Here is a 59,543-nt window from a genome sequence, read left to right as displayed (position 1 = left end):
TGATTGAGAGAGGCTGTGAATCGGAGGCAGAGGATGTGCACGGCGCCGTGCGCGCCCACGAGGACAAATCTGAGACAGCAGAGGCGCGTGGCCGAACGCTGTCTCGGATTCCCAGGAAACTAAAAACAATAGTTGTCGAGCTAGACCGCATGCTACGCATGCGCAACTCTAGCTCGACCTAATAAAAAAGTATGTATTAATTAACTATGTGACTTTTCTGTTTTTGTTCTCTTTAATTATCAGTCATGGATCATTGATCACAATTAAAAGTGCTTTCTATTTATATTTGCTGTTCTAAGTATTCACAGATAAGTGCTAAAAATACAGCTGTAGGTGACTGCTTATTTCTGGGCCATCAAAATAATGAGCTGTATCAGCACATTATTTATTTCCTCCACCCTCGATCCCTGATTAATGCCATTATAGCAATAGTTTAACTTAAATCTGAAACCCTACGCTTCAAGTTTCTGGGAATGCACCCTGCATTCAGACAACTCACTCCTCATTCTCGCCTTCACTTTCACGCTCGCCCTGCACTCACACTGATCACCATTCACTAATAGTGATCACAATTCACTCAGTGATCACAATTCACTCACAGCGATCACAATGCTCTCACACTGATCACAATGCACTCACACCGATCGCAATGCACTCACACCGATCGCAATGCACTCACACTGATCACAATGCACTCACACTGATCACCATGCACTCACAGCAATCACAATGCACTCACACTGATCACCATGCACTCACACCATTCACCGCTCACCCTGCACTCACACTGATCACCCTGCACTCACACTGATCACCCTGCACTCACATTGATCACAATGCACTCACACTGATCACAATGCACTCACATCATTCATTCACTCACTCACCCTGCACTCACACCATTCACCGCTCACCCTGCACTAACAGTGATCACAATGCACTAACAGCAATCACAATGCACTCACACTGAACACCATGCACTCACACCATTCACCCGCTCACCCTGCACTCACACTGCTCACCCTGCACTCACACTGATCACCCTGCACTCACATTGATCACCATGCACTCACACCGATCACCATGCACTCACACCGATCACCCGCTCACCCTGCACTCAAAGGGATCACAATGCACTCACATTGATCACAAGGCACTCACACTGATCACAATGCACTCACATCATTCACTCACTCACCCTGCTCTCACACCATTCACCTGCTCACCCTGCACTAACAGTGATCACAATGCACTCATACTGATCACCATGCACTCACACTGATCACCCTGCACTCACACTGATCACCCTGCACTCACATTGATCACCATGCACTCACACCGATCACCCGCTCACCCTGCACTCAAAGGGATCACAGTGCACTCACACTGATCACAAGGCACTCACACTGATCACAATGCATTCACATCATTCACTCACTCACCCTGCACTCACACCATTCACCCGCTCACCCTGCACTAACAGTGATCACAATGCACTCATACTGATCACCATGCACTCACACCATTCACCCGCTCACCCAGCACTCACACTGATCACCATGCACTCACACCATTCACCCCCTCACCCTGCACTCACACTGATCACAATGCACTCACACTGATCACAATGCACTCACACTGATCACAATGCACTCACACTGATCACAATGCACTCACACTGATCACCATGAACTCACAGCAATCCCAATGCACACACACTGATCACCATGCACTCACACCATTCACCCACTCACCCTGCACCCACACTGATCACCCTGCACCCACACTGATCACCCTGCACTCACACTGATCACCCTGCACTCACACTGATCACCATGCACTCACACCGATCACCCGCTCACCCTGCACTCAAAGGGATCACAATGCACTCACACTGATCACCCACTCACCCTGCACTCACGCTGATCACCATGCACTCACAACATTCACCCTCTCACCCTGCACTCACAGTGATCACAATGCACTCACACTGATCACAAGGCACACACACTGATCACAATGCACTCACATCATTCACTCACTCACCCTGCACTCAGAGTGATCACTCTGCACTAACAATGCGCTTGCGTTGTTCACCCTGTACCTCACCCTGCAGTCACATGAGCACACTACTCACCCTGCACTCATGTGACACTTCACTCATCTGTCCCCCCCTCACTTACAGCTGAACCCACATTCATATGGTCACCTCACTCACCCTGCAGTCACTCCTACTCTCACACTGTTGCATCGCTCACCATGCAGTCACTTGGGTACTCTTGTCACCCACACAGGGTTTAGAAATTTTTGTCAGGAGAGGGTCCTTGCCCCTGAAAATGTTGACAGGGGGGTCTCGGCATCCAAAAGTTTGAAGACCTCTGCTCTAGGCAGTGATGAAACTGTGTCTCTGTTCCCAGTACCCTACCGAACCTTAAGGGGGGGCTGCAGAGTACATGGAGCCCCCCGCACCCCCCCTCTGAGGTCAGTCAGGAGCTCTCAGGCCAGAGTACTCTGCTGAGGGGGCCCTCAGGAGCTCAGGCCCCCCTGCGCCGCGGGGGCATAGGTTACGCCACTATCTGTTCCCACTGGTATTTCACCACCTTTCATAGTTTTCTACACAGTGCCGCGTCTCTGTTTCTACATCCACTACATTTAAGACCAAAGCACGTGGGTAAAAGACATTGTCATTTGCAAGACCCATACCTCTAACTCTCAAAAATGCAGTTTACATTTCTTTACCATTGGACCCACAAATAATTTTCAAATTAACAATAACTTTTTTCAATTTGAATATTAAAAAAATACTGAATTACATTTAGTTTTGTAGGTTTCGCTCGTGAGGAGTGCAAAGGTTTCTAATATACTCAAAATGGAAAGGTGACTGAGTTCCCCTCACATGTGAAATGAAGAAGTTAATTGGCAATCCTCAAAACCAGCTTCCAGATTTCTGACAGATTATCGAACAGTGCTAAAGCCATCAGTAAATGAAAAGCCATTTTGGGAAGTGAAGCCTAAGCATAACTACAGAGCTGGGATGGCAAACTCTCCAATAATAGCAGCTGCTTAAAAATAGATGCAGAGTCTTTGGTTGAAAAGATCAGAACTATTTCTGTCGAAGCAAAACCAGACCACCATTCCTGGATTGGTTAATGTCGGAGTCCCCGGGGGCTGCTTCTGTGCTAACCTTTACCTGTGTGTGTGTGGCAGCTATGCTAATCAGCTGCCAACCAGGGTTGAGTCACTTTAATTACAGAAGCGTAATTGAACCGCGCTCTTGACCACTGGTCTTCCCGCAGGTTGCGTAGTTCCGGTTTCTGTACAATGATGACATTCGCGCAAGTCGTTCTCATTGGGGGTTTATTTTTAGCAGAAATGAAATGCAGGCGCTGTAAAACTGGATGTGCTGTTCTAGCAACATGCAGGGACTGTGAAACGACACGCCTCCTGGATCACGGCTATCACTTCCGGTGTGGACAGGGGCTCACCATCACTCACTGTGATCACCAGTGTCCGCTCCTGTCCCTCCCTGAAGAGGCCTTTAATGGTGAGTTCTTAACCTGGCTGTAGTAATGCTTCCTGGGTCACTGCTCTCACTTCCTGTGTGGACAGAGCTCACCATCACTCACTGTGACCCCTCCTTGTGATCACCAGTGTCTGCTCCTGTCTCTCCCTGAAGAGGCCTTTAATGGTGAGTACTTAACCTGGCTGCAGTACCGCCTCTGGGTCACTGCTCTCACTTCCTGTGTGGACTGGGGCTCACCATCACTCACTGTGACCCCTCCTTGTGATCACCAGTGTCCAGGCTGTCCCTCTCTGAAGAGGCCTTTAATGGTGAGAACTTAACCTGCTGCAGTAACGCCTCTGGGGTCACTGCCCTCACTTCCGGTGTGGACGGGGGCTCACCATCACTCACTGTGACCCCTCCTTGTGGTCACCAGTGTCCGCTCCTGTCCCTTCCTGAAGAGGCCTTTAATGGCGAGTACTTAACCTGGCTGCAGTAATGCTTCCTGGGTCACTGCTCTCACTTCCTGTGTGGACAGAGCTCACCATCACTCACTATGATACCTCCTTGTGATCACCGGTGTCCGCTCCTGTCCCTCCCTGAAGAGGCCTTTAATGGTGAGTACTTAACCTGGCTTTAGTAATGCCTCTGGATCACTGCTCTCACTTCCTGTGTGGACAGAGCTCACCATCACTCACTATGATACCTCCTTGTGATCACCAGTGTCAGCTCCTGTCCCTCCCTGAAGAGGCCTTTAATGGTGAGTACTTAACCTGGCTGCAGTAACGCCTCTGGGGTCACTGCCCTCACTTCCGGTGTGGACGGGGGCTCACCATCACTCACTGTGACCCCTCCTTGTGGTCACCAGTGTCCGCTCCTGTCCCTTCCTGAAGAGGCCTTTAATGGTGAGTACTCAACCTGGCTGCAGTAACGCCTCCTGGGTCACTGCTCTCACTTCCAGTGTGGACAGGGGCTCACCATCACTCACTGTGACCCTTCCTTGTGATCACCAGCTGAGTAATCCTTTGTATTTTGCTCGCCCCGCTGCTGCCTTCCGCTGCTCCTAGCAGGTGTTCCAGTCTCGTGTGCCCCAGGATCATTGCTGTGTAATCCTTTATATTTTGCACAGTATTTCTAACTGTCTGCTTACTTGGTTCTGTTTAATTTGCACGTTCATTCTTCGTGTCTTTCGGCTGCTCTCTACCCCCCCACCACCCACCTTTTGGTTCTGTGCCCATTCTCCCGCCACTGCCCCCTGCAGCCACGGCCCCCTCGCCGCCCGCTCCCGCCTCCCAGCTGCTCCTCCCTCTCTCCACGCCTTAAAGGGCAGCCGCCACCCAGACAAGCAGCGGACGCGTGCAGCGGGCACACCGATTGCGTGCCAAGGCCGCGCCAAAGGCAAGCCCGTCTGCACCCGTCCGCACCGGGACCACAACCAGCGCCAGAACCCCTGGATCCCACACAAGCCACTACGCCAGAATCCGAAACGACGGCAACACTGTCCTCACTCTCAACACCGGCCGAAACCACCGCTGCTTCCAAGCCGCCCCGAAACGCACCCACGGACCCTTCTCCTGCCACACCTGCAACTTCACATGCGACAGAACCACCAAAACCACAAGGACTGGACCCAACCACCTTCACTGCATACTCCTCAACACCCGCTCCGCACGCAAACACGCCGTCGAGCTCTGGGACCTGCTCGACATACCTCCGCCCCAGACGTTGCCTTCCTGACCAAGACCTGGTGGAACGACTCCTCGGCACCTGACATCGCCATAGCCACCCGGACGGCTACAAGATCTCCAGCAGAGACAGCACCAACGGAATGGGAGGAGGAATAGCCATCGTCCACAAGTCCTCCCTCCAGGTCCACTCCCTCGCAGACGACTCCCTCAACTCCGCCGAACACCTGCACTACCAGATCCAGACCGACCCCAACACCACCCTCAAAGGAACACTCATCTTCAGACGTCCTGAACCCCAGGCCCTCTTCAGCGACTCCGTCGCCGACCTCGCCAGCACCCACGCACTCACCTCCACGGACTACATCCTCCTCGGGGAGCTGAACTTCCACCTCGAAAACAACAACAACGCCAACTCCACCGCCCTGATAGGCAACCTCGTCAACCTCGGCCTCCCTCAACTCATCACCGAACCCACCCATGCCACCGGCCACACGCTCGACCCCATCTTCTCCACAAGCACTCATGTCGCCTTCAACCACACCACCGAACTCCACTGGACCTACCACTGATGCATCCACTTCACCTTCAAGAAACCAACCACACACTACCGCACCCAACAGCTGCCCCGCCACTGCTGGAGCAAAGTCACCAAAGACCAGCTGACCTCCACCCTCTCCCAGAAACCTCCCACCGACCCATCCGACACAGATACTGCCACCCGAAGCTTCAGACAGTGGATCGACGACTGCGCCAACACCCTTGCCCGATCAAGAAACCATCCATCAACCACCCCAGCAAGAAAACCGCCTGGTTCACTGAAGATCTCCTGACCTCCAAATGAACATGCCGGAAGCTGGAGTAGAAATGGCTCCACGACCACACTCCAGACAGCCACGCAGCCCAGAAGGATGCCATCCGCAGACATCACCACCTCATCAGAACAGCCAAGAGATCGTCCTTCAAAGCCCAACTGGATAACAACGCATACGACAGTAAAGAACTTTTCAACATAGTGAAGGAAGTCTCCAACCCCAGCGCCAAAATCAACAACATCTCGCCATCGCAAGAGCTGTGCGACTCACTGGTCACCTTCTTCCATCGCAAGATCGCCGACATCCACGACAGCTTCAACTCCTCATCCACCTCGACCGCACCAGACCACACCCCGAACGCCACCTGCACCAATCAACTGACCTCCTGGTCCCACGTCAATGACGAAGAGACACGCAAGGTCATTAACTCCATCCACTCAAGATCTCCTTCAGACCCCTGCCCACACCACGTTTTCAACAAAGCTGATGCAACCATCGCACCCCAACTACAAAAGATCATCAACATATCCTTTGACTCAGAGACATTCCCCGAAAGCTGGAAGCACGCCAAAATCAACGCCCTCCTCAAGAAGCCCAAGGCGGACCCCAAAGACCTCAAGAACTTCCGGCCCATCTCCCTGCTCCCCTTCCCGGCGAAGGTCCTCGAGAAAATCGCCAACATGCAGATGACCCGCTACCTCGAGGATAACAACATCCTAGACCCATCCTAGTCCGGATTCAGACACAACCACAGCACCGAGACAGCCCTTATCGCTGCCACAGATGACATCAGGCGCCAGCTAGACAACGGAGAAACCTCAGCCCTCATCCTCCTGGACCTGTCAGCCGCCTTCGACACGGTCTGCCATCGCACACTAAGAACACACCTCCAAGAAGGTGCCGATCCGAATCCACCGACATCATCTGCGGCCTACCCCAGGGCTCATCTCTCAGCCCGACCCTGTTCAATGTCTACATGGCCCCCCTCGCACAAGTGGCCCGCCAGCACGACCTGAACATCATCTCTTACGCCGACGACACCCAGCTAATCCTGTCCCTCACCAAGGTCCCACACACCGCCAAAACCAATCTCCACGAAGGAATGAAGGCAGTCGCCGAGTGGATGAGGAGCAGCCGTCTGAAACTGAACTCGGACAAGACGGAGGTCCTCATTCTAGGTCCCACCCCCTCTGCGTGGGACGACTCCTGGTGGCCGACCACACTGGGAGCAGCCCCAGCACCCACGGACCATGCACGCAACCTGGGATTCATCCTCGACTCCACCCTCTCCATGTCGAAGCAGATCAACGCCGTCTCCGCCTCCTGCTACAACACCCTCTGCCTGCTCCACAGGATCTACAAGTGGATCCCGACCGAAAACAAGAAGAACTGTGACCCAAGCCCTTGTCAGCAGCAGGCTGGACTACGGCACCGCACTCTATGCAGGAATCCCGGCCAAAAACCTGCAAAGACTACAACGCATCCAGAACGCCTTAGCCCGACTGATCCTCAACGTCCCCCGCTGCAGTCACATCACCCCCCCCACCTAAGAGACCTGCACTGGCTCCCAGTCAACAAGAGGATCACCTTCAAACTCCTCACCCACACACACAAAGCACTCCACAACACCGTACCAGCCTACCTGAATGACGACTCAACCTCTACACACCCGCCCGCCAGCTGCGCTCCGCCTGCCTTGCCCTTGCCGCTGTCCACCGGATCCAACAAACGACCTCCGGCGGCAGATCCTTCTCCTTCTTCGCCGCCAAGACCTGGAACACCCTCCCCACCCATCTACGGCAGACCCAAGACCTGCTCACCTTCAGAAGGCTCCTCAAGACCTGGCTCTTCGAGCAGTAGCAGCATTCCCCCACCCTCCAGCGCCTTGAGACCCTCACGCGTAAGCAGTGCGCTTTACAAATTCACTGATGGATTGGTTGATTGATGCAACTAACAACCATTGACAAAGCCAATAGTCCTGACTTGTTGTAGGAATGATGGTACTTGTTCTATCATATCTGGATGCAATGACCGAAACAGCAAAATACAAGTCAGGCGGCACATTTTTAGCTTGAGTGTTTTTAAGCCACACCCTTAATTACACTGCCACGCCCCTTTGAGAGACCCCCCAGTTTTTCCATCCCACTTAAAGCCCTGGACACCCAAGCATACAGAGTGAGAGGTCCGACTTGCCTCTGTCCTTGTCACATCATCAAGGGCACCCAAGCATACAGAGTGAGAGGTCCGACTTGCCTCTGTCCTTGCCACATCATCAGAGGCACCCATGGATACAGAGTGAGAGGTCTGACTTGCCTCTGTCCTAGCCACGTCATCAGGGGCACCCATGCATACAGAGTGAGAGGTCCGACTTGCCTCTGTCCTTGTCACATCATCAAGGGCACCCATGCATACAGAGTGAGAGGTCCGACTTGCCTCTGTCCTTGCCACATCATCAGAGGCACCCATGGATACAGAGTGAGAGGTCCGACTGGTCTCTGTCCTTGCCACGTCATCAGGGGCACCCATGCATACAGAGTGAGAGGTCCGACTTGCCTCTGTCCTTGCCACGTAATCAGGGGTACCCATGGATACAGAGTGAGAGGTCCGACTGGTCTCTGTCCTTGCCACGTCATCAGGGGCACCCATGCATACAGAGTGAGAGGTCCGACTTGCCTCTGTCCTTGCCACATCATCAGAGGCACCCATGGATACAGAGTGAGAGGTCTGACTTGCCTCTGTCCTAGCCACGTCATCAGGGGCACCCATGGATACAGAGTGAGAGGTCCGACTTGCCTCTGTCCTTGCCACGTCATCAGAGGCACCCAAGCATACAGAGTGAGAGGTCCGACTTGCCTCTGTCCTTGCCACGTCATCAGGGGCACCCATGCATACAGAGTGAGAGGTCCAACTTCCCTCTGGCCTTGCCACGTCATCAGGGGCACCCATGGATACAGAGTCAGAGGTCCGACTTGCCTCTGTCCTTGCCACATCATCAGAGGCACCCATGGATACAGAGTGAGAGGTCTGACTTGCCTCTGTCCTAGCCACGTCATCAGGGGCACCCATGGATACAGAGTGAGAGGTCCGACTTGCCACGTCATCAGGGGCACCCAAGCATACAGAGTGAGAGGTCCGACTTGCCTCTGTCCTTGCCACGTCATCAGAGGCACCCATGGATACAGAGAGAGAGGTCCGACTTGCCTCTGTCCTTGCCACGTCATCAGATGCACCCATGGATACAGAGTGAGAGGTCCGACATGCCTCTGTCCTTGCCACATCATCAGGGGCACCCAAGCATACAGAGTGAGAGGTCCGACTTGCCTCTGTCCTTGCCACATCATCAGAGGCACCCATGGATACAGAGTGAGAGGTCCGACTTGCCTCTGTCCTTGCCACGTCATCAGAGGCACCCATGGATACAGAGTCAGAGGTCCGACTTGCCTCTGTCCTTGCCACGTCATCAGGGGCACCCAAGCATACAGAGTGAGAGGTCCGACTTGCCTCTGTCCTTGCCACGTCATCAGGGGCACCCAAGCATACAGAGTGAGAGGTCCGACTTGCCTCTGTCCTTGCCACATCAATAGAGGCACCCATGGATACAGAGTGAGAGGTCCGACTTGCCTCTGTCCTTGCCACGTCATCAGAGGCACCCATGGATACAGAGTGAGAGGTTCGACTTGCCTCTGTCCTTGCCACGTCATCAGGGGCACCCAAGCATACAGAGTGAGAGGTCTGACTTGCCTCTGGCCTTGCCACGTCATCAGGGGCACCCATGGATACAGAGTGAGAGGTCCGACTTGCCTCTGTCCTTGCCACATCATCAGGGGCACCCATGCATACAGAGTGAGAGGTCTGACTTGCCTCTGTCCTAGCCACGTCATCAGGGGCACCCATGCATACAGAGTGAGAGGTCCGACTTGCCTCTGTCCTTGCCACATCATCAGGGTCACCCATGCATACAGAGTGAGAGGTCTGACTTGCCTCTGTCCTAGCCACGTCATCAGGGGCACCCATGCATACAGAGTGAGAGGTCCGACTTGCCTCTGTCCTAGCCACGTCATCAGAGGCACCCATGGATACAGAGTGAGAGGTCCGACTTGCTTCTGTTCTTGCCACGTCATCGGGGACACCAATGGATACAGAGTGAGAGGTCCAACTTGCCTCTGTCCTTGCCACGTCATCAGGGGCACCCATGGATACAGAGTGAGAGGTCCGACTTGCCTCTGTCCTTGCCACGTCATCAGGGGCACCCATGGACACAGAGTGAGAGGTCCGACTTGCCTCTGTCCTTGCCACGTCATCAGGGGCACCCATGCATACAGAGTGAGAGGTCCGACTTGCCTCTGTCATTGTCACGTCATCAGGGGCACCCAAGCATACAGAGTGAGAGGTCCGACTTGCCTCTGTCCTTGCCACGTCATCAGAGGCACCCATGGATACAGAGAGAGAGGTCCGACTTGCCTCTGTCCTTGCCACGTCATCAGATGCACCCATGGATACAGAGTGAGAGGTCCGACTTGCCTCTGTCCTTGCCACATCATCAGGGGCACCCAAGCATACAGAGTGAGAGGTCCGACTTGCCTCTGTCCTTGCCACGTCATCAGGGGCACCCATGCATACAGAGTGAGAGGTCCGACTTGCCTCTGTCATTGTCACGTCATCAGGGGCACCCAAGCATACAGAGTGAGAGGTCCGACTTGCCTCTGTCCTTGCCACGTCATCAGAGGCACCCATGGATACAGAGAGAGAGGTCCGACTTGCCTCTGTCCTTGCCACGTCATCAGATGCACCCATGGATACAGAGTGAGAGGTCCGACTTGCCTCTGTCCTTGCCACATCATCAGAGGCACCCATGGATACAGAGTGAGAGGTCCAACTTGCCTCTGTCCTTGCCACGTCATCAGGGGCACCCAAGCATACAGAGTGAGAGGTCCAACTTGCCTCTGTCCTTGCCACGTCATCAGGGGCACCCATGCATACAGAGTGAGAGGTCCAACTTGCCTCTGGCCTTGCCACGTCATCAGGGGCACCCATGGATACAGAGTGAGAGGTCCGACTTGCCTCTGTCCTAGCCACGTCATCAGGGACACCCATGGATACAGAGTGAGAGGTCCGACTTGCCTCTGTCCTTGCCACATCATCAGAGGCACCCATGGATACAGAGTGAGAGGTCCGACTTGCCTCTGTCTTTGCCACGTCATCAGGGGCACCCAAGCATACAGAGTGAGAGGTCCGACTTGCCTCTGTCCTTGCCACGTCATCAGGGGCACCCATGCATACAGAGTGAGAGGTCCGACTTGCCTCTGGCCTTGCCACGTCATCAGGGGCACCCATGGATACAGAGTGAGAGGTCCGACTTGCCTCTGTCCTAGCCACGTCATCAGGGGCACCCATGCATACAGAGTGAGAGGTCCGACTTGCCTCTGTCCTAGCCACGTCATCAGAGGCACCCATGGATACAGAGTGAGAGGTCCGACTTGCCTCTGGCCTTGCCACGTCATCAGGGGCACCCATGGATACAGAGTGAGAGGTCCGACTTGCCTCTGTCCTTGTCACGGGCCAGACGGCTTTGATTGCTCCGAACCCGACCAGGATTGGAGAGACAGCCATTAGGAATAGCTCAAAATCCTTTGAGACCAGGAGCGTGCAAGGCCAACTGTGTGCCAGAAACCCTGGTCATACATGACGTCCAAGCACCCCAAAAATCCTCTAACATAACCTGTAATTGTAAAGCGCACGTTCGTTCATCAGGACGGGTATCTTGGCGCTGAAAAATAGATGTTGTTGTTACCCAACTCATTGTCATTCTTTCGACCTCAGAAGGATGAAAGGCTGAGTGGACCCGCAGGGATGTGAACCTGTGACTATGAGGTTGGACACAGGCCCCTACGGTGGCGCATTAGTTCACTAAGCCACCAGGCTCGGCTCACCCCTTTGTTTCCCTGAGATGTCCATAGTAAGTCTGCTAGAGGAAAATCACCCGTCCAACGCTCACCCCTCCCCCAAATCAGGTGAGCTGTACCTCCTGTGTACGATGGGCTGGGATGACCAAGGTCAGAGTCATGGCATCAGATAGGCAGAGGGCAGGCACCACCGCCGGCCTGGACAGCAGAGCAGATAAGATCTTACCCCAGTCCCCTTCTGCAGACAGCCCTCACATTCCCCAGGTGAGTCCTCGTGCTTTGCTAATATTCCTTAAAACACCCCATCTGTGCCTTGAAAGTATGGCTCCTTTTAATTCCAATATACGGTTGTGTGACGAGACGCATTGCCTGGGCATTACCCAAACTTATATTTATAATACAAGCTAGAAACCTGCAGATGGTACACCACTGCCACCTACAGGCAAAAAGGAAGTAACGCTGCTGCAGTTGATGTAATTACATAAAATGTTATCGATCGAATTTAGTTACTGCGAGAATAATCCCGAAATAATTAATTGACCCAAAATAACCAACGGAACCGCTCCAGTGATCTGCAGCAGTCCATTAGGTGACCCTGGACTAGTTTCTTTCTCCTCTCCTTGTTCTGCAGTGTACACACAGTTTTTCTCTGGCGAGACAGTGACCGCCCACTCTGTTGAGTAGAAGAAATGTGTAGAGGGTTTGGACACTGGCGAGGGTCAGACAGGAGGAGATAATGGTATAGAAAGACATAAGAAGAAGAGGGGAAATGATACAGAGATGAGATAGAAAGATAGGAGAGTTAAGGATTGACATAAGGTACAAAGAGAAAGATAAGATAGCCATAAGAATAATACAGAACAGATCGGTAGGTAGAGGCAGGCACAGAAAGAGAGGTAGAGCTAAATTAAAGGTGTTAGAATAAGGTAGAGAGGTTAAGAGAGCTGGAAGCAGGTAGAATAAAAAGTAGAGAGCGTCAGAGAAGCATGGCACTCCCATGGGTGAGGTAGAGGGGGATGGAAAGAGTAAGGAAGAAGAAACAGGTGAGCTTGAGAGGTAGAGGTAGACAGGGAAGGTAGTGAGAGAATTATTGAGCGATGCAAGGTAGAGACAGAGTGGAGAGTTCGAGAATAGGGCAAAATGGGAAGAGATGCTGAAAGACTTTAAGAAAGAAGAGTAAAGAGGCAGGAAACAAGGGGGCAAGATGGATGAAGAGTAGAAAGAGGCAGATTGGGGTAGATAGAAAATAGATGTGGTAGAGTTACAGAGTGAGGTAGAGAAAGAGAGGCGATGTAGGCATTTGTTTACTGTTGCAAGTTAGAAATCGATGAAGACTCATGGGAGATTGATGTATGAAGAGAGAGGAAGGTAAGATAGAGGGCAAGTTTAAACAAAAAAGGAGGTGCAGAGAGAGTTGTGAGAGAACACAAAGGATGAGGATTAGAGAGGGTGCTGAAGAGATAGAGGAGGTAGATAGAGGGAGTAGAGTGGTAAAAAAGCAGAGGTTCAGGTACAAAGAGTGGGAGAGAGAGATGAGGTTGAGAGAGAGGTTGAGTGCAATGTATTCAGAGGGGAAACATTGTTTACAACGCAGTGTTTACACCGCAGTACCTTTGCAACAATGCCATTACAACGCAAGTCGTTACTACGACTTGCGCTGGATGGCGCTGTTGGATAAGGAATATTGTAATTTTATATTCTAACACCTTCCCTACTGTTACGTGGGCTAGTGTTGGAATATAAAATTAAAATAATCCTCAATCCGCGCACACCAACGCAAGTCGTTGTGACGACTTGCGTTGTAATGGCAGCGTTGTAAAGTACCACGATCTAAAAGATCGCGTTGTACTGACGTACATCCATTCAGAGAGAGGCAAGGTAGACACAGGGGAGGTAGAGAGAGTTCAGACAGAGGGAGGAAGTACATAAAGATGGGTAGAGAGATATAGAGGTAAAGAGAGGAGTAAGGTAGAAGACGTGAGATGAAGTAAAGAGTATTTTAATTGCTACCTCTCACCTGGGAGTATGTGGCTTAAGACTGAGGAGGCCGGGCAGCTCGTTAAAGGTCTGTGAAGCATACGAAGAGTTCTCAAATTCAAAGATACGCGCGTCATTATTGGGACTTTATGTTGTCCAAATCACTTTACTAAAGGGCCCGTGGAAAGTGTGGGACCAGGGCCCTTGCCTATTTTACCCATATCTTAAAAGATTCTGGACTATCCTAAAAGTTAAGAGATTAGGCAGAGGGCTGAGCTGCAGACCCCACACAAAGCCCTGAAAACAACAAAGCCTGGCTTTCCACTTTTGCATGTGCCTTAGGTGGGCCACATGCACCTTTGGGACATGGGCGTCATTTAGGGGTCACCAGAGGTCGCAACTGTGAACTCAAAGGTGGCAAATCCAGTGCCAGGAACATAGGGGCAGATGGGGCTCCACTCTCTTCATTTTCTGTCAATTTGTATTACACTGATAGCGAATAAATAAAATATAATATTTACTAATAGTATAATAAAAATGGAGTACAGTAAGCCGGAATATGCCCTTCCATGGCAGCTGAGTTAAGTAAACAATTATTTCAAATGTATATTGTGTGCATACTTGTGAGGGAGAGTGTGTTTATATGTGAGAGAGTATATATGTGTGAATTTGTGTGTATGTGTAAGTATGTGTCTGTGAGTGGAAGTGGAGGTCAAAGGGTGTGTGATGTCACTTCCGCTACCCCTGGCATTTCGGTAAATTGACGTCCATGCTTTGGGAGGGCCTGGCCCAGGTCCCACCTCTAGCACTTGGCCTGCCTCCTTCAAGACCTGAAAAACACAGATTGCAGATTATCTCAGCAGCAAGTCATCCTTCTGTCTCTGAACGTCTCCTGATCTTCCCAACCTGCCACGAGGCCTGTCAACAGTGGAAGCATCAGAAACTGCCCAGATTGGACAGATCCTGGCCCCTCCCTCCCACCCTAGCCCTTTTTGTGCTCATGCATGCACATGGTTGTGTATTATTTGCTTGGTCTGTAAATATACACAATAAAGGCAGCCAGTACCTAAGTGACATCTTTGATGTCAATACAAGCTCTTGTCAAACCTTTTGTGATGTGTGAGCCTTGCGTTGAGACCAGTTGCTTTGTCCACCCATCAAAGGACATAAGATCTGGGGACTGGCCAGGTGCAAAATGTCCTTATAACTATGGGGCATATTTACAATGTCTGGCGCATCTCTGCAAATCAGGAGGGATGCGGCAGAACAGATGCGACACGCAAGCCTCCCCTATCGTCACCACGGATACATCATTTTTACAATGCACTGCACTGTGGCACAAGGAAAGGCAGATATGTGTTGTATCTTGTGGCGTAAGGGTGGCGCATTACTGGAGTCGCGTTGCAAGCATGACGCAACTCCAGCAATGCACAGGGGCCGCCCAGCCCTAATATGGTGCACCACCACTTACGCCTGCTTCAAGCAGGTGTACGGTTTTGTCGCAGCCGCCTTGGAAAAGTGACTCCGTGAAATCTTGTAGATTTCACTGCGTCACTTTTACGAGGCGTTCCTGCAACAGAATGCCCACCCTGCGACAGAACGCCCACATGAAACCTAACACAGGTTTCATGTGGTGGAGGGCTTTACAACGTGACGCATCTCCCTAGATGTGTCACATTGTAAATAAGGCGCAACATGGTGCATGGTTTACGCCACCGCTGCGTCACAGAAGTGACGCAACGGAGGCACAATGTGTCGCAAGGGGCTTGTAAATCTGCCTCCTAGTATCTGGACCCTTGAGATGCTGCACTTGGAGAGAGGCCCCCAGACCCATCACTTCCTACAGATCCCTCATGGACATACAGCACTTTCCGAAATACACCTTCGGGCACAGATGTCCAGGGACACCTTGATGTCTCTAGTGTCTTCACAAAGAGCTTCTCCTGCACTCTGAGGCAAGAACCTTTCTATTGTCCACAAAGGTTAACACTTCAGGTGTCTTCTGCAGGTGGTTCTCATGAGGTTTACCAGTTCCCACTGACCAGGAGTCCACGTTTGTGACCCTCAGTCGCCATGTACGTCATTGTCTGAACTCCAATCCACCTGGCATCCTGTTGGAGTCAGTGGAGCTGGGTTTCGGGTGGCAGGTGTGGGGCTCACACATCTTGCTGATTCTGGATGCTGCGTGACGGAGCCACCTGCTTGTTCCCTAATGGCGACCACCTCGCTGGCCCAATAGTAGAGAGCACCTACTAACTCTCTTGTAGTCCGCTGTTTTTCTACATGTTCGGGCCGTATGTCCAGAGTTGCCTCATTTGTGACACTGAGCCCGAAGGGTTCAATCAATCAATCAATCACTGCATTTCTAAAGCACGCTACACACCCATGAGGGTCTCAAGGCGCTGGAGGGGGGGGGGGGGGTTCCTACTGATCAAAGAGCCAGGTCTTGAGAAGTCTTCTGAAGGCCAGCAGGTCCTGGGTCTGTCGTAGGTTGGTAGGAAGAGCGTTCCAGGTCTTGACGGCAAGGTAGGGGAAGCATCTGCCGCCGGCCTTGGTTTTCCAGATACGAGGAACTGAGGCTGCGGTGGGGGGTGTGGAAGCTGAGTCGATCGTTGAGGAATGTAGTTCTGGTGTTGTGCAGGACCTTGTGTGCATGGATGAGGAGTTTGAAGGTGATCCTCTTGTTGACGGGGAGCGGTATAGGCTTCTCAGACGGGGTGTGATGTGGCTGCATTGGGGGACGTCGAGGATCAGTCGTGCCAAGGCGTTCTGGATTCGTTGTAGTCGTCGCAGGAGCTTGGTTGTTGTTCCTGAGTAGAGGGTGTTCCCGTAGTCGAGTCTGCTGGTGAGGAGGGCCTGGGTGACGGTTCTTCTCGTGTCGGGTGGGATCCATTTGAAGATCCTGCGGAGCATTCGGAGGGTGTTGAAGCAGGACGCTGAGACGGCGTTGACTTCCTTGGTCATGGAGAGGGCGGAGTCGAGGATGACCCCCAGGTTGCATGTGTGGTCGGTGGGTTCCAGGGGAGTGCCTAGGGATGTGGGCCACCAGGAGTCGTCCCAGGCTGATGGGGTGGGTCCGAAGATGAGGACCTCCATTTTGTCTGAATTCGGCTTCAGTCGGCTGTCCTTCATCCAGTCGGTGACGGGCTTCATCCCTCTGTGGAGATTGGCTTTGGCGGTGTGTGGGTTTTTGGTGAGAGAGATGATCAGCTGGGTGTCATCGGCATAGGAAATGATGTTGAGGCTATGTTGTCGTGCGACGTGGGCAAGCAGTGCCATGTAGATATTGAACAGCGTCGGGCTGCGGGAGGAGCCCTGAGGTACGCCGCAGATGATCTCAGTGGTTTTAGAGCGGAAGGGAGGGAGGCGGACAGAGAGGAAGGATGTGGTCCAGGCCAGGGCCTTCTCTTGGATTCCGGCGTCATGTAGGCGTGCTGATTGGGTGCGGTGGCAGTCCGTGTCGAAGGCTGCTGATCGGTCCAGGAGGATGAGGGCGGCTGTTTCTCCTTTGTCCATCAGGATCCTGATGTCGTCGGTGGCGGCAATGAGGGTGGTCTCGGTGCTGTGGTTGGTGCGAAAACCGGTTTGGGAGGGGTCCAGGATGTTGTTGTCTTCGAGGTAGCGGGTTAGCTGTTTGTTGACAATCTTCTCTGTCACTTTTTCGGGGAACGGGAGCAGGGAGATGGGCCTGAAGTTCTTGAGGTCTTTGGGGTCCGCCTTGGGTTTCTTCAGTAGAGCATTGATTTCGGCGTGCTTCCAGCTTTCCGTGAATGTCGGTGATCTTGCGGTGAAAGAAGGTGGCCTGTAAGTCGCACAGGAATTGTGATGGTGGAATGTCGTTGGTGTTGGAGCTGGAGTTTGAAAGTTCTTTCACGATGCTGAAGAGCTCTTTGGTGTTGTGTGCGTTGTTGTCTAGGCGATCCTTGAAGGCGGTCCTCTTGGTGGTCCCGATGAGTTGGTGGTGTCTGCGGGTGGCGTTCTTGTGAGCTGTGTGGCTCTCTGGTGTTCGGTCCTGGAGCCATTTCTTCTCCAGCTTCCCGCAGGTGCGATTGGATGTCTGGAGGTCTTCGGGGAACCAGGCGGCTTTTTTGTTGGTGTGGTTGGTTGTGGAGATCTTGAGAGGGGAAAGGGTGTTGGCGCAGTCGCTGAGCCACTGTTTGAGGTTGGTTGCATCAGTGCCGGGGTTGGCGGGGGGTCTGAGGGCTAGGGTGGCTGTCAGTTGGTCCTTGGTGACCTTGCTCCAGCAGCGGCGTGGCAGCTGTTGGGTGCGGTGGTGTGTGGTGGGTTTCTTGAAGGTGAAGTGGACGCATCTGTGGTCTGTCCCGTGTGGTTCGGTGGTGTGGTTGAAGGAGATGTGGGGGCTTGCGGAGAAGATGGGGTCCAGCGTGTGTCCAGCGGCGTGGGTGGGGGTCGTCACAAGCTGTTTGAGTCCGAGGTTGGCGATGAGGACGGTGGTGTTGGCGACGTTGTTGTTTTCGAGGTGGAAGTTAAGGTCCCGGAGGAGGATGTAGTCCGTGGAGGCGAGGGCGTGGGTGCTGATGAGTTCGGCAATGGTGTCGTTGAACTGTGGTCGTGGCCCGGGTGGTCTGTAGACGAGTGTTCCTCTGAGGGTCGTATTGGGGTCGGTGTGGTTCTGGAAGTGCATGTGCTCAGCAGTTGTGAGGGTTTCGTCGGTTTTGGTCGAGACTCTGAGGTTGTCTTTGTGGACGATGGCGATTCCCCCTCCAACTCTGTTGGCGCGGTCTCTGCTGGAGATCTTGTAGCCCTGTGGCATGGCTATGGCGATGTCTGTTGCTGAGGTGACGTTCAGCCAGGTCTTCGTCAGGAAGGCGACGGGTTGGCACCTTCTCCCCCTTCGGTGCGGTCTAGTACCTTTGTTACTCTCCACCTCTGTTTCCAAGGAGCCTGTGATATTCGACCACGATCAGCAGCAGCGGTATTCATCTTAGTTTTCTGTGAAATACTTAACTGAATATATAATATTATAGATGGGTAACTGTGACTAACAGAATGTGCTTCACCGAGGAGGTCTCAGGGATATCCTTTCAAAGATCAGAGTGATGCCTCCCCCCTGCATCCCTGTTTTCAATGCCCTTGCAGGACATCCACTTCCACCACTGTCTGGCCATCCCGGTCCTCCCGCAGCCAGGTTCTAAAAGAAGGTACCTGGCATCTGGTCAATAGCTCTACCCTCTCCTTTTCTCTCAAATGTAAAAAAATTAACTGGCCTCCTGTACTGCAACCCAAATAGAAAAAATACTAGGAACCCTGACACACACCCACATCACCCCTACTAAATACTTAAAAAACTATTCCTAGTCTCCCGTCACACACCCATGTGATAAATCCGACTTAGGTTTTGATTCAACCTTGCTCCCCCTTGGGTGGTGCAAGGGCAACACAAAATCTTCATAAACATGCACACAGGTGTCCTGCTGTGCCACCCTCCACCCTCACTTGAATCTATCCCAACCATCACCCAAAAATAAAAACCATAATAGCTTGCCTCCTGCTATGTTGTAGTAACAATATATTGCTATCAGGCTAGTGTCTTACATAAACATCATAGTCTAAATATTGTATAGCCAAAATTTTGACCACATGGGTATACATTTTCTGTTTTCTACACCATATTTTAGGACACAATCTTTGACCTCAGATTATATCCCTATATTCAGTATTCTGACATACAACCCACTGCCCGGCACACTTTTTGCTTCCCACTGCCTTGATGTAGTAGCAGTGAACTGGATTCAGAGTCCGCTATTCATGTTAATGCCTTTCTAGGAGACCTACTTGGCAAGCTGATTCAGAATCCGGCATTCACGCCACTGGCCCTCTGTAGAAGCCATCATCTCGTCTAGCTCAGGTATCAAGAGTCTGGTTCTTGTGACAGGGGGTTCTCTCCTGAACTCGCAAATCTTAACGTCAAGTGTCCAGCATGCGGTCCTCTTCCAAGTTCTCCTCCGTGCAAGTATCCCAGATACACCACTTATTTAGAAAACGGTGAAGTATCTTTTTTATTTTCCACATTCACATTGAACAACACCAAAGATGCTGACCTGGATCCATAAGGTATTTGATTAGTTGATTCAATTTCACTGTTTTCAGTCATTGTACATCGAGTTGTATAAAGTAAACCCATCTCTTGACCTGGCTCTCCATTGGTTTCTTTCTCTTAGTTGAAATGGATTAGGAGCCTCCTTGTAAATGTCAGTGCTCATATTCACTCTCCGCTGTGCTCCTGCCTTTGACGTGGCCCTCCATCAGACATCATGAGTATCGCGACCATCCTACGTACAATGGTCATCTTCTTCGCTGGAAAGTGGGTGGGTTCCTGATAAAGGTCTCAGGTGCACATTTTCCCAGACTCTTTTGTGATATGCAGCATCTCTTTCAATTATTTTTGAAGTCGGTCAGCCGGTATGTTCACATCAGTACTTGCCAGAGTAGCTGGGTTCGCGGTTGTGATTTGTTGCTCTTCTTTGACCCTTTTCAGTTCCCAGGAAGTAGAATCTGTCTGTCTGGTGTTGGGGGAACCCCTAAATACTCAACACTGGCATTTGGTTGCCACTGCATCCGTGTGGACAATGTTGGATGAGAGGGAGTCCGGATACGGGGTGCTAATGTTGTTCTCGGAGGATCCGAATAGCCTTTCAAGAGATATGGATACCAATAGGTCTCATGGCAGTTTTCTTACCAGGAATTTTGAAACATTTTCTACCAAACAGCAAGAGATCCACAAGTTATTTGGATAGACATTTGATTTTTGCTATAGAGTAACTTTTTATCCAAACCCTAAAATTGATGGAGTTGGCACCAATGATGAAGCTAGAAAATAAAACAAAAAAGGTATACAACATCTTGAAAAGTTTCCTTTATTACGAAAGCACAAAATGTGGTGAGCGCAGAGAAGATGCTCAGATTCTAAGGTCCCTCAGCAATGGTTTAAGACCTCAGGCTACAACTGAGGACTCGATGTTCCGTGTCTGTTGTAATAGAAGCTCCGATCCACGTCCTTCTCATCCGGTTCCGCGGGTGTGCTGAGGAGATTCTCTCTCTTGAGGTCTCGGAGCGCCTGGAAGTGGATCGAGGTGAGGTGGCCCATCTCCTCCCACACTGCAGACAACAGAGAACATATAGTGAGAAAAGAAGCAAGGAAAGGCAGCAAAAGGGAGGGACCCACAGAAAGGAGGGACGGGTGAGGAGAGGGACAAAGGAGCATAGGGTAAAGGCATTCTATGCAAGGCATCTTGAGCAGGCTTCCAGCCTTGCAGCAGTACCGCTGCGATAGTACAATGTCTCAGCTCATCTAAGGCAGTCGCTACTGACGTAGCTCATGTAGCTGGTCCCATTCTGCTGGACCTGTGGGTAGCATTCGACATGGTCAACCTTTTAGATTCTTATAGACAGTCTCAAAGGTTTTGGAACATGTTGGCATGGCTTTATGCCTTTCTAAACAGACAGAATCAGAAGGCAAACGCTATCTCCTTTTTCTGTCGTCAGTGCAGAAGAGCATACGGGGCATAGCCTAGGCTCCATTTTATCTCTGTAATATGTTCTTCCTCTTGCTTCTTGTGAGGACATTGAATGTACTACATGGTGCAGTTGTGAGATCTCACCATGTAATACACTACGAGTCCTTCTTAGTACCAGTTAGGCTTCCTTTGTCAAACCTTACTTAGCTCAGCCTTTGGTAGCGGTGGCTTCCAGCAGTCAGATTTCCAAAAAGGAACAAGTGTTAAACATTGAAAGGCACCAAAACAATTGAAGAAGAAACCGCCTCTCAATAAATCTGACACCAATTTATAAAAATAGCTTATTTTTTATGAATTAATCAACGCCAAAATTAAAAAGATCCACCAGAGGGTTCTAGAGATATAGATTTACAAGGAACAATAAATCAAGACTTTTACACGTAACCGTGAAGGAGCGTTGGCAAATTTAACAATTTTTACACTTTTTAAGCAAAAAAGTTACAGTAAGGATAGTTGCATTTGGGAACTTTGGCTACCAACTCCAGTGAGGAGCCAGTCAAGGGGACAAACAAGGTCCACAAGAGCAGTTACTGTAGCAAGAAAAGCTCTCTCCAGTCCAGTCAGTGGTCCCTTGCCATTGACGTTGCTGGGGTGGCCTTGATGGGAGGGATTGAGGACGCTGAAGATGCTGTGCTGTCAACAGGGGGTCTACCTGGGGTTACTCCTCATTCCATGGTCCAGCTGGGGTGACGTTGGCCACATAGGTCGACGTCCCTCTAAGTCCAATTTCACCCAGCAACGGACCAGTCACCACTGGGCTGCTGGTCACTGGGCAGAAGGAAACCAGTGATTTGGTTCTTTTGGTGATAACTCTCCTCCTGGGTGACTAAGCTGCACTCCTACGACTCTCGTCTGGGTCCAGCAAACTCCGGTGCAGCTTTTGAGCATTGGGTCTCGGTCTCCCGGGCTGCACTGTGATGGGGAGCGGCGATCCGGTGATCCGGGCTGCCAAGTCACCCAGACAGGCTTCCTAAGCTTTTGCGCCCTGTGCTACAAACAGGAAGTCAGCCAACTGAGTTTTGGAGTCTCTGCTGCTGGCTTGGCTTGAGAGACTACTTTTCCAAGAGCAGGACACCACAGGCACAGTATCGATCTTTGCTATCCTGAGGAGCAGCAGGTGCGATCCAACTTCGGTGCAGCCTCTTCTTTGCCGGTTCCAAGATCATTAAGGCAGTCCTTCTTCGGGCCTCCTCTCTAGTCCAAGCTAGGTCTGAGTTCTGGGAGCCAGGGATGCCTTTTTTATGCCCAGAAAGTTCCCTTAGAGGAAGTCACAATCACTAACCAATGGGCTACATGGTCCCCTCCCGCATGATGACAACTTCCTGTGAAGTGTGGCATCTAGCTAGCCCCGAGTGCTTTATTCTGCCCATACCCAGGATGGACCAACCCTTCTCTTAGAATGTGGGGCTCTGTAGTTCGCCTTGGGAGTGAGGCTACATACCCATGGAGAACATTTTTTGGCCAGTGTTTCCCCCTCTCTGTCCCCGATGCCAACCTGTCTACCCGGACAAAAGAGCAGCTCCTCTTGCGTTTGTTCACTATTTGCTCTTCAAAGGCACTTCCCTTTGATGCTCGCCTTTTGGGCTAACACCCCGTGTGGCTTCCTTCGAGGTAACACCTCCTCCAGCGGCAAGCGGCTATTGTTATGTGTTCTGGGAGCAATTTATTTACAAGTTCCCCCAGGAAGGCAGAGTGTTGTTTCATGGACAACATCTGCATCGACAAAATCAACAAAGTGCCCCTCGTTGCATCATATCAATCTATTATTAATTGTACATTTGAATTTACAGAACGCACAGAAGGAGGAAATTATTGTGATTATTCATTGCGTTAATGTATTTTATGTAATGCAGTATGTACAAGTAAGCTATTTATGTCACCTTCCACGTGGGACAATTGAACCCCATCACCACTTACTACTAAAAGAACATAAATACAACAAAACATATGGACAACGTTACAAAAAAAAATTATATATATATATATATATATATATATATATATATATATATATATATATATATATATATATATATATATATATATATATATATATATATATATATATATAAAGCCAGCCCAAGGTATAAAGGATAGAATGTCCAAGAAGTCCAGCCTGATTGTTCAAAAAAGTAACGCTTCGATATCTTCCTTTCTCCAGATTCAGTACCACCCTCAAAAGCTTGTTTTATACTGACATTCCAGTCCCCTCCTTCGCAATTCATGGAGACACTGGTAAACTTGGGCAACAGAATGGCAGCTTTCTAAAAGTTGCGTATAGCAACAAGTCACATTAATTTTGACTTGGGCGTCAAGTTGGGCTTAATATAACGAGTTGTTTGATACTTTGAAGTACCAACTTTAGTGGTCCCATTCAGAAGTTAGCATAGCTGAGTTGTCAGCGTGTAACCCTGGACTGGCCACAGGGGCTACTAGCCCTTTTAGCAGTTAAAATGAACATTTCGAGTTTCTGTTGATGTTCTAATTTGAACATGCTGCCCCCTGTCTCAAGACTCGATAGGCCTGCTGTAGGGTCGACCTGTACGTATTAAAAAGGGAGGTTTGGGCTTTGCCATCGTTTTAAATGGCAAAGTCGAGTTAGCAGTTTTAAACTTCTCTATCAGTCTGCAGTAGAACGCTAGGAGATGTGTTTTAACTTGTCCCTCTCAGGGTGGCACAACAAGTGCTCCAGTCCCTGAGGAGACACTTTTACTTACAGGCCCTGTGTACCCCTGGTACTATATACTAGGTACTTATAAATAAGTTTACTTAGGTAAAGCAAACGTACAGGTTTAAGGTACTGATCACGGGCACTGAGGTCTGGTTAGCAGGCATCAAAGCACTCGGAGTGAAAAAAACAGCAACATCAGTCCAAAACTTTGGGGGTGACCATTCAAAAAGAGGCATTTCAAAGCACTTCTTTGCTTCAATCTTATGGGTTTACTTTTTTATGTATTCACACAACACTCAAGTGATCTTACTAATGACATGAGAACTATTGCAGCTAACCTCCATCAATTTTTAATTAAAGTCAATGACCTAAAGCGAAAGGAGATAAAACTGAGATTTTACTCTCCTATTTCTCTCATCCCTTTTTTGGGAGCTCCTCTTCTGACCACAAGTTCTAGGTGATTGTCCTACACCCATGGCCTGCCTTAAAAATCTAGGGTAAAATTTGACACATGGTTGACCTTTGCACCTCAAATGAAAGCAGTGGTCAGCTTACGTTTCTACTAGTTACGTGTCCTCAAAGGATTCCAAATGTTTTTAATTTCTCACAAAAAGTTCAGATCAAGAATGCTTTTATCTGCTCACAGTTGGGCTGCTGGACTGGCCTTTATATTGCTTTACCAGAATTTCAGCTCTGTTCCCCACACCTGATGTACAATGCTGCTGCCAGGATGGTCCCAGGCCAGCAAAATTAGATCATGTGACCCCTGCTCTCTTTTCACCACCCTGGTTTCCCATTAGGCAAAGGATGTGTTTAAATCTGTGTGCTTAGTGTATAAAGCAGGGTATGCTAAGCCCAGCATTTCTCTCACATGATGCTTTAGCTCATATCACCATCACAGATGCCGAGATCTGTGTGCTTAGCTTACCCTGCTTTAGGCACTAAGCCCAGTACTCCTCTCATATGATACAAGCAAAAGAAATGGTGGTAGTGTTTCCCTAACAAGAGAGAAAACGTCCGCACATAAAGTAATATTCTTCACAGTGTAATCAAGACGTATAATTCAAAATGAGATAAATGTTGAGTTGTCCGCAAACAGGTGCTTTTGTGGCCTGGTACACACCCACCACCAGGGATGTCAACAAGGCATAAATGCCTAAATAACATGAGAAAAGATAACAAGCCACTTCAGCACTCCACTTTATGTTCAATTAGTATGTAACATAGAAAAACATCGGGCTATATTCAGAGTTCAAACCCGTTGTACTATCTAGCATTAGTCCATAATCATAGTTCAAGTAGTGTCCAGTATTTGTACGACTCCAAATTCAGAGATCCAAGGCAGGTTATGTTCCTCCAAAGAATCTTTTATTAAATATCAAATTGTTTTGTAACAACTTCACAGCTCACACCGCCGACATGTGTTTCGTCTCACAGAGACTTTTTCAAGGCAAAAAAGAGAGATATGTGGACGACTAATGTAAGGCGACCACGGTATTGCGCGAGATTGTATCACCCAGAAGTGTCTCCTCAATATTGGTAGGGGGTAGGTTAAGGAAACCTTCCTTCATATCAGTATAAGTTTAGCTGAATGTCAGTTCTTCGAATATTCAATAAAGTTGCAGTTGGCGCAAAAGATCAAGATTCAGTGTAAAGAGTGTATTCTATACCTAACCGCCAGTCTTACTCAAGATATATGAGCCAGTATTTGTAGTGCAGAAAAACAAAACTTGGCGGGTAGTTTCTCCTGGTAGTTACAATGAATTTATGGTGAACAAGACCATGATAAGTCTCTTGCGAGTCGATAGTCTGCCGACCCCGTAACCGTTGCCAAAATGCCAAACTCCACTCATATAATGGTTTAGCTCATATCACCCACCACAGATGCCTGGATCTGTGTGCTTAGCTTACCCTGCTTTATGCACTAAGCCCTGTACTCCACTCATATGATGGTGTAGCTCATATCACCATCACAGATGCTTGGATCACAGCACCAGTGTGTCCTCCAGGCTCCCATGGGAGCCAGGCTGGGTGGTCGGGCGTCTCAGTGGCAGCCGCCACCCACTGGAATCTTCATCCTTTGCCCCTGAACAATGAGACCCTCCAACTGAAATATCAGAAAGCATTGACCATCTCGCAGTATGCATTAAAAATCAAACTTCAAACATAAGAGGCATTACACCATCTCAGGGCCGCTGCAGGGTCCTCGACAGGAGAGCGCTGAATAAAAACAAAGAAACTGGCAAAATCTGAATGAAAAGAAGGAGTTAGAGAATGAGAAGATGCTGGGTGCCATGGAGTGGAAAGCAGATAACACAATATAATAGCTATAGACTTGGTTTTATGGTATTTCGTTTTTTAGACCATTCCATCTGTGTTTGTTCATAATTATTTTTTTGCTAATGTTATCTGCATTTATCCATATTTATTTTATGTTTTGTGAAAAAATGAAGCTGTAACTAGTGCCTTTCCACATTTATTTACCAGATAAATGTATACACACACAATGGAGTCTAATTGGATTTACTGCTATATGGGGACATAAAAAATGCATCACTCATAGGGAATACACTCATGTGAGAATACTATGATTGCAGTGGAGGCAGGTGATCACCTGCAGTTCTTTAAAGATCCATCAGGAAACCTTTTCCCAAATCTTTATAAACCCTCCTCCCTGTCAGTCTGCACAACCATTGGCCAGCAGTCATTATTGACAGCATTGAGAACCACTCAAAACAAGACCTATTTGCCATTCCATTTTTCTGTATTTAGAAATGCAGACAGTGGGATATATAACATAGTGCTCTGTGGGTATCCATCAGCACACATCAGTAAAAATGGAAAGCTAGGAGCCTTAAGAATCAGTAAACAATGAGGTGAGCCAGAGATGGTAGAGAGGCCTGGGTAGGGTGTAGAAGAGGGTTGAAAGGAGATGAGGGAGGGAAACAGGAAGTTGGACACAGTAGAAATCCAGATAATGATAGGAGAACAGAGAAGATGATGATTTCTGGCAAAGAGAGAAAAGAATGAATATTTTAACAAAGGGAAGCGAGGGCAAGTAAAAAAGAGAAATAGAGAAGGGAAAAAGGGGAAATGAAGGGGCAAGGAGGAGATGGGCACAGATGAGAACCATATAATAGGGGTGTCAAGGAGGGGAGAAAATAGTTGAGAAGGCAGAGGAAAGAGTAAAAGAAAAATAAGTGAGAAAGGAAAAGAGAAAGTTAAAATAAGTGGTAAAGGAGATAGGTAGAAAGTAGGCGAGATGGATGATAGCACATAAAAAGTTAGACTTTTGCCTCCAATACACCAAATATATTATAAGTATTGGCAAGTATTGCCAGTAAGTCTGGTCCTGGTGGCCACCCTTTTGGCTTGTTTTGTCATACTTTTTGTAAAAGTTTATTGTTGAGGATCTGCCAGATCCACGCCAAAATTTAAAAAAGTCTTGGTCAAAAGCTAAATATTTTTTGTCCTCGAAAAGCAGACATTGCCATAGTAATTCAAGGCAGTGAAGAGAACTACTTGGTGTGGGGCTAGGCTTCATACCATCGCTCACAGGGAAGTTAGCCAAAGGCTGAAGTGGGAGGACCCTTTGCCCCATGCTGCAGGGGGTGAAAGAAACATGTGGATGACACAACAGACCAATGGGGCTAAAGCCCCTGTAAGTATGAAAATATAATTTTATTACATTTAAAAGGACTTGTCTAACACCACACCTAAATATATGAACCTATTATATATATTTCTAAATTTGCAATGATCCTGTCTCTGAGCATATTTATTAAACTAATGACGGCAGAGCCTTTTCACTTGGGCAATATTCAGTTTCCCTGAGAATGTTTACTCTGAGATTCATGGGCAATATTCACTGTAACCGAGCGCGCATGCGGGCATCAATAGGCAAGAAGTAGTGTCAATGAGTGTGTGTCTAGGCGGGTAAGGGCAATATTCACTGTAACCGAGCGCGCATGTCAGCATCAATAGGCAAGAAGTAGTGTCAATGAGTGTGTGTCTAGGCGGGTAAGGGCAATATTTACTGTAACCGAGCCCGCATGCGCGCATCAATAGGCAAGAAGTAGTGTCAATGAGTGTGTGTCTAGGCGGGTAAGGGCAATATTTACTGTAACCGAGCCCGCATGCGCGCATCAATAGGCAAGAAGTAGTGTCAATGAGTGTGTGTCTAGGCGGGTAAGGGCAATATTTACTGTAACCGAGCCCGCATGCGCGCATCAATAGGCAAGAAGTAGTGTCAATGAGTGTGTGTCTAGGCGGGTAAGGGCAATATTTACTGTAACCGAGCCCGCATGCGCGCATCAATAGGCAAGAAGTAGTGTCAATGAGTGTGTGTCTAGGCGGGTAAGGGCAATATTTACTGTAACCGAGCGCGCATGCGGGCATCAATAGGCAAGAAGTAGTGTCAATGAGTGTGTGTCTAGGCGGGTAAGGGCAATATTTACTGTAACCGAGCCCGCATGCGCGCATCAATAGGCAAGAAGTAGTGTCAATGAGTGTGTGTCTAGGCGGGTAAGGGCAATATTCACTGTAACCGAGCGCGAATGCGCCCATCAATAGGCAAGAAGTAGTGTCAATGAGTGTGTGTCTAGGCGGGTAAGGGCAATATTTACTGTAACCGAGCCCGCATGCGCGCATCAATAGGCAAGAAGTAGTGTCAATGAGTGTGTGTCTAGGCGGGTAAGGGCAATATTCACTGTAACCGAGCGCGCATGTGAGCATCAATAGGCAAGACGTAGTGTCAATGAGTGTGTGTCTAGGCGGGTAAGGGCAATATTTTCTGTAACCGAGCCCGCATGCGCGCATCAATAGGCAAGAAGTAGTGTCAATGAGTGTGTGTCTAGGCGGGTAAGGGCAATATTCACTGTAACCGAGCGCGCATGTCAGCATCAATAGGCAAGACGTAGTGTCAATGAGTGTGTGTCTAGGCGGGTAAGGGCAATATTTACTGTAACCGAGCCCGCATGCGCGCATCAATAGGCAAGAAGTAGTGTCAATGAGTGTGTGTCTAGGCGGGTAAGGGCAATATTCACTGTAACCGAGCGCGCATGTGAGCATCAATAGGCAAGACGTAGTGTCAATGAGTGTGTGTCTAGGCGGGTAAGGGCAATATTCACTGTAACCGAGCGCGCATGTGAGCATCAATAGGCAAGACGTAGTGTCAATGAGTGTGTGTCTAGGCGGGTAAGGGCAATATTCACTGTAACCAAGCGCGCATGCGCGCATCAATAGGCAAGACGTAGTGTCAATGAGTGTGTGTCTAGGCGGGTAAGGGCAATATTCACTGTAACCGAGCGCGCATGTGAGCATCAATAGGCAAGACGTAGTGTCAATGAGTGTGTGTCTAGGCGGGTAAGGGCAATATTCACTGTAAAAGAGCACGCATGTGAGCATCAATAGGCAAGATGTCGTGTCAATGAGTGTGTGTCTAGGCGGGTTAGGGCAATATTCACTGTAACCGAGCGCGCATGCGCGCATCAATAGGCAAGACGTAGTGTCAATGAGTGTGTGTCTAGGCGGGTAAGGGCAATATTCACTGTAACCGAGCGCGCATGTGAGCATCAATAGGCAAGACGTAGTGTCAATGAGAGTGTGTCTAGGCGGGTTAGGGCAATATTCACTGTAACCGAGCGCGCATGTGAGCATCAATAGGCAAGACGTAGTGTCAATGAGAGTGTGTCTAGGCGGGTAAGGCAATATTCACTGTAACCGAGTGCGCATGTGAGCATCAATAGGCAAGAAGTAGTGTCAATGAGAGTGTGTCTAGGCGGGTAGGGTCAATATTCACTGTAACCGAGCGCACATGTAAGCATCAATAGGCAAGACGTAGTGTCAATGAGAGTGTGTCTAGGCGGGTACGGGCAATATTCACTGTAACCGAGCGCGCATGCGGGCATCAATAGGCAAGAAGTAGTGTCAATGAGTGTGTGTCTAGGTGGGTAAGGGCAATATTCACTGTAACTGTGCGCGCATGTGAGCATCAATAGGCAAGACGTAGTGTCAATGAGAGTGTGCCTGTGCGGGTAAGGCAATATTCACTGTAACCGAGCGCGCATTTAAGCATCAATAGGCAAGAAGTAGTGTCAATGAGTGTGTGTCTAGGCGGGTAAGGGCAATATTCACTGTAACCGAGCGCGCATGCGGGCATCAATAGGCAAGATGTAGTGTCAATGAGTGTGTGTCTAGGCGGGTAATGGCAATATTCACTGTAACCGAGTGTGCATGTAAGCATCAATAGGCAAGACGTAGTGTCAATGAGTGTGTGTCTAGGCGGGTAAGGGCAATATTCACTGTAACTGCGCGCGCATGTAAATGTAAATGTAAATGTAATTGAGCTTATATAGCGCACAGCTACCCGCAATGGGTGTCCCGGCGCTTGCTTAGGGAACCCGTCCTGATATTCCCTTGTATGATAGCCCCAGCGGGTATCCACAAGGTGAAAGTCAGGCATCCCGCCGCGAGGGGCCGTTGTGGAGATTAAGCAAGCTATTGCCCAGAGTCGCAGAGTGTGAACCCGTGAGTCGAGAAGGCACCGGAGCGAGAATTATCGAGTCTGTGGAATTTTTAGCCCAAGACCCGCCGAGGCGGGGAATTGAACCCTGGTCCAGGACCGATCTCAGCTTCCGGGTCTGCCGCCTCTAACCCCTGAGCCACACTTCTCCACTGAGCATCAATAGGCAAGACGTAGTGTCAATGAGTGTGTGTCTAGGCGGGTAAGGGCAATATTCACTGTAACCGAGCGCGCATGCGCGCATCAATAGGCAAGAAGTAGTGTCAATGAGTGTGTGTCTAGGCGGGTAAGGGCAATATTTACTGTAACCGAGCCCGCATGCGCGCATCAATAGGCAAGAAGTAGTGTCAATGAGTGTGTGTCTAGGCGGGTAAGGGCAATATTCACTGTAACCGAGCGCGCATGTGAGCATCAATAGGCAAGACGTAGTGTCAATGAGTGTGTGTCTAGGCGGGTAAGGGCAATATTTTCTGTAACCGAGCCCGCATGCGCGCATCAATAGGCAAGAAGTAGTGTCAATGAGTGTGTGTCTAGGCGGGTAAGGGCAATATTCACTGTAACCGAGCGCGCATGTCAGCATCAATAGGCAAGACGTAGTGTCAATGAGTGTGTGTCTAGGCGGGTAAGGGCAATATTTACTGTAACCGAGCCCGCATGCGCGCATCAATAGGCAAGAAGTAGTGTCAATGAGTGTGTGTCTAGGCGGGTAAGGGCAATATTCACTGTAACCGAGCGCGCATGTGAGCATCAATAGGCAAGACGTAGTGTCAATGAGTGTGTGTCTAGGCGGGTAAGGGCAATATTCACTGTAACCAAGCGCGCATGCGCGCATCAATGGGCAAGACGTAGTGTCAATGAGTGTGTGTCTAGGCGGGTAAGGGCAATATTCACTGTAACCGAGCGCGCATGTGAGCATCAATAGGCAAGACGTAGTGTCAATGAGTGTGTGTCTAGGCGGGTAAGGGCAATATTCACTGTAACCGAGCACGCATGTGAGCATCAATAGGCAAGATGTAGTGTCAATGAGTGTGTGTCTAGGCGGGTTAGGGCAATATTCACTGTAACCATGCGCGCATCAATAGGCAAGACGTAGTGTCAAGGAGTGTGTGTCTAGGCGGGTAAGGGCAATATTCACTGTAACCGAGCGCGCATGTGAGCATCAATAGGCAAGACGTAGTGTCAATGAGTGTGTGTCTAGGCGGGTAAGGGCAATATTCACTGTAACCAAGCGCGCATGCGCGCATCAATGGGCAAGACGTAGTGTCAATGAGTGTGTGTCTAGGCGGGTAAGGGCAATATTCACTGTAACCGAGCGCGCATGTGAGCATCAATAGGCAAGACGTAGTGTCAATGAGTGTGTGTCTAGGCGGGTAAGGGCAATATTCACTGTAACCGAGCACGCATGTGAGCATCAATAGGCAAGATGTAGTGTCAATGAGTGTGTGTCTAGGCGGGTTAGGGCAATATTCACTGTAACCATGCGCGCATCAATAGGCAAGACGTAGTGTCAAGGAGTGTGTGTCTAGGCGGGTAAGGGCAATATTCACTGTAACCGAGCGCGCATGTGAGCATCAATAGGCAAGACGTAGTGTCAATGAGTGTGTGTCTAGGCGGGTAAGGGCAATATTCACTGTAACCGAGCACGCATGTGAGCATCAATAGGCAAGATGTAGTGTCAATGAGTGTGTGTCTAGGCGGGTTAGGGCAATATTCACTGTAACCGAGCGCGCATGCGCGCATCAATAGGCAAGACGTAGTGTCAATGAGTGTGTGTCTAGGCGGGTAAGGGCAATATTCACTGTAACCGAGCGCGCATGTGAGCATCAATAGGCAAGACGTAGTGTCAATGAGTGTGTGTCTAGGCGGGTAAGGGCAATATTCACTGTAACCGAGCGCGCATGCGGGCATCAATAGGCAAGATGTAGTGTCAATGAGTGTGTGTCTAGGCGGGTAATGGCAATATTCACTGTAACCGAGTGTGCATGTAAGCATCAATAGGCAAGACGTAGTGTCAATGAGTGTGTGTCTAGGGGGGTAAGGGCAATATTCACTGTAACTGCGCGCGCATGTGAGCATCAATAGGCAAGACGTAGTGTCAATGAGAGTGTGTCTAGGCGGGTAAGGCAATATTCACTGTAACCGAGCGCGCATGTGAGCATCAATAGGCAAGAAGTAGTGTCAATGAGTGTGTGTCTAGGCGGGTAAGGGCAATATTCACTGTAACCGAGCCCGCATGCGCGCATCAATAGGCAAGAAGTAGTGTCAATGAGTGTGTGTCTAGGTGGATAAGGGCAATATTCACTGTAACTGTGCGCGCATGTGAGCATCAATAGGCAAGAAGTAGTGTCAATGAGTGTGTGTCTAGGCGGGTAAGGGCAATATTCACTGTAACCGAGCGCGCATGTGAGCATCAATAGGCAAGACGTAGTGTCAATGAGTGTGTGTCTAGGCGGGTAAGGGCAATATTCACTGTAACCGAGCGCGCATGTGAGCATCAATAGGCAAGACGTAGTGTCAATGAGTGTGTGTCTAGGCGGGTAAGGGCAATATTCACTGTAACCGAGCGCGCATGTGAGCATCAATAGGCAAGACGTAGTGTCAATGAGAGTGTGCCTGTGCGGGTAAGGCAATATTCACTGTAACCGAGCGCGCATGTAAGCATCAATAGGCAAGAAGTAGTGTCAATGAGTGTGTGTCTAGGCGGGTAAGGGCAATGTTCACTGTAACCGAGTGAGCATGCGCGCATCAATAGGCAAGACGTAGTGTCAATGAGAGTGTGTTTATGCGGGTAAGGGCAATTTTCACTATAATTGACCGCGCATGTGAGCATCAATAGGTAAGACGTAGTGTTAATGAGAGTGTGTCTATGCGGGTAAGGGCAATATTCACTGTAACCGAGCGCGCATGTGAGCATCAATAGGCAAGAAGTAGTGTCAATGAGTGTGTGTCTAGGCGGGTAAGGGCAATATTCACTGTAACCGAGCGCGCATGTGAGCATCAATAGGCAAGAAGTCGTGTCAATGAGTGTGTGTCTAGGCGGGTAAGGGCAATATTCACTGTAACCGAGCGCGCATGTGAGCATCAATAGGCAAGAAGTCGTGTCAATGAGTGTGTGTCTAGGCGGGTAAGGGCAATATTCACTGTAACCATGCGCGCATCAATAGGCAAGAAGTAGTGTCAATGAGTGTGTGTCTAGGCGGGTAAGGGCAATATTCTGTGTCACTGAGTGTATGTGCCGCATTCATTGGCGTTATCTAGTTTCAATGAGAGTGGGCCATGGCAGCTTCTCATGGGCATTATTCAGTGCCACTGAGTTCATGTCATGTTATATTGATTTGCACAGTGCACTAATCACCCAAGAGGGTCAATGAGAGAGCATGCAGGTGGCTACTGCAGGGCAAGATACTCCGGCACTGAGCATGGGTGAATAGACGTCAACGGGCAATATTCAGTAAGTGGGTGTATACGAAAGGGCAAAATATTGTTTCACTGGGTGTGCATAGCTTGTCACTGGAAGACACATTTCTGAGTCAATGAGTGTCCAAGCAGTGGCATTCATGAGCAACACCTACTTTCAAAGAATGTGTTTAGGAAGTCACTGATTGAAATATCCTGACTCTGAGCATGTAAACACTGCCATTGAAGAGGGAGATTGTGTCATATACTAACAACTCTCCAAACTTACCTCTGCCTGCCTTTTTATTCTAAAGCGCCTAGACACCTCCGGGTATATGTAGCGCTATATAAATTCTTCATTTCATTTAGTATGTATGCATGTATCAAGTCGAAGGCCACACTTTGTGAAACTGATTACATATTTAAGGAATGGAGGACCAGTCAGCATTATCAGCGAAAGGGTGTATAGGAAATCGCTGAAGTCCTGCGACTGACGGGCAGTAGTGCGTATCACTGGGTGTGTGCGCGTGCACTAGAACGGAAGGACAGTATTCTGTTACTGAGTCGGTACATATACGTGACGCTGAAAGGTAATGTCTTGGGTCACCGAGTGTAAATACCCTGGCACCAATGGACGATACTCTGTGTCAGTGAGGATGTGTACACGCTGGCATTCAAGCTCAGTAGTATTTGTCACTGTGTGCTGGTAGGGTCCTTCGATCTGCCAACAAAAATCTCCTGATGATTCCCAAAACCTTCAAAGCCAGATGGGGTGGGAGGGTCTTCCGCTTTCTAGCACCCAAGATCTTGAACACCCTCCCGGCTGATATTAAGGAACAGTCGTCCCACTCCCTCTTTCGTAAGGCTGTAAAGACCTGGTTTTTCAGGGAGACCTAGCCGTAACTTCGCCTTTCCTTTCTGTTCTGCACAGCCTGTACCATCACTAGCGCCTTGACGCCCACGGGCAAGGTTGCCCTGTATAAATTCCTCTTCAATTCAACTCATACGCTGACCCTGAAGTGCAATATCTAGTATAACCGAGGGCATACATGCTGGCATTTAACAGTAACAGTCCTTCACTGGTGTATTTGCACTGGCACTGGAGGGCACCATTCTGTGTCACTGACCCATGAGCAATATTCAACACCACTTTCTGTATACATTGGTTTATTATGATTCAGCATCGACATAGTGTACACATTGGCGAAGAAACACGCGGTTTTGGTTCAGGAAAGGTGTGCCGGCTTGGCTGCACAGCGTACCTCATCACAACAAGTGTGTATGCTGGCTTGGAGGTGATTATTCCAGCCTTGTCACCAAAGCCAGCAAAAGAGCTAAAAGCACCCCTTCCAGACCAAGAGAGTAAAATAATTGGTGCATCAGGCAAAAGAATAGTAGCAGGGCGCTCAAACCGCTGGAAGATCGCAAATTCATGTGGCCTACTCTCCCACCTCAATAGGAGGACCTGGAATGAGATGCCAGACCTGATGCAGCATCTTCCAGATAAATACAAAAAATAAGGGGAAGACCCTGTGAATGAGGGGAGCCGGATATCAAATGCAACAATCAAATGTGCATTAGACGGAGCTGACACAGCTGCAAGGGGCATCAATACAACAATCATGCTCCGGAGATAAGAGTGGCTACGCATATTCGGGTTCAAACCTGAGGTTCAGCAGGACCTTCTGAATGACCCAATCAATGGTGTAACCCTATCCATTCTGATGACGGAACCGCTCCGTCAGCAGCCGCGGTGGCGCTGTGCTGATGAAGGAGCGGTTCCGTCATGGCCCGGCCGCCGGGCCTGCGCGGCGCGTTCTATTGAGCGGGCGCGGCCATGACGGAACCGCTCCGTCATGAGTACAGCTCAACCGCGGCTGGTGACGGAGCGGTTCCGTCACCAGCATGCGCCCACCGCGCGGCCGCCCGGCCCCCTTAGCACTGCAGCGGAATAGCCGACGCAGTGAAGGGGTTAAACCTCTTAGGGCTCGCCGTGGACACACAGACAAAATAAAGAAGGCCATCGGCACAGCCAAATCCATGAGTGCCTTAGACAACACCTCAAAAGTAACAGCAATTTGGCATTGCTAGAAGCGAGGGACAGAAAAAGCCTCCACGCCGAAAACACCACAAATCATCTCCAGTAACAGCAATATCACTAGCAAGGGTCTGGATACTATCAAGGAGGATACAAAACAGGGGCACGGTAGGGGTACCCCCAAGGGCACCTCAACATCACCAGGTAATGACTTGTCCCACCCCCTCTCCCCCCAGCACAAAACACCCTTTCTTCTAGCAACTCAAGAACATTACCAAAACTTGAGGTTACAAAAGACTGAGTTTGTGGTGGACTGTTTAATTATGGTTCTTATTTTTGGATTTCGACTAAGATTGTGTAATTATGGACTTATGTTTTTTTCACATATAGATTACAACTAAAGTGCAAAGTCCCTCCATTAGGTTGTGCTTTAATTTTCAAATCTACATTTGAGGGGATGCCAGTAGCAGATTTGAAAGATAGCACCGAGGATGATTTCAAAACAACTGCACACACCTGATTGAGTCACTACACTTGGGATGTATGACGTTACAACGCATGCTATTACAATGCATGCCTTTAGGAAGCAAGTTTTACAACTCAAGTCGTTGCGACTTGCGTTGGGGGGCGCTGGATAGTGAATAGTTTAATTTACTATTCCAACTCCAGTCCCCGTGGATAGTAGGGAAGGTGTTGGAAACTATTCCCTATCCTAGAGTGCCCCCCAGCGCAAGACGTTGTAAAAGTTGCGTTGTAATGGTTGCGTCGTAAAGGTACTTCGTTGTAAAAGTTGCGTTGTAAAGGATGTTCCCCTACACTTGATCAGTGTAGGTGAGTAACTTTACAATAGAACACCAGAGCATCGGGAACTCCGACGTTACATATAAAATCAATGTGAAGATATCTATTGGGTGAAATATGTTCATGCCATGATATGATGTTCCCTCTGCTCTCTTCAGAAGCCTCTGAAACAGAAGCTCTTTTTCTTGGGATAGAAAGCTGAATGGCTAGCGAAGCTTGGGTGTGGGTATCTTGCGCTACGCCCCAGGTAGGGTCTTGAAGCAATGGCCGGGGAACCGACGTTGTGTTCTCTCTGCCCTGCCGAAAACTTTATCTTGTAAGACTTTCTTGATGTCTTTCCATGACTTTTAGATCGTATTGAATGCTCCCATGTATTTGGCCATATCCCTGATAAAATCATCCCAAAGATTAGGCCCTGACAGGCACCTCCTACTTCTTTAGTGGCCAGTTCGACTAGTTTGGGGTCTATTTTGAGTACTATGCTCTTTCCTCGTACATTTGGAGAGTGCAGTATTTGCATTCCCCAAGGGACAGGTGGCTCTTTGCGCCCATTGGCACAATTCTTTGGGATCAATGAGCTTCTTCAAGGTAGGCCACCTCAGCTTTCTCAAACATCTTTGTCAGTGGGCCCATAATGTCTAGAAGACGGTCTTAGCAGAACTTAAGCCCTTTATCAAGACCTTTCCTAGGGTCCTTTCCTCCCTTGGCAATACATGCCACCACCTTTGCATCTAGAGCTGTGGTTGATGCAACCTTATCCGGGAATTAAGAGTGTAGGCATTCAAATCTCGCACGAGACCTGACTTCTTTCGGGATCTCCTTCTTTTATTATTATTATCATACGTTCTTATATAGCGCCTTTCACCGTAAGGTCTCAAGGCGCTTGCTTTGGGAACCCGTCCTGGCTTTTCCCTGCGAGATAACCCCTACTGGGCATCCCCAAGGTGAAAGCCAGGCATCCCATTGCGGTGGGGCCGTAGTGGAGATTAAGCAAGCTATTGCCCAGAGTTGCAGAGTGTGAACCCATGATTCGAGTAGGCACCGAGGCGAGAATTATCGAGTCCGTGGACATTATGGTCTGACCTCTGCATCAGGGTCTGCCTCCTCTAACCAGTGAGCCACACTTCTCCACACTTCTGAGCCAAAAGGAGAGGTACTCCGCAATGTGCTGGCATGGAGCCCATTCTGGGGATAAGGGGTGTGTAATAAGGAGTGGGTCACACATGCTTTCCCCAGATCGGCCCACAATGCCCATTTTTGACCCAGAGGTCTTTGATGCCTCATCAGTTGTACCCATATTTCTTACCTCAAGCTCCTCGATATCCGAGTTAAATTCAGTGGAGTAGGAGAGGTACATTTTATCCTTTAACTCATCATTGCTATCAATGGGGATGAGTAACTCAGGGCCTTCTTCCTCCCACCTGACACGCCCAAGGCACCATCCGTTTCATGGCCAAGGCGTGATGTCATCTGGTTGAGTCTTTGGATCTTTTAGCCCCCTTAGGCAGGTTTTCTCCTGCAGTTCTTTTTCTCTGGGCCTTAACCACTCCATCTACCCCTTTGGGGTGTCTTGTGCCGGCAATTGGGGAGGATCTCCAATTTTGTAGTAACTGTATCCTTCAGTGACCACATTACCTTATCTAGGGCTTTATATATCAATCCCTCCAGTTTGTCTTCAATAATATCTTTTGAAGGCTCGAGGGACACGCTAAAGGTGACTATTTGTCAAGGTTGCTAAAGCTCTGCGCAAATAAACAGCTGTTCTCGCAGTTGGTTAAACTACAACTGTCAGATATCAAGCAAATTGCCCAACAATTTAAAATGCCCACTTCAGTCTGTGGCCACTTCAGTCTGTGGCCACTTCAGTCTGTGGCCACTTCAGTCTGTGGCCACTTCAGTTTCCCAACCTATTTAATTCTATACAAAAGTCCCAGAAGGACATAAAAAGAAATTTCCATGGCAAGGTTTTGGCCCAGCCGGCTGAACACGGGTTGGTTCCTCTCCCATGGTCAAAGCTCATCAAGACCCTACATGGTACGGGTGGCAAGATCCATCCAAGCAGGTTTTGCAAGCCACTCATCCTTCTATCCTCAGAAGCAGAGATTTTGTGGCAGAGGCTTCAGGGGCGAGTGGACACAAAGAGGCTTTTCAGCAGGTAAGACTCGTGATGCCCTTCAGATACCCCTGTAAAGATGGGAGGAAAACTAGCCCAATTCTATGGGAATTGGAATCTGGTGAGCCAAGATCCTTGGATCGTGGCTACAGTCAAAGAGTTCAAGATAGAGTTCATACACCTACCAATACAAAGGAAGATACTCCGGGAGATAACCTTCTCACAACCAGATTCAATCCTAGTGGCAAAGGAGGTAAGACTTCTACACCAAAGGGGCAATACTGGAGGGAAAAGAGTTAGGCTTCATCAGCAATGTTTTCCTAGTGGAGAAGAAAGACAAAGGGATGAGACATGTTATAAACCTAAAAGAATTGAACAAATGGGTGGTTTACCACCACTTCAGAATGGAGAAAATTCACCTACTCAGGGACGTGCTGAGAAAAGGGGACGGGTTAACTTGTCTAGACCTGAAAGATGCATACCTCACTATCCCGATCTGGCCTCCACATCAGAAATGTCTCCAGTTCACGTGGGAAGGGCAAACCCTGGCAGTGCTGCAGCCTCCCCTTTGGTCTTTCATCAGCCCCTGGTGTTTCAACAAGGTCCTACGCCCAGTAGCCGGTTGGCTAAGAGCACGAGGGATAAGACTGATATTGTACTTAGACAGCATACTAATTATGGCCCAATCCAGGGAAGTGGCATCACAGCACACAGATCTCACAATAAAACTCTTAGGACATCTAGGATTTGTCATAAACATGAGAAAATAGTCCATAGCTCCAAGCCAAGACTCACAGTTCCCGTGTTTTTATTATAAGTACAATTCAAGCAGAGTTAAAATTACCTGGGGAAAAATTAGGAAAAGTTCGGAAGGAGTTGAGGAAAATACTAAAGAAAAGGGGATTCTCACTGAGAACATTAGCAAGGTTACTGGGCCTCAATGACCCAGGCCATACATCCGGGCCCTCTACACTACCGGGCCAACCAGAGACTTAAGGCCAAAGCATTGAAATGTAATCAATCCTATTCCCAGACAGCATCCCTGGACTCCGACTCGAGGAAAGAACTACTCTGGTGGTTGAGGAATGCAGAGGCATGGAACGGCAGAGCAATTTTTGGGGAAGAACCAGAGATAATAATAGAGTCTGGCGTGAGCTTATAGGGATGGGGTGCGAGATGTGGCAACTCATCAACAGGGGGACGACGGACAGAGCAGGAGAATGAGTTACATATCAACTGCTGCAATAAAGGAGATAGTGTGCAGATTTCATGCGTGGAGTAAGTTTCATGCTGATGGTGCGCAGATTTCATGCGTGGAGTAAGTTTCATGTTGATAGTGCACAGAGTTCATGCGTGGAGTACGTTTTATGTTGATAGTGTGCAGATTTAATGCGTGGAGTAAATTTCATGCTGTTTTAGTAGCGTGTGCTGCTGACCAGGAGCATCCCTTGACCTGTGTGCACAGGTCCATCGGTTTTAGATTCTGTTTTCCTGTCGGCCACTTCGCCGGTTTACTAATTCTTTTTAAGTAGACTTTTTTTCATTTGTGAAAGAGAAGGAAAGGAGAAAAAAAATAAAAACAAAGAACTGAAGCAACTAGAAAAGAGGAGTGATGGAGAAGAAGACTGAAACCATTTAAGGGAGAACAAAATGTAGAGAGCATTAGGTGGGAAATAAAGATATCATAATTTTCTATATAATGATTAAGGACTGGGCAATTGTGATAAAAAGCCAGATGAGAGAATACATTATTTCAAAATGATAAAATATATAAAGTGTGATAATACCTTAGAAAATGACAACTACAAACAAAACTCTCTCTTGGAGTTTTAATAATAGGTGCCATTATTCAACCCAATCGCAGTGAGACTTCAGAAGCATGAAGTCTTGATCAGCCCTCCAATACTGTGAACTGCAGATGTCACACAGCTCTCTGACGCAGGAAAATGAGTTCACCAAGCTGTGTTGCTGGATATGACGCAAGAAATGACCCATCGGATGATACTGACCGTATTTGCAAGGTTCAGCGTCATGGTTGCCATGAAGGAGGATCTTCCGCAGGACGTGAAGCATGGCCCCGGAGGCGAGGTACCGCTCGGCCAGGGCAAGCGAGCCCAGGAAAGTCAGATCAACGGAGAGGGGGTTCTGCGGAGGGGGCCAGGTGCAGAGACCGACCACTTCGGACACCACGTCCCAAAGCCTTACATCTGCAAAGGAGAAATGAGTGTCAGTTTTGAGCTCCTGTCATCCCTCAGCAACATCTACCCAATGTTGCACGAGCAAAACCGCCCCACAATCCATTTGATCCCAATGCGAACGCTGCTTGCCTGGCCCATGTGTCATCAATGCCACCTTAAACCCCTTCAATCATAACACTGCACTCAAAGACTGTCAGCTGCGGCCTGGGATCCAAGATGGCGGCGGTGACGGAGGAAGCACCATCTCAAGACACACACAATGCACCTCTCTCATTGGCCTATAGCACAAGCCATCCTACCTAGACTTCAGGTGGAGCAGCGCAGGAGAGGTACTAGAGCCCCTGTGTAGGGGTCTACTCAAGGCCCACGGAGAGCGGGGTTACAGGGGTGCAGGGCAGGGACCTAAAATTGTGCTTGTGACCTCGGGGAAGATGCACCTTTGAGGTGGAGAAGGAGGCGGCATGTGGGCCTGGTCGCCTCTCTTCTCTATGTCGAGTGACCCAGCCTGGAGTAATCCCGCTAGGACAGGTGGGGCTAGGACAGGTGGGCCTGCAGAACCAGAGAGGGCAGTACAGAGATGCCTTTCACAAGTGGGGGGAGGGGCTCATCTGAGAGACCCGAACTCCGACGAGAACCGAAAGATCCCAGAGATACCTGGGGAGTAAAAAGGGGCAATAGCTCTCACCCCCTGGGGCAGGGCTCACCTGGGCTGGTGCACGGCAGGGCTCCCTTAGAAGAAAGATTCAACTGAGGGACCTCAAATCTGATCTGGCACTAGCTCTGGGTCCTGGCTCCGTGGCTGATGTAGCGCGCATGGCCTCCAAAAGGGCTCCATTGTAGCGGATTCAAATGTGGCAACTAGCTAGGAGACGAGACGACCCTCCTTCTGCTTGGGGCCCCTTGTGTACCAGGGAGGATGGGGGCTCAAACTTAGGGTCCAGGGACATGTTCACTTCTGCGGATCAGTGACACAGTGAGAGAAAATAGACTCCGTCTGCATCCTTGCCTATGGGAGGGTAGCTGTTATGTCGCCACTGCCCACTGAAAGCTGCACTGTGAACACCAAGAAGCTTCTGAACACCATGCTGTGGCATCACACAGCTTCACTGCTCCCCAGGAAGTCTCACGGCTCCAGAAAAGCAGATACGAAGACGGCAAATTCCATGAGGGCCTTGTTAGCAAAGGAATGATGATTAGTTTGCCCCGAGCACTGCCATTTCGCACATGGTAGGGGTGAAGGCTGGTACTGAAGTTTCTGTTGTTCAGGGTGTGGAAGTTTGTGAACTGGGCCTGCCCTTTAGTCTGTCCCAGATTACTGCTTCAGGGAGGCTGAAGACAGCCAGGCACAGTGATCGCATGCTTAGTTATGCCCTTATTTTGGATACTCCTGCTCGGAGCCACCATTGTTGCTACCTGCTGTGAGAGCCATCACCTTGCACAAAGGTTGTGTCAGAGAAACAGCCACAAAATTACATCTGAAAGGGGGTTGGGAGCACACTGCCTCACAGTCCCAGCACAAAGGGGTGAACTGTGCTGGGACTGTGAGGAAGTGTGCTCCAATCCCCCTTTCCGTTTAAAGGGCTCCCTTGAGCCAGCAAGCTGACGAGCTTCTGAGATGCACCTGTGCTGTGAGTGGTACTGTGACCTGAGAGGAACTTGGCAGCATTCCCAGCAACCCCAGATGATGTTTCTTTGATCTCTAATACTGCTGCTCGCTACTGAAGCCCGGCTCAACCCAGAAACACGTGTCTAGAGATATACAGCAATGTCTGCACCGACTTTGGTGAAAAACTCCAGCTAATTTTGAAGTTTGAACTGTGAACTGCATTAACCAGGATGCAAAGGGGTGAACTGTGAATGGACTGTGAGACAGTGTGCTCCCAACCCCCTTTCTGTTTAAAAGGCTCCCTTGAGTCAGCAAGCTGACGAGCTTTGGAGATGCACCTGTGTGCCTGTGTGCGGTGCTGTGACCTGAGAGGAACTTGGCAGCATTCCCAGCAACCCCAGATGATGTTTCTTTGATCTCTAATACTGCTGCTCGCTACTGAAGCCCGGCTCAACCCAGAAACACGTGTCTAGAGATATACAGCAATGTCTGCACCGACTTTGGTGAAAAACTCCAGCTAATTTTGAAGTTTGAACTGTGAACTGCATTAACCAGGATGCAAAGGAGTGAACTGTGAATGGACTGTGAGACAGTGTGCTCCCAACCCCCTTTCTGTACAAAATTACATCTGAAAGAGAACCCACCCAAACCAGTTCCAAAGCGTACACAGTGCACCCACACACCCTGTCTGAAGAATGAGTAGAAAATGAACTTAAAACACCCCAATGTGTTTCAGTAACAAGTTCTTCTTGATGAAGGAACAGTGTGCTCTGCAGAGTGCTGCCAAGTGATCAGGGAATGTGTCTACATGACAGCAAGTCTCCTAGAGGTGAGGGGACGTCACTAGAAGTCAGCATTTCTTGCTGAAAGATCTGATGGTCTGCTAGTGCCTAGAATCAGGCTTGTCTTCTGGCAAAGAGAGGCAGTGAGCCTAGCTGTGCCACAGGAAGACTTCCCAGGCGGGGGGGGGGAGCCCAGCATGTTTCCAAAGTGAGGAACACCCAGAAAAAACAGTCTACCACTGCTGTATGGGGTCTCCCGGTCTTTCAAGCGATTTCCATTGTGAACTGTGAGGAGACAATTATTATTACTATAATTATTATTTGTGATTTGTAGAGCGCATGGCTAACCAGAGAGCTAGCCTCCTTACTGAACTAAGGTCACTCAAACATTCACAACTGCAATTAAAGCGGTGGAAACAGCCAGGTTTAAAGCGGTTTCTGAAGGGCTGTGTGTGATTTTCAGGCTCCTCAGCGAGCGTGGCCGGTCGTTCCAAAGCTTAGGGCTCAGATATGTAAATGCCCGGCCGCCGTGATGAGACTTCTTAATCCTAGGAGCCATTGCCAGATCCTGATGGCTGGATCGAAGTGCACAGGTTGGAACGTATCCAGACACCAAAGGTCTCAGACACATGGGCACTGTGTTAGCAAGAGCCTTGTACATATAGCGTAAAATCTAAAATTGCTCGCCACTCAATGGGCAACCAGTGTGTAGCAAACTCGCTGATGAGGTGAACCTGGGTGGGTGAAGAAGTATGTGAGCGGTCACATTTCGTACAATTTGGAGCTGTTAGAGCAAAGATTTTGCAGCACCCAGATACAAAACATTGCTGTAGTCCAATCTGGAGATCACCCCAGTCTGAACCACTGTTCATTGAGCAGGGATTGGGAGGCATGCAAACATGTTCCTTAGGCATTTAAATATGCCGAAGTAAGTGGCAGCCACTTTGTTTATCTGGTGACTCATGGACAACTTGTCATCTAGGCATACTCCCAGACTTTTTCCCCCCTGAACTGGGGAGGGGTCCGACCCATAGATCGCCAAAGATGAGGACCCCAAAGGTGGGGGTGATTTCCCACTAGCAGTACCTCCGTCTTGTAGGAAGTTCAAAAAGACAGACTATGGATGTATCAGAAAAGTTGGTCTGAATATCTTCTATTTTTTTTTTAAAGTAAGAAATAGCATTGCGCTTTCTGGCAAACTGCTGTGTGTTCCAAAGACTTCTGCTGCCTTTGCCAAACGTTGGGACGAACACAAGAAAAGTCGCCGTAACCATTGATGTGAAATCCCTGATCTGGTCCAGAGGCTGCAACTACCAAGATGACCACCTGCATAGGACGCAGCCCAGGGGGTGTACTTGCTGTGAGCAAACACCCATCTGCATCCAGCATGAGAGGTCAAAACTGCCGAAAATGAGTGTCGCTGAGCCGACCTGCCACAGTGATCCCTGCCCAGCAGGCTGTGACCCAAGTGAGCTGCCGTTGCAGGCTCATTAAGGTCAAAAGGGTGCTACAAGGGGCTTGATTCTAGGAGAAAAAATCTACTCAGTTAGGAGTGGTATTCAAAATATCACACTCCAGTGTATCAACAAGATATCACATGTAGACAAACAACTGTGAATATAGAATGAATCAATGGAAGGAGAAAGAAACACGGAAAGAGTAAAAAGATGTATTCAAAGAAAATTTTATAGGTTTAGTGGAATAATTCACAAAGTAAAAATATGGGGACATATGAGAAAATCAATTTAAGCAAGAAAGTTATTAACAGAAGTATGGACGATATAAACACAACAGTTCATAACTAAACATCAACTCCTGAATAATTACGACAGACAACCGGAATAATTAATAAACAGTGGTTGTAAGTTTGTTCAAACGAAACGTTGATGGAGATGATGAGCGTGTCGACGTTTCGGTCTATGATGCTGCCGTCATTTAGACCATCTTCAGGACCAAAAAATGTATTGCTGGTAAGACACCCCTGGAAATTACACTTGAAGCTTTCTCTTTAAAATGAGAAGTGGCAACCATTGAAGGCGGGAAAGAGATCTTGATTAAAGCGTTTTATTTAGTGGACGCTGTGTAGTAAGCTGTCATAAGAGAGTCGGCTTGTGTCAAAGATTTAGTTCCGTTTACTTCAGCGATTCTCAATATATCGGCCGGAGACACCGCTGCCTCAGGAACGGGTTCGCTGAACATGCCCATCAGCATCATAAAAGCTGCAGATCAACTGAGAAGACGGAGACTGAGCACACAGGGAAATCTGCTGTCTGGTCAGGAGGAAAGTCCTTCTCCTACCTCGAAGCCAAGGTCTGGAACAACCTCACACTCCACCTCCAGCAAGCTCCCAAACTGCTCCAGTTCAGGAAGGACCTTAAACAAGACCTGGCTCTTCGGATGACCCCAGCACCCAATGGAGCTGCACCCTCTTTCCCCAGCGCCTTGAGACCTTTGTGGGTGAGTAACTGAGCTTATAAAGTGCCTGGTTTCACTAGCCAGTGTGTCCCCGCGCTGTACCGCTGAGGAACCCATCCTGGCCTGTTCCTGTGAGGCGCTGACTCCTGGGCACCCCAAGGTGAAGCCAGGCATCCTTAGCGATTAGGGCTGGTGTGGAGATTAAGCAAGCTATTGCCCAGAATTGCAGAGTGGGACCCATGATTAGAGGAGGCACCGTGGCGAGAATTATCAGGTCTGCGGACAATGAGCCCAAGACCCTGCCGCAACGGGAATTGAACCCTGGTCCCGGGTCAGATCTCTGCACCAGGGTCTGCCGCTCTAACCAGTGAGCCACACTTCTCCACGGGGAGTAGTTGCGCTTTACCAACCCCTGATTGATCGATTGAAGGACCAATGGCTGAGACTGCAACAGGACCTGGAGAGGGCATCTACTAGCAATGGCATCCATGAGACCACCCTGGTCCCACAAAAGGCATCCCGCATGCTGCAGCATCTCATCCAAGACCCAAAGAAGTCTAACCATATCATGTTGCAAACACTGAAGGCAGGAGGTACAATGTAGATTACACATAGCTTGCAATTCTCAAATAAATTGCTGCCACTTTTTAGAAGTTTAATTCATTTCATTGAACGAGGTTACTTTATATACATGGAATAAAAGGCAACCTACATACATTCTATTTGTCTTGAGACAATACAATGCAAGAGACAAGGCAGATGGGCGGGCATTGTATTTACCCCCTTTTATAGAAATCTAAATCCTAATTTACAGGAATGAGATTAGACCCAGTTTTCAGTCTGGGATTCCTAAACCGGACTAAGGTTTGGGGAATTGATTTACACCACATTAGTGTGGTGACTACAGAACTGGACGGCTAGGAGTGGGGTGAGCTCATACAAGAAAAACATAATTTAATACATCGTTTGGTAGGTTTGAGCGAAACTCTCTACGTCAATGTAGGGCCTGGACCTAAATGAAGTCAAGAAATCGGGTAGCGGGATGGGAAAAGGTTTATACGTTCACAATGAGGCTGCACTATCTCATCTACATTACCATCAAATGGCACCCCTCTGCCACTCTTCAGACAATCCAACCCCCTGCACCAAAAGGGTACTGAGCCAAAGATTACACAAACCACTCAGCACTCCCAGCCATGCCCATTCAGTGCAAGAAAGCAAGGGGGCAACAGGGCAACATCTACAACGAAATGTTTCCGCCATCCCCCAAGTCATGCTTGAAGATAACCTCCCCTCACCCAGTCTAAGATGTAACGGCGACGCCAGCAAGATTTGAGTTCCATCACTTCCAGCGCTAATGGGTCCATCACCACCACCCCCCTGTACTGCTGGTGCAACTCAAGTTGTCATCAACATTTGTATGCAGGAATCTTAATTCCTCACTTCTATTCTTGTGATACATACAGAAAGCCCTAATAATGCCTCCTTTCACTGATTTTAGTATGTGAAACCTATTACCCAAGGAATCTAACAACCCTTTCCCCAGGCCCATAAATATATGTTCAATTTAACGATTGGCATAATCTTGCCCCCAAGAAGCCGGGGCTCAAACGTACCTCTTCTGCTCCATTCACTTGTTGTCCCGAGCTTCAGCGGCACATCTTGCGTCAAGGCACCAGTGTAACCTCTGTTGATGAGGTGCCTCGGGCTGGATCGGAGCCAGACATAGGGGCGCCCATACTTGGCATAGGCGGCCAACAAGAACAAGGTGCAGTTTTCTTCCTGTTGAAGACAACATACCCAGTTACTGCCAAACCCTTAAACCAAACCCAAGGAAGTATTTGTGTATAATGTCTGAACTTAAGGTCTTCAAGTACTCCTGAAATATGTAGCATTGATTCTGGTATTGGCGGGAATGGCTATCTCTTGGAGCGGAAGGAAAGAACGAGAACTTTAGGTACTCCTCACATATGTAGCATTGATTCTAGTATCAGCGGGAATGGGTATCACTTGGAAGGGGAAGGAAAGAAGAAGCAAGACAAAGACCGGATGGTGTGGAGGTGTGGACTATTCAAAGGGCCACCAAAATGACTCAATCTAGGACATCAAAATACCTCTGACTGGTCCAGAATACAAACACAACCAAAATCTCTATAATCATGGACCCTGCGACTGAGATTTCTGAAGTGTCATATGTCACGCCAGTAGGGTGATTACAGAGCTGGAGCTCGATATTAAGGAGGGGGCAGAAGGGGGCTATGTTAAAGCTTTTGTAATAGACATTTTGACTGAAGCCTTTCCGCAAGTCGCCTCCACCTCAGTGTAGGAAACGGTAATCCAACGGGTACATCGGGATCCTTTTAAACTCAATCTCTGTCAGAAGAAGCCTAGGAAAATCCTGGTGTCTATACAATCATACAACCTTAAAGAAAATTTACTGGGGGTGCCCCTTAAACAGAAAAATACTCAGGTTCAGGATTTATCGTTTATAATAAGGTCAGACATTTCACGTGTGACAGAGGACAGAAGGTGGGAGCTGGGCAAGTGGATAGATTCCTTGAAAGAAATGGGCGCTCAAGTTCAGTTAAGGTTTCCTGCATGCCTTAAAGTGATGTGGGCCAACAATATGTATAACTGTCGATCCCCAGAGCAGGCAAATAGTTTTTTGGCCCATAATACGTCAGCAGCTAGTTAAAATCTTATCATTTTTTGTGGTGAGAGGTAGTTTTTTCTCTTATATGACTAGTTTTGGCGGTGGTGGATAGCAGCTCGAATTGGCAGTCGTCAATAGGTAGTCAGGGAGGGTTCCAAGGGAAGGATATGGGGGGGGGAGATTGCATAAGTGGTGGTGGGGAGCATAGTGGTACATAAAAAAGAACATGCGCTGTACAATGTCGCATTATGATCACTTTCATAGCATTTTGTAGAGGGAGAGTAAAACTCTTTATGCCAGGTTAAATATCTGTATGTCCACCTGATCATGATAGATGACGACAAAGTCAAACGATCAGGACTACGGCTTGGAGGATCTTTAATGCTCTTAAAAACGAATGCAAATATTGATATTGCAATGCAACCTCCTCTACCTGTACCCAAGGAGATAGCAGGTAGTGCCCTAAAGGGCCAGTGACAGAGCACGTTTGACAGTGACCCATTGTGGCTCCTTAGCTATGGAATTGATGGGCACAACATGTGACTCTGGTGTGGGTATTAACAACCCTGCAATGGTCCAACCCTCCTCCTGGTCTGACTGCCCCAGAACCAGTTCAACTCATGGGGATCAAATGAGACAACATGACAATTATAAGCCATTTTATAAAAAGGGGGCAGTGGGAGGCCTGCAGTGTTACCTCTGCATGTGCAGTATAATACACAGAGTTTGCAAGGGTGGGAGTTCGCCTCACGTGTACCCTTCAGAAAGCGTGGTTTTTGTTGCCGTACCTCCCTCCCATGGACCAACTCTTCCTAGCGACATACTCACCGGAACAGCAACTTCCTTCTCACAGGGGGAGGCAGGTGGAATGATGTCTGCAGGTTCCTCGGGGCCCGACAACCTATAGAAACACACCGTTATTCGCTGTCCATGAATGTAAGGCAGTCGCGAGTGGGAGATGACCCTACGCATGGGAGCTGTGTTTCTCCATCTGAAACCTACTAGAGCAGGGGTCTCCAAACCGGTCCTGGAGGGCCGGATCCATGCCAGATTTTTGGGATATCCCCATTGAGATACATGTAGTTATTTTAAAAATCTGGCATGGATCCGGCCCCTCAGGACCGGTTTGGAGACCCCTGTACTAGAGCATCCCCCACTTCAAATGTACATCCTTGACTAACCCTCCACTGTGGAAAAGACCCTCCTGCAAAAACTATGCATGCGTGTACCTCCTCGTTAAGCAGGTGGTGTATTTAAACAAAATATACGCTACCACTGAAACATCAGTGGCATATCTTAGACAACCTTATGAACATGGATGGCTTGGGTCTGTGCTCTATCTGGACTAGACCACTCTTAAATTGTACTAACAAACACAGTGTCCAGATAGACCGTTCCTTAACTAATCATACGAGAAATCAGTGCTTTGTTCTAAAGCCTGTGTGTTTTTTATGTTACTTCTTTTTGTACTTTCTTCGAACAAGATTAGACCATTATTCACATGTCATCTTGTCGGGCCACACATATTTTCCCCAAAAAATATTAAACATTTAAAACAATAACCAGTAATGCAACACCACAAAATGCAAACCAAAATTCACAAGTACATTACACAGTTTCCCCAGGCTTATTGCTGCCACCTCTGAGCTCTCCCTGGCACCCTGCATCTGCCTGCTCGCCCCTCTCTGCCAGGCTTCGAATGAGCCAGTTCCTACGTGCATGACTAGCAGAAGCAGAGATACAGGGGGTCTTGTGTGCCAAGCCAATCCCAAGGGAACCACTACAGGATTGGTGCCTTAAAGCTACAAACTCTTCCAGGACAAACACATGGTTTCTGTTCTTTTCAGTGTTTCTTGAGGGCACCGAATGTAGATGGGCTCAAACATATATTCCAGCAAAGAAAGAAACCTCTTGGGTCCTGTAGCAGACACCTTAGGGAGTGGGACTATTCCAGGAGTGCCCTTCTGGAATGGTTTCTAAACCCTGTGCCTCTGAGCCAATGTACCTGGCAAAGGTTGCTACAAGATGCATTGTTCAGCTCTGTTTGTGTTTCTGAGGGGTAGAAATGCTGCTGTTTGCTAACTCAGGATGTCTTTGAATGTCTGCCATCGCCCACTAATATCCCACACTTGGCAAACAATGGTCTGCAAAGGGAAAACCAAGGCTCGGTTTTGCAACTTTATCCAATGACCTTTCACACCGAGGACAAACTGAACAATGTCCACCATAAATCCCGGATGAGGCCCCCAAAAATGAGTTTACATTTTAAAACCAAGAGCCGCTGAAGTAATTCAAACTCGACTCGGTTCCAACAATACCTCGGTTTGTGTTTTGCAAAGAGCTGCCTCTGGCTGGAAAGTTGTATAAACTACCACAGTGATCTCCGTGTGCAACAACTGATCACATTTTATGGAATCAAGTGGTAATTGCTAAAGTTCAATACTGGACAGAGAGAAACCCCAGCCTGAGGCCCAGGCCCTGGCAAGGGGTGACATTTAGAAGGGTTTAAATGTTCATTTGCTTTTCATTAGTAGGATCTTAGAGCAGAACCAGATGTTTCAATATATTTCCCTGCCGTCTGGCTGGAGGAAGTTGCCCCAAAGTCCCTACAAGGCTGCAAAGTGAAGAAACCCCTTTCTCACCTGCCAGGGGTCTCCTGGAACAGCAGGGAAGAGTCCGGGCTCCCAAGCGTCTCCCCCACACTCGCGCTGCTGGACAGACTCTCGGACAAGCTGACAGACTCCAAGCTCTGCAGAGAGCAGCAAGCCTGCAGGAAGGGATGGAAAGCAGGGGTTGAGGTCAGCCAGGAAACTCAGAATGTACCAACCAAAAGCTTGGGTCTTTCTATAAGGGACCCTTTGCAAACTTTAATCCGGGGCTCACTGGGGTGTCTGGAAAACCCGGAAAGTTGCTTTACTCTGGGGTCTGTTTACAACTCACATTCAAGAGTTCCTTGCTATATCCTATGTGTGCCTGCGCCCCCTTGTTTCCCACTTGGGCAGTTGTATGGGCAGGGCCACTGGAATTATGCGGCAAGAGAGGGGCTATTTATGCGGCAGGATTGAATAAATTATGTGGCAAGTAAAAGCAAATTATGCAGCATAATGTGGTGCATTGTGAAATTATTGCTTAATAATTTTGTCATTTTTACACTGAGTAACATGGTCTGAGCCGTGGTTGTACCTCATTAGTAACATTTTAACTCAAATATAACAATAAGCAACTGAAAGGTGACCAGTCAACCTTTGCAAAGGGCCTTCCACTGCGCGGCAACATGTGTTACTGCGCTTTCAGTAACTTTTGAACCATATATATATATGTATATATGACACCAAATGTTGATACAGAGCAGTGCAAACATGTAGTTGTATTTTTATGTCAATGTTGATCATCCCGGGTTTTAGTACTGATAATCTGGTCACCCTAGATTATGCGCACATGATGGATTATGTGGCAAACCTATAAATATGCAAACATCACCGTAGCCGCGCAATCGCATAATTCTAGTGGCCCTGTGTATGGGATATGTTTATCATGGTTTAAAGAAAACACGGCTAATAAATCATCTTTAAGATGTCAGAATGTGGATATCTATACATAAAAAGTACAAACAAAAGCAGCATTTCCACTCACCGCATCTTCATTCACCACAACTAACAGGAGCTCCTCCCTTCCCCGCAAACGAGGCCGGAAGTATCTGAAACCCTGGAAAACAGAAACCGGAAGCCATAAAATTGACTTCATGGAGATGACCAAAATGTTGCAGAACCTCGCGAAATGTGTCACGTGACTATAGGAGATGCATTTTACTGAGCCACCCAGGATGCATTTCTGAGCTACCCAAGGCATGTTAGAGCCACCCAGGATGCATTGCTAAGCCACCCAAGACATGTTACTGAGCCACCCAGGATGCATCACTGAGCTACCCAAGACATGTTACGGAACCACCCAGGATGCATTGCTGAGTCACCCAAGACATGTTAGAGCCACCCAGGATGCATTGCTGACCTACCCAAGACATGTTAGAGCCACCCAGGATGCATTGCTAAGCCACCCAAGACATGTTACTGAGCCACCCAGGATGCATCACTGAGCTACCCAAGACATGTTACGGAACCACCCAGGATGCATTGCTGAGTCACCCAAGACATGTTAGAGCCACCCAGGATGTATTTCTGAGTCACCCAAGACATGTTACTGAGCCACCCAGGATGCATCACTGAGCTACCCAAGACATGTTACGGAACCACCCAGGATGCATTGCTGAGTCACCCAAGACATGTTAGAGCCACCCAGGATGTATTTCTGAGCCACCCAAGACATGTTACGGAACCACCCAGGATGCATTGCTGAGTCACCCAAGACATGTTAGAGCCACCCAGGATGTATTTCTGAGCCACCCAAGACATGTTACTGAGCCACCCAGGATGTATTGCTGAGCCGCCCAAGACATGTTACGGAGCCACCCAGGATGCATTGCTGAGCCACCCAAGACATGTTACGGAACCACCCAGGATGCATTGCTGAGCCGCCCAAGACATGTTACGGAGCCACCCAGGATGCATTGCTGAGTCACCCAAGACATGTTAGAGCCACCCAGGATGTATTTCTGAGCCACCCAAGACATGTTACTGAGCCACCCAGGATGTATTTCTGAGCTACCTAAGGCATGTTATGGAGCCACCCAGGATGCATTGCTGACCTACCCAAGACATGTTACGGAGCCACCCAGGATGCATTGCTGACCTACCCAAGACATGTCACGGAGCCACCCAGGATGCATTTCTGAGCTACCTAAGGCATGTTATGGAGCCACCCAGGCTGTATTGCTGAGCTACCCAAGGCATGTTACGGAGCCACCCAGGATGCATTGCTGAGTCACCCAAGACATGTTACGGAGCCACCCAGGATGCATTGCTGAGTCACCCAAGACATGTTACGGAGCCACCCAGGATGCATTTCTGAGCCACCCAAGACATGTTACTGAGCCACCCAGGATGTATTTCTGAGCTACCTAAGGCATGTTATGGAGCCACCCAGGATGCATTGCTGACCTACCCAAGACATGTTACGGAGCCACCCAGGATGCATTGCTGACCTACCCAAGACATGTCACGGAGCCACCCAGGATGCATTTCTGAGCTACCTAAGGCATGTTATGGAGCCACCCAGGCTGTATTGCTGAGCTACCCAAGGCATGTTATGGAGCCACCCAGGATGCATTGCTGACCTACCCAAGACATGTTACGGAGCCACCCAGGATGCATTGCTGACCTACCCAAGACATGTCACGGAGCCACCCAGGATGCATTTCTGAGCTACCTAAGGCATGTTATGGAGCCACCCAGGCTGTATTGCTGAGCTACCCAAGGCATGTTACGGAGCCACCCAGGATGCATTGCTGAGTCACCCAAGACATGTTACGGAGCCACCCAGGATGCATTGCTGAGTCACCCAAGACATGTTACGGAGCCACCCAAGACATGTTACGGAGCCACCCAGGATGCATTTCTGAGCTACCTAAGGCATGTTATGGAGCCACCCAGGCTGTATTGCTGAGCTACCCAAGGCATGTTACGGAGCCACCCAGGATGCATTGCTGAGTCACCCAAGACATGTTACGTAGCCACCCAGGATGCATTGCTGAGTCACCCAAGACATGTTACGGAGCCACCCAGGATCCATTGCTGAGTCACCCAAGACATGTTAAGGAGCCAACCAGGATGCATTGCTGAGTCACCCAAGACATGTTACGGAGCCACCCAGGATGCATTGCTGAGTCACCCAAGACATGTTAGAGCCACCCAGGATGCATTGCTGAGTCACCCAAGACATGTTACGGAGCCACCCAGGATGCATTGCTGAGCTACCCAAGACATGTTACGGAGCCACCCAGGATGCATTGCTGAGTCACCCAAGACATGTTAGAGCCACCCAGGATGCATTGCTGAGTCACCCAAGACATGTTACGGAGCCACCCAGGATGCATTGCTGAGCTACCCAAGACATGTTACGGAGCCACCCAGGATGCATTGCTGAGCTACCCAAGACATGTTACGGAGCCACCCAGGATGCATTGCTGAGTCACCCAAGACATGTTAGAGCCACCCAGGATGTATTGCTGAGCCACCCAAGACATGTTACGGAGCCACCCAATATGCATTGCTGAGCTACCCAAGGCATGTTACGGAGCCACCCAGGATGCATTGCTGAGTCACCCAAGACATGTTACGTAGCCACCCAGGATGCATTGCTGAGTCACCCAAGACATGTTACGGAGCCACCCAGGATCCATTGCTGAGTCACCCAAGACATGTTAAGGAGCCAACCAGGATGCATTGCTGAGTCACCCAAGACATGTTACGGAGCCTCCCAGGATGCATTGCTGAGTCACCCAAGACATGTTAGAGCCACCCAGGATGCATTGCTGACCTACCCAAGACATGTTAGAGCCACCCAGGATGCATTGCTGACCTACCCAAGACATGTTCGAGCCACCCAGGATGCATTGCTGAGCCACCCAAGACATGTTACGGAACCACCCTATATGCATTGCTGAGCTACCCAAGACATGTTACTGAGCCACCCGGGATGCATTGCTGAGTCACCCAAGACATGTTAGAGCTACCCAGGATGTATTTCTGAGCCACCCAAGACATGTTACGGAGCCACCCAGGATGCATTGCTGAGTCACCCAAGACATGTTGCGGAGCCACCCAATATGCATTGCTGAGCTACCCAAGACATATTACGGAGCCACCCAGGATGCATTGCTGAGTCACCCAAGACATGTTAGAGCCACCAGGGATGCATTGCTGAGTCACCCAAGACCTGTTACGGAGCCACCCAATATGCATTGCTGAGCCACCCAAGACATGTTACGGAGCCACCCAGGATGCATTGCTGAGTCACCCAAGACATGTTAGAGCCACCCAGGATGTATTGCTGAGCCACCCAAGACATGTTACGGAGCCACCCAATATGCATTGCTGAGCGACCCAAGACATGTTACGGAGCCACTCAGGATGCATTGCTGAGTCACCCAAGACATGTTAAAGCTACCCAGGATGTATTGCTGAGCCACCCAAGACATGTTACGGAGCCACCCAATATGCATTGCTGAGCCACCCAAGACATGTTACGGAGCCACCCAGGATGCATTGCTGAGTCACCCAAGACATGTTAGAGCCACCCAGGATGTATTGCTGAGCCACCCAAGACATGTTACTGAGCCACCCAGGATGTATTGCTGAGCCACCCAAAACATGTTACGGAGCCACCCAGGAAGCATTGCTGAGTCACCCAAGACATGTTACGGAGCCACCCAGGATGTATTGCTGAGCCACCCAAGACATGTTACGGAGCCACCCAGGATGCATTGCTGAGTCACCCAAGACATGTTAGAGCTACCCAGGATGTATTGCTGAGCCACCCAAGACATGTTACGGAGCCACCCAGGATGTATTGCTGAGCCACCCAAGACATGGTACGGAGCCACCCAGGATGCATTGCTGAGTCACCCAAGACATGTTAGAGCCACCCAGGATGTATTGCTGAGCCACCCAAGACATGTTACGGAGCCACCCAATATGCATTGCTGAGCTACCCAAGACATATTACGGAGCCACCCAGGATGCATTGCTGAGTCACCCAAGACATCGCAAGCGGTCGCGAGCATTCGGTTCCACTCGCAGTGAGAAACTTGACTTCTCCACGTTGAGAATGTCGCCGGGAGTTTTTTTTTTTCATGCTTGCGATCGGCAACTTGATGTTGCTGATCACGAACGAGGAAAAAGTCTCGCCGGGATGTAGATTTTGCTTGCTCACGGTCACCATCTTGACATTGAGGACTGCGAGTAAGCAAAAAATGCCCCCTGAGCATTTTTGCACTGTGCTACGCCCTTATCTTGTGTACGTGAATGAGGTTTTTTTTTAGATGGATTAGTAACGAATCTGATCATGGTACACAGGACGAGTGGTCCATTCCCCCCCTCCTTTGATTATTTGTGTTAAAATTGTTTGGAGTATCCTGTACGCCAAATTCTAAATAACCCCCTATATATTTTTCTTTGTATCGAGAGCTGTTGGTCAGCACACTTATTGAGGGCATTGGGATAGACAAGCACTTTCAATTGCATTTGTGGATGAACTGAAGAGAAAGCACTTTTATAAGACTTGGGAACCATGCAAGATGTTACCGGACCACAAATGAGAGTACTTTGACTCGTGGCATCCGTGCTATGTAATGATGCGGTTTGAAAGCACTTGGAGAGGGATGGTCTATACAGTGACTTAGCTAGCCCTATGGCTGCCTGTGGCGGTCCCATTGAAGAGCGGGGGACTGCTGGTGACATTCGGCACTGATTGCCGCACAGCGACAGTCGCAATTTAAAGCAGGGGGTTGCCGCCCACGAGACGGCAGGTAAGAGTGGGAGGAAGCCGCCGTCCCCAAAACGCTTGGCATCCGAGGTGGACCGTCCCACCCCCCTTGCTACGCCACTGGGTCTACATTGGAAGGCTATGGATGGAAGCCTGCATAGGGGCTGAAGGACACCATGGATATCTCAATATGCACGGATTGCGTGGCGAAATCTGAGACCAAAGGGTCTGCCGGTGCTCTCGAGGAGTCAGAGGTGCACCACAAAAGTACTGAGTATGTGGACTGGACGTGGGACTCTTACCTGGAGCGAGCCAAGCAGGGCCAGGTCCGACAGGAACTGACGCAACTTTCGACCGTCATCTTCATCCTGTAGGTTGAAGCGATGGAAAGAAGTATCAAAAGATGAGTCTCACTACGACAGCGCCCAAGGATGTTCCATCACCTGGACAAAATATATTAAGGAGTCTATGCCATTAAACACAAGACTGCAATGTATTCCACCAAATCGCCAACAGAAAGTAGAGCATTAATAGTTTGACCAAAAGATTTCGGGTCAGTGCCTCGCCCTTCCCAGGAATTAAATCTACTGCCCCTTGGGGTGATCGGGCCCTTCGTCATGGGATGACCAACCCTGTACTCTGGTGAATAGGATCACTTTTCCTGACCTATGCAATCAAGCGCAGCACCCTACATGGATTACCCATCCAATCACACCTTCCCGTCATAAGGATACAGGTGGATCATCTCACACGACGTTAACACGCAAAAAGCAAAGGTTCATACTCCGTTATCAACGGACCAGCGGAGACCGCCTCTATTAAAAGAACGCTAGTGGCTTCCAACATCTAATGGCCATCTCATTTTATGCTCAATGGTCCGTGCCTTCCAGGTCTACTGTCTAATGACCACGACAACCCGGCACCCACTGAAGGAACTCTAGAGCCATCCTTGACCGTTGCATCAGATCAATGACCGCGGTCACCCCTTCACCCAACCATGACCTTTGGGACTCCTAACTCTTCCATTGGCACCAAGCCGGCCACAAAGTCCCCAATACCTCTCTGATTCCAACTCACAACCAACCATAGAGTAAGTGATCATCATCAACCCAGAGTAGCCATCAGTGTCACCCCTAGAGAAATGGTCAGTAGATATAGTCCAGTGGTCTAGTTTTCAACTGGCTTTATGTCCCGGCTCTCCTACCTGCACGCATTGTGCGATCCTCGGCACATTTCCCTCTCTCTAGACTTCCGTTTTCGTGACTCGATGAAGTCAGACGTTCTTCGGAGACTGGACTCCACAGAGGCTAAAATACCACGTAAAATGAATGTGATATTTTAGGCGCTATCAAGGACTTACCCCACACACATTCATCCCGTCAAGGCCGTCAGCAACCCGGACACCGGAACCACACTGCAGGCAAGAGGAATGTCGGGCAAAGCAGTCACAGCCATCCCCGTCCGACCGTAGACCCTAAATCATCGAGGGATCCTGCCCAGAACCATGATTGGGCCACCGGCACCGCGTCCGGCCAATCCCCGCCTCCTACACGGCCGGAAGAGAGGACTCCATGCAGCGGCAGGCATCACTTCTCCTGGGTACCCGCCATTGCCATGGCAACAGATGAAGCAGCATCTCATGCGGAAGGCCGTGGATGCTACCCAACACTGGCCAATCAGAGCAACGCAGGGACTTCTCCTCGTTGCAATCATCTTCCAAGTGCCTCGACGTTCACGTAGTAGAAAGAAACGAGTGAGTTCGGATTTACACATTTAATACCAATTGCCGCGCCCATTTTCCGAGCATCTTTCTCCTGGATTTGCACTTCAATTTGGTTACTCTTCTTTCAGAAGGCAGATTTGCACCACTAACCCGCCCTTATTTATTTTTTGAAAAGCGCCAAAGAAAAAGCCTTCACAATAGCTCCAAGAGGCGCTCATGCGGCACAACAATGCAATAATCAAGAGCTCATGTGTATTTAGGGGACGGATTTCCCGCTCAAGCGTAGAACTATTTCGCGCTCAATTCACTCCAGTAAAAAGAGTCCCCGCTGGTTGGAGTCTGCAAGAGAAACCAACTGTGTTTTTTGTAACCTGACAACCACAGCCCTTATCTGCCTTTAGGGCACAAGTCATAAAAAAAAGAAGTGGGGGGAGGCTGTCACCGGAAGTGACGTCACGACAGGAAGTGATGTCACGAAAGGTGCCGAGCTCCTCGTCCCAGGGAGGCCAGAGAGTGAAGTCCAGCTGTTTGGCAGGGGGGGATGGCGCCCCCCCCGGTAAAATAAGTGGGGGGACGCCGTCCACCCGCGTGGTACCCCGACTCGAGCCCTGTCTGCCTTTACCTGAACTCTCAACCACACCGGGGAGGATGTGGGGGTGGCGAGTGGGGGCACCGAACAACCTCCGCCTGCATGTCAGGGCGTCTAAAAGTCAGGCTAGAAGTACGGGAAAGGTGATGCTGCGTGCAATGGGGGCGGGGTCAAAGGCGTGGCTAAAAATAAAGATTCTGTAACTTTGTTCGGTCTTTCCTCTTCAGGTAACTACA

The 59,543-nt window shown here is 49.1% G+C and overlaps 1 protein-coding gene across 1 annotated transcript; it reads right to left on the bottom strand.

Moving 5' to 3' along the window:
* Positions 1-20,748: 20,748 nt before the first annotated feature.
* LOC147678598 (uncharacterized) lies at positions 20,749-58,520 on the bottom strand. The gene is made up of 8 exons (XM_086946610.1): positions 58,356-58,520; positions 57,298-57,363; positions 52,250-52,321; positions 51,259-51,383; positions 49,445-49,517; positions 47,580-47,745; positions 40,972-41,169; positions 20,749-21,001 (listed from the first exon to the last, which is right to left on the bottom strand). Exons 1-8 carry the CDS (start codon positions 58,368-58,370, stop codon positions 20,844-20,846), a joined length of 873 nt encoding a protein of 290 aa, XP_086802736.1. The 5' UTR covers positions 58,371-58,520; the 3' UTR covers positions 20,749-20,843.
* Positions 58,521-59,543: the final 1,023 nt, after the last annotated feature.

The sequence above is a fragment of the Lissotriton vulgaris genome, chromosome 12 (assembly GCF_964263255.1).
Source record: "Lissotriton vulgaris chromosome 12, aLisVul1.2, whole genome shotgun sequence".
NCBI lineage: Eukaryota > Metazoa > Chordata > Amphibia > Caudata > Salamandridae > Lissotriton > Lissotriton vulgaris.
The sequence above is the reverse complement of the archived record's forward strand: the minus strand, read 5'-3'. Positions and strand labels throughout refer to the sequence as shown.

What these genes read in the sequence shown, in the direction of transcription:
- LOC147678598 (XM_086946610.1), bottom strand. An exon ending in TTCCAGGAGACCCCTGGCAG is followed by an intron (nt 49,518 to 51,258) that starts GTGAGAAAGGGG and finishes GTGTTTCTATAG; the next exon opens with GTTGTCGGGCCCCGAGGAAC. An exon ending in CGCTGAACCTTGCAAATACG is followed by an intron (nt 21,002 to 40,971) that starts GTCAGTATCATC and finishes TGTTGTCTGCAG; the next exon opens with TGTGGGAGGAGATGGGCCAC.